General features: G+C 42.6%; 1 protein-coding gene across 1 annotated transcript; it reads left to right on the plus strand.

Moving 5' to 3' along the window:
- Positions 1 to 9,826: 9,826 nt before the first annotated feature.
- On the plus strand, positions 9,827 to 36,384 carry HERPUD2 (HERPUD family member 2). The gene is made up of 8 exons (XM_065398596.1): positions 9,827 to 10,099; positions 17,917 to 17,994; positions 22,695 to 22,808; positions 25,730 to 25,887; positions 32,253 to 32,375; positions 33,648 to 33,971; positions 35,387 to 35,504; positions 35,972 to 36,384. Exons 1-8 carry the CDS (start codon positions 9,953 to 9,955, stop codon positions 36,131 to 36,133), a joined length of 1,224 nt encoding a protein of 407 aa, XP_065254668.1. The 5' UTR covers positions 9,827 to 9,952; the 3' UTR covers positions 36,134 to 36,384.
- The last annotated feature ends 35,705 nt before the right edge of the window (positions 36,385 to 72,089 follow it).

The following is a 72,089-nucleotide window of genomic DNA, read 5'->3' on the forward strand; positions in this document are numbered from 1 at the left end:
TTCACCCCCCCACTCCCAGACAGGCCCATCCAACCCTCCCCCTGCTCCCTGACTGCCCCCCGGGACTCCCCTTACCATGCCCATGCCGGTCAGATGCTGGCTCCACGTGTAGGCAAAACACGCTGCCGGTGGGGCTGTTTGTGTGGTTACACCGGGCTGCAGGCAGCACGGGGGGAGCAGGGGAGGGGCTCTGGCTGCTGGAGGCCAATGGGAGCGGCTCAGTCAGGTCCAGCCGCCCAATCACCACGCCGCACTCTGCATGGAAGGGAGGGAGGAGAGGGGGGAAAATCCCGGACCTTTTAACCTTGTTACCAATTCCTCCCGGATGGCTATTTAAAGATGCAAAAGCCGGACATGTCCGGGGAAATACGGACGGATGGTAACCCTATTTTGTGGTGCCCGAACTCCAGCAATATTTGGAGCTGGGTCTCTCCCCCGGCCCTGCCTGGAGCGGGCCCCGGCCTCCACCTGCCACCCCCCCTCCGTGCGTCCTCCCCCCGCGGGTCATCGTCCTCCCTGTCCCTGGCCGAAAGAAAGCAGCGCGCCCCTCTCCCCTGCCTGCTTGTGCTGCCTGCTCCCGGCAGCAACTGCTGTCTGCTGCCCCAGGGTCCTAGTGCCCCCCATCCACTAATGGCAAGGCAGGCTGCCCTTACCCTGCCCTTCCACCCTAGCCCTGAGCTTCTCCAACGCCCCAAACCCCTCATCCTCAGCCCCAACCCTCATCCCCCCCACCGTAATCCTCTGCCCCAGCCCTGAGCCCCCTCCTGCATCATGAACCCCTCATCCTCAGCCCCAACCCTCATCCCCCCCACCGTAATCCTCTGCCCCAGCCCTGAGCCCCCTCCTGCATCATGAACCCCTCATCCCCAGCCCCAGCCCTCATCCCCCTGCACCCTAATCCTCTGCCCCAGCCCTGAGCCCCCTCCTGCATCATGAACCCCTCATCCTCAGCCCCAGTCAGAGCTGTCATCCCCCCACACCCTAATCCTCGGCCCCAGCCCTGAGCCGCCTCCTGCATCATGAACCCCTCATCCTCAGACCCAACCCTCATCCCCCTGCACCCTAATCTTCTGCTCCATCCCTGAGCCCCCTCCTGCATCATGAACCCCTCATCCTCAGACCCACAGCCCTCACCCCTGCACCCCCTCCTATCCCCAAACTCTGTCCCAAACCCCCTCCCCTTCCCACACACCCCCTCCTGCCCTCAAACTCCCTCCCAAAACCTGCACCCCCTCCCTTTGCACCGCCTCCCACCCCCAAACTCCATCCCAGAGCCTGCACCCCTCACCCCCTCCTGCACACCCACCCCCTGCCCCAGCCCGGAGCCTGCACCCAGCACCCAAACTCTATCCCAGAGCCTGCACCCGGCACCCCTCCTGCACCCTAATCCCCAGCCCAGGACCTGCACCCCAGACCTCCTCCCCCCACCAACTCTCCTCCCAGAGCCTTAGGCAGGTGGGGGGGCAGGTTCTGGGCACCACCAAAATTTCTACAAACCTACCACCCATGGCGGGGCAGTCAGGGGACAGGTACGGTCCTAGGGGGGCAGTTAGGGTGGGGAGTTCTCAGGAGGGGGCAGTCAGGGGACAAGAAGCAGGGGGGGTTGGGGGTTCTGAGGGGGGCAGTCAGGGGGTGGGAAGTGGGAGGGAGTGGATGGGGGCGGGGCTAGAGCGGGGCTCCCCCCCCCCAGTGTCCTCTTTTTTGATTGTGGAAATATGGTAACCCTACTTTAGTGTGAGTTTTCTGTGCCTGCTGTGGATCAGCTCCCTCAAACCACCAGTCTCTGGCAATACAAGCATTGCTTTCCAGGCCTCCGTGGCCTCTCTCTCTCTCTACGGGTTAGTAATAGCCCCACACCAATCCCCAAATCCTCCGACTGTCCCTCTGGACTGCTCAGCCCTATTCCACTGAACACTCACAGAACTTTTAGATTCACTATTCCCAAAGGATTCCCAAAATGGTGTCCTCCACCCAGTGTGACACGTCATAGGTCATGCTATGCAAAGGATGCCACTTTATAGAGCAAAATAGTGTCCTCCATGCGTTGTGACGTCACATGCACTGTACATGCCTGGTCATGCTGTGCAGAGCAAAATGGCTTCCTCTGCACACTAGAGATCGCCGCAACCTCTGGGGCTGCAACCCACACGTTGGGAACCGCTGCCCTATGTCCTTCAAGATAGCTTACCCCAGATCCTTTTTGTAGCATTTTCAAGTAGTTTGGCTGAGATCACTTCTCATAAAATCAAACCTGCGCTTTGTCCTCACAGATTGAAGGAATACCTAGGGGTTCATCTGCATCCCAGATATCATTTCAAAAGTTCATTGTCTTATTCCTAAACAGAATAATCCCTGCTGCTTTTGTGTTTTCATTTAGCCCCTGCAATCTACGGATTAGCATTGGCTCCGACTGAAAATGGGTGTCCATTGTGTACCATACAATATACATCTGGCATGTGATCAGCCAGAGTTGGATAAGCATATGACCTGCCAGGGTATGTGGATCACTTTTCAGTGACTTGCCTTAACTCATAGACCTAGAGAACATAATTTTTAGTATATATACATAACTCTTCACATTTTCTGTACATACATTTCACAATGACTCCTATGACCAATGTGACACAGGCTTTCTTCAAAGATCTTACATGACATTCTTTGGCGGACTAGTAGGTAGATGCCAGACCCAAGGGATTTCTGTAACCTTTATGTATCCCTGTGCCGTTAGCCAGATGGCATGAAGTCCTTGGGCACAAAGATTATGATTTCAATCCTTCTCCATATCATTCTTTTTTTTTCTAGTGAGACTCTTACTTTTTAAATCTTGCAAAAATTTGTTGCAGGGAATCAGCTTAACTACTCATGCTAGTAAGTGCTACACCCAATAGTAGATGTCTTAAGGATTGGACCGTAAAGCAGTAAAAGTGTCTTCATGCCCAGTAAGAGATTATAGTCCTGATCCTGCAATAGTTAGCACTTGGGTGGAATGTTGCAACCACACGAAGCCCCTTGCACCCAACTGGAACTCCACATGTGTGCTGCAGTCTGTCTTCATGCTACCTATTGCAGAATTGGGGCCTTAATTATTTTCTTAAAGGTGATCTGCAAATGAAAAATATGGGGATTTGTCCTTTTTTAGCTTTCTTATTGAAGAAGACTTTTTTTAACATTTATTTAAATAAGGATTCATTTCAGCTTGGTTTTTTTTTTTATCATAGAAAGATCAGGATTGTCAAGTTTTGTTTCCTCTGGGCATGTTGGTGGATTCAGATAAGCAATCAAACTTGTTAGTCAAACCTACTAATGTGGTGATAAAAACACTGGAAGCCACCAGAACTTTTTCTACCCTAGGGCTGACTTAAATGTGACCTGCATGGATGGAAAAATTGCTCTGTGTACTTTTTGTTGCTGCTTTATGTTGGATAAACAATGCCTGAAAGACTTTTGTTTTAAAAAAGAAAATCTGTTCTTGTCTGCTCTGGAAGGGTCTATAGCCTTGCTTACAGTAGGTAATTCTTGTATGCATGTGTGCAAAATTCCTTACTGTAGGCAACGCTATAGACCAGAGGTTCTCAAACTGGGGGGTGGGCGTGCAAAATGTATTCTGAGTGGACATGAGCAGTTTAAGGGGAAAAAAACCTTACTGCACACATTTTACTCACAGCAATTAATAACTAGCAAAGCTGATTCCTCCAGAGATATCAGGTCCTCAGATGGCGCTGTGCATTTTGATGGATTTCTGTTAAGCTTGAATAGCATTATACAAGGTCATTGCCATCTATACATTAATCAGTTTACTACAATGCAGTGTGCACATTTAATTGTAAGCATCGACCACAATCACAGTTTTGCTTTGGCTCTTATTACAATGGATTGTTGGCTCGTTTGTGCAATTCGTGGAATTGTCCTGCTTCACACAACAGTGTGATTCTAGTAAGCAGTATCTCACTTAAAATTTACATAACTATATACTTAAATGGCTCTGCCTTTCTATTTTTAATATTTTGAGTTGCATGGTTTTTTTGTTCGTATATATGCTTGTGTGGCGGGGGGAGGGAAAATACAATAGGCAAAAAGAAGGGGGGGGGTGTGATCAAATAAGTTTGAGAACCACTGCTATCGACCCTTTCTGAGCAGATGAGACCTGAATTTATAAAACCCAGCAGAACACCACCTTCCACTTTTTAATTTTTTTTAAAGCCTAAACTTTTCAGGCTTTCTTTATCCAATATAAAGAAGCAAAAAAGGACACAAAGTCATTTTTCCACCCATGGAAGTCACCTTTAGTCTTTTCAAATTACTAACTCAAAGTGTCCTGGAGAGAATCGAGTGTCTCATGAGATCAAGGCTAGAACACAAATCCCTTGAGTGATTTTTTTGACCCTTATTTTCACAAAGCATTTGCTGTGAGGTAGGTGCAGGATCATCCTTGTTGTTCCCTGTGGTCTGGGTTTTTAAAAAGTCCTCTTGAGAGAAACCTGACTTATTCTTAGGTATAGTAATAAAGCCACAACATGGTCCACAAATTGTGACAATGTGAAATCTATGAGAAGGGTATAAAGAAACATGGAATAGAAAAGAGACTCAATCTGGAATAACTTCTTGACTTTCTCATTTTGTGAAAATGGATATGTCGTAATTTTGTTAATGTAGAAATTATCTTTTTAAAAATAAAAGTGTTTACATTATCCATTTAAGATTTTAAAAGTGATTTAAATGGATGTTTCCCTTTGGACCACAGTAATGTCATAAGACATAACACACATTACATATTTATCCAAAATTCAACATGACTTTAGATTTGCCAAGTACAAATCCACATTAAGAAGAATTATATAAATCCATAGTATATGAAAATATCAAATAGTGTTTTGACATATACCTTCATAATACTACATCATGTATATTGGTATCATGTTGCCTGGCATGTGCATTCATATTTAGACTATTTTATTGACTGATGTCCTATGCCCCAGTCAGGGATGAAAGTAAGTTAAAGGACTTACCAGTACGCTGGAATCCTGAGCAGGGGCTTGGCCTCAACCGGAAGAGGCGGGGCCTTTAAATAAAGATGTAAAGGCCCCAGGACTCCGGCTGTGGCTGGGAGCCCCGGGGCCTTTAAATTACCCCCAGAGCTACCAGCTGCAGAGGCAGCTGGGAGACCCGGGGCTCAGGGGCTATTTAAAGGGCCCCAGGCTCTGGCCACCACTACCACAGCAGAGCTCCGGGCCCTTTAAATCGCCAACGGAGCCCTGCCGCTGCTACCCCAGGGCTCCTGCAACCAGGCTCGGGCGCTTTAAAGGGCCCAGGGCTCCGGCGGCAGGGAGCCCCGGGCCCTTTAAAGTGCCGCCCGAGCCCCGCTGCCAGAGCCATGGGGTAGCAGCAGCAGGGCTTGGGCAGCTCTTTAAAGGGCCCAGGGCTCCCCGCAGTGGGGCTCGGGAGGCGATTTAAAGGGCCCTGGGCTCCGGCCACTGCAGGGAGCCCCGAGCCCTTTAAATTCCCAGCCTGGGGAAGCCGGTCCAACCGGTTTAGTTTTATGCCTGGCCCCAGTCCTGCACTGAGTTCCCCATAAGTGGACCCTGATCCAGTGGGGCTCTGTGCTGTCACAGAGGTCTGCCCACACTCAGCTCACTGCAGGATTGGGCAATCAAAGTGTACAATTTCCAGTGGAGTTATGTGGAGAGTTTCCTGTTCTCTAGTAGTAGCTCAGAAGGCATTTTAAGCACCCTAAATCTCAGGTTCTTCGAGTGTAATATGTATGTGGAGTGGCCAATCTTCAAACAACGTGTCAATATTAAACAAGGTTTAAGCCAAAATTTGCCTTTATTTTTGTGCATGCATCTTTGCACATACATAACTAGCAAGTGGTCTTTGCGTACTATAACTTTTGTGCACAAATGCTTGAATGGTGCTTGTAAATTGCATTCACTGGTGATAGTATATTTAAAATTGAAAGCGCAAATGATTGCAGATGTACAAATAGAGATCATGCTTTGAAAATATTTAAAATTGAAAATGCCATTAAGATATCTTATGGCCCCCATTATGACCCAATGAGCTGCATGATAAATGAAGACAAGGTCAGTGTGTGCTGTAGATGACAAATTTCAAATCCATATGAAACACTATATTAAACATTAAGATTTTACTAATAAATAGTCAAAAGTAAATAAATGTCAAAAATAAGGTTGTATCTGTATTTGCTTTTCTTTGGCAAAACTTCAGATCAGTGGTGGTTTGATCCAGGTTTGACTTCAATGGGAGAATTGAGCCTCTGGTGTTCACATTATTTCATTAGGTCCTTTCTTATCTTTTCCTGTATGCACTGTAGTTTCTGAGGCTCACCTGTAAGCCAGCAAACCTTTCTGTGTTAAAGTCCTTGTTTATACTGTTGAGATTCATCAAAGGTGTTATTCCTTTGCCTTAAAGTGACAGTTGAATTGAAAATATTGGTTGAAAATTTTGGACCTTCTGTAGTTACAGTGAAGGTTACTATAACTGCAAAAAGTTAACAAAACTCTTTTTTTCTTAATTTGTTTACAATATGCATTTGACAGCACTTTTGTGTATAGATGATTTACTGTTTTCCCTGTCTAGTCAGTCAGGTTGTCTCTTACTGTAGAGTCCCTTAACAATTGTAACGGGTGGTCACAAAACCTATTCAATTTTTATTTTTTTTATAATCAGGACATACTATTTAAAGGATGATCTCTCAGAAACTGAAATGGAGAAAATATGATCCAGTTGTTATGACGCTAGGCTGGGGCTAGGGAAACGAGGGTTTCCCAGCTGTGCCACACACTTCCTTTGGCAAGTCACCCTCTGTCTGCCTCAGTTCTCCATCTGTAAAGGGATGATAGTTATCCTCACATCATCAACTGATCACATGTTACAGTGATGGGAGCTGTACAAGTCTGTGTGACATACTAGGATACAATCTAGACTAATGAGCAGCTGTGTCACCTCTTCCCTGTAACCTTGGGTGCCATATGATGCTTTGCTGAAGGAGTTCCCATCTGGGCCATTCACAAACAGCCTTCCAGCATGCAAGCCACACCCTGAGTGTCTGTGTGCAACCACAGCCTGCCAGCCACACTTGGATTACACTCTGGCTCTCACCAGTCTTGGTTATACTGCAGGGTGACCCCAACACCCAAAATGTATGGCAAAATGTACTGCCAAGCCCTCTCCTGGACAAGTTTATATAAAGTCCATTATTTCTTTAATAGAAATAATATGCACAGAACTTGCCACCCCAAATGGAGTTTCCAAAACACTTAAATTTAAACACACTGGATTAGATAAAACAAGTTTATTAACTACAAAGAGAGAGATTTTAAGTGAGTATAAGTAATGAGGCATCAATGTCAGAAATGTTTACAAGAAAACTAAAGATAAAACGCAATTCGTGCCTAACTTAACAAACTATGTTAAAGTCAAAGCAAAGCTTTCTCAACATATGCTTTCAGCAGTCTTACTAACCAGATTTCTTAGATCAGGACCCCTTCTTCCAGGATCCAATGAATGCTTCTTTGTCGCTTCAGGTGTCATGAATGCAATGGGCGGAGGGGGGGGGGCGCATTGGGGTGTTTGTCCTTGCTTTTTGTATTTTCAGTGCCCTTCTTGAAAAACATTTCCAGATAGGTACCAAGAGACAAAGGAAAGGAAGTTCTCTGCTGCTTTTTCCACACCAGGCTGAGCTTCCTTTGTTTCCCTTTCTGCTTGATGACTCTGTTACTGCTTAAATGCAGCTTAAGTAGAGCACACATTCCTTTGCTTGTTTGAGACAGACCTATTTGCCAACCTCAGTTTGGAATGTGTGTTAATAACACCATAGAGTGGAATCTTATAACTTCACATACAACATTGTCACACACATTTTACCAGGACAATAATAACCAGCAAATTATGAGTTTTCAAATAATATCTCATAAGGCATACTTTGTACAAAGATTATTACAATAGTGGGTAGGGTGTGGACATGGGTACATTCTATCACACTATGCCAGGTAGAATTCTTTTAATTTATTTGAAAAAGACACCATTTAATATAGTCCAGGGCTTCTACAACTGTGGGCTGGGACCCCAAAGTGGGTTGCAACCCCATTTTAATGGGGTCGCCAGGACTAGAGTTAGACTTGCTGGGGCCTGGGACCAACGCCCGAGGCCCACTGCCCAGGGCCAAAGCCCAACGGCTTCAGCTCTGGGTGGCGAGGCTCAGGTTATGGGCCCCCCCTCCTGCAGCTGAAGCCCTTGGGCTTTGGCTCTCCCAACCAGCATGGCGGGGATTGGACTTTGCACCCTGCCTCGCCCCCCAGCCCGGGTGGCGGGACTCAGGTGGGCTTAGGCTTTGGTCCCCCCTCCTGGGGTCGTGTAGTAATTTATGTTGTCAAAAGGGGATTGTGGTGCAAGGAAGTTTGAGAACCCCTGATATAGTCTACTCTTGAAGTCATTTTGTTCAGTGGCATACTGACATTGAGGTTTGCTGACAACTCACATCCTGTGTCACAAACCCTGTTTACAGGAGCAAAATGTGCAACAAGTTTTCAACCAGTGTAATAGGGACTCTGGTACACTTTCATTTGTTATATTGGTCATATTAGCACAGCCTGCCCACTGTGCGTTAGAAAAATTTGCATTGGCATAATAATTAGGTGGACACAACTTTGCTGGTGCAAATGTCTCTAGAGCACACAGAGCTGGTTTGCTCCTGATACACACTCCGTTGTATTCGATGCTTTTGTTATTACACCTCTACCCCGATATAACGCGACCCGATATAACACGAATTCGGATATAACGCGGTAAAGCAGTGCTCCGGGGGGGCGGGGCTGTGCGCTCCGGTGGATCAAAGCAAGTTCAATATAAATCGGTTTCACCTATAACACGGTAAGATTTTTTGGCTCCCGAGGACAGCGTTATATTGAGGTAGAGGTGTATTTGTATGATGATAGTACCTAGCAGCCCCCTGTACGGAGCACTAGCCAAAGACCAAACACTTGTTGCAGAGGGCATGGAGCTCTGGGGGCTGGAGCGAGCTGGGGATTTTCTCCCACCCTCGTCCCAGAGCAGATACGACTTCAGAAAGCTCCAGGGAAGGTGCCTTGCTGTAGCTCTTGGTTCTCAGGGGCTTTGGTTGCAGCCTGTGTGAACAGCCCCCTCTGAGGCCCTGCTGCCCCCCAGCAGCAGGGGGCGCCCTTTTCCTTGGCTCCAAGGTGGAGTGACTGGGTTTCCCTGGCCCCAACAGGGCTGGTGCGGCCCTATTGGATATCCTGGGTGGGGCTTGGCCAAGAGCAGGCCCGGAGATGGGGGAATGCAGCGGTCTCTCCTCGCTGGGGGGAGTGCGCATGCTCAGTTCGCCACCCCCCAGCGCCCCCTGGCGCCGCGCACGGGGAGCCGCAGGCGGAGGGAGGCGAACCACTTCCGGTCTCCATTTTACGCCAACGGAACAGCTCCCGGACAGGCTGAGCCGCCGCCGGGTTCTCGGGAGCGCGCGGCCGGGCTCGGTACGGGCGGGTCGGGGCCCGTCGCTGCTGTTTGCGGGGAGGGGGATGCAGGCCGCGCCCGGGGGTCGCTGAGTTTGACCAGGCCTCGCACGAGCGCTGGGCTCGGCTCCCAGTCACTGGGATCTGCCCCCTGCCCTGGTTACCGGCCTCGGGGGGAGCCTGGGAGGGGGGTCGCGGCCCTTGTTGCGTGGGGGGGATTGGTGTGTGACGCCCCTAACTCGCCCCTCTTCCCCCCTCCGCAGGCGGACACCGCCCTGGCGTGGCTCGGCGGGGTCCCGCCTACTTCCCCCCTCCCTGTACTGTAGGGGCGGCTCCCACCGAGACCGCGGGGATGGGCGGCCGAAGCCTCCCTGTCAAACTCGCCCCCGGACACTGATCCTCCCGCCCCGGCCGTCGAGCTTCAGCGGCTTCGCCCCTCGCGGGGAGAGCGAGCCCGTGCGAGCAGCATGGACCAAAGCCTGGTGGGTCACCCGGTGACCCTCATCATCAAAGCGCCCAACCAGAAATACACCGACCAGACCATCAGCTGCTTCCTGGACTGGACCGTGGGCACGCTGAAAACTCACCTCTCGAAAGTCTACCCCAGTAAGCCGGTAAGTCGCTGCTTTGCCTCGTAGCAGCCTGCCCAGGTACTCTGGGTATTGCAGCGATTTCTAGGGGCCGTGAGCAGGGCCCCGTTGTCCTTGATGTGCAAGCCAAGTAAAGTTTGTCTTTGTTTTGGGGAAACAGGAAGCATAATCAGTATCTTTCTCCTTTTGCATAGTCTAAGTGGGGCACAGTACATTTGGCTTGAAGGGTGTAATTGTTTTAATAAATATTGTGTATTAATAGTTTGCTAATGTGCTAAGTAACTAAAATTGGGCATCTCTAGGCTAACTGGAGCGGTAGATGTTTTTGGCTAAACTTCTGTAAATGGAAGGCCCCTGAGGGTTTTTTTTGGGGGGGGAGGGGTCACTGCTAAGTTTCACAAACCATATAATATACTTATGGAAGGGATGGGCTGCAGGAATGCTTAAACAATGTGAAGATAATGCTTAAAAAGAGCATAATGGCCAAACTTCTCTCCCCCCTCTCCTCCAACCTTGGTTTAGAAATTAGCTCTTCCTAACACTGAAGGCCATTGCTGTGTTCTCAATTCTTGCAAATACTTTTGGGACAAAAGTGGATGTTGGTTGTCCTGATATGCTTTCCATTTTTACTAACACTAAAAATTAATTATTGCTGCCTTCTGAAGAAATTTTGTGACTTGCAAATTGAAAGAACTTGAAACTTCGTTTGATTCCAAATTCGCACATTAAAAGAACTGTAGCACCCATGGGGCTAAGGAAAAAAACAAAAATTGATGGTTCAAATATATTAAGTGCATTCTTAATACATCCAGAATAATTCTTGTTTGCTATTCAATTGCCATTTAAAATGTGCAGGAAGTAGTGTATTTGGTTCTTAGGCACATTGAGAGGTGGTGAGTTGATCACACTGTATAAGTATTTTCCTGGGGGAAAAGTACAGGGTACCGAAGGGCTCTTTTATCTAGCAGAGAAAAGCATAAGAAGAACCAGACAAATTCAAGTTAGAAATAAGGCATACATTTTTTAAGTGAGGATGATTAAATGTGTGAACAAACTACAAAGGGAAGTGGTGGATTCTCCATGTCTTGATGATTTCGGATCAAGACTGGATGCTTTAGCAAACACCGGTTAAAGGATTCAGTACTGGGTGAAATTTAAGGGCCTGTTATATATAGGAGGTCAGACTAGATGATCTGATGGTCCCTTCTGGCCTTAAACTCTGAATCTATGAAACGTATATAGATTGTTATCTGAGGCACGAACAGTTTTATTTTATCTTTGTATAGCACCAGCACAGTGGAAGCCTAGGCTTGATTGGAGCATCTGGGTGCTACTGTAATACTTGGAAAAGAATAGAACAAAGGATGAGTTTGTATTGCAAATGGCTAGCATAGAGCTAGTGTAATAAAATGGTCAGCTGCTTTATCGGTCTCCTTCAAAAAGTGCAATTGCAGGATTTTGCTTTAGTGGTAAAATTGTTGTAGTTTCATCTTTGAAAAGAGGGTCTATATTTTTAAAGAAGGAATTAAAGTTGGAAGGAAAATAGAACTGTTGTGTATGCTTTGTCAGGCGTGCAGATCATTTTTTATCTAGCTTACAACATGATTATATTGTAACTGATAAAGCTACACTGACATCTGCTGGAGTAGTAAATACCCTGAGGGCAAAACTTGTGAATTTATCTATTAATTATACTATGTATGAAAGGAGCATGTCCATTTTAAAGGAAATGAACAGACACCTTCAATTGGTTACAACTTTTTCATCAATAGAAAACACTTTCCTAATATTTGTTGAACTGGTGTGTGAATACACATCTTCCCCGGATCTGACATAGGCAGAGACTTGAATCAGCTTTAGGAAACAACTCTAATGCATAAGAGAATTTATATGCATTGCATCATTACTTTTTCAGGGAACTGAGCAGATTAGTGAAAAACACGTACTCCAGTTAAGTAATAAATTCCTTCTCAATGGGTCTCTGGTTACCAGGAGACTTAAGCTTTGTCTCCTCTACAGCTGCAGCTATGCCATTGTAGCGCTCTTATGTGAATAACGCAGTTGGAGTTGACGTACCTTAGGTTGAGTTACTGCGGAGTATACAGCGCGGGAGGTTGACAGGAGAAAATCTCCCGTCAACTTACCTTACTCTTCTCATCGGACGTAGAGTACAGGGATCAACTGGAGAGCGATCTGCAGTCGATTCGGTGGGTCTTTACTAGACCCGCTAAATCAGCCACCAGTGGATCGATCGCTGCTGTAGTGTAGACCTGCCCGAAATGTACACACTTTCTACACCCACAGAAGAGGTTTTTCTGTCAATGTAGATAATCCACTTCTCCGAGAGGTGGTATAGCTAGGTTGACGGAAGAATCCTTCCATCGACCTTACCACATATACACCACCAGGGGTTAGGCTGACCTGACAATGGTGCTCAAGGTGTGAAATTTTTCACAGCCCTGAATGACATAGCTAGGTCAATCTAATTTTTAAGTGTAGACCCGGCCTTAGCACAGGGATGAAAGGGCTTTTTCTGTCTCTGTAGTAAGTCCACCACCTCGAGATGCAGCAGCTAGGTTAATGAAAGAATTCTGTCAACCTAGCAGTGTTTACACTGTGGCTTAGGTTGGCTTAGCTACGTCTCAGTGCTTTGATGATTTTTTTTATACCCTGAGTGACGTATCTAGGTCAACCTAAGTTTTAGGTGTAGACCAGACCTTAATTTTACCTGACCTATTAAATATGTTTCCATGCTGGGTTGAAGAGGATGGGGAGAATGCTAATTTAATCAGTTTTGCTTTTTTGTGTTGAGAATTTCATTGTACCTCATATACAGTTACTGTTAACTAATTCAGCAAGTTCAAGTGTCAGTTGGAGTGGGATTTACTGCATATGTTTTAGGTTGTGATTGATGGTCACAGATTAAAGGAACCTTTTTTAAAAAAAAAAATCTGTGGTGTCCTATAAAACAGTATGGAAAGTATTTAGGTTTTAGAAGTTTTCTCCTCCCCTTCCCTCTAATAAAAGTTGAGTAAAACTGGCAAACTTATCTTAGCTATATGTAGGCTTGGAAAGGTTTAATTTACTAATGAGTTCTTGGAAAAAAAATTAATTTCCAGTTCAATTTAAATTTTTGCACTGCTAAAACTTTTTAAAAGAAAAATGCTTTATACTGTTTTGTCGGACTTTAGTGACTGTAGAAGTTTGAGAAACAAGATTTAGAAATAAAATAATTTAATATTCGTTAAAATGCCAACAAAAGATGCATTAGTTCACAAGTGCTGCATATAGGCATAACATTTTCCTCTCTCAATTTTAATTAGTGATGGAAGGGAGAAATCAATTGCCATCACTTACTGATTATAAACTTTTCAAGCTGTTTTATATGACCCTCGTAGATCATTGTTATACCATTAGTCAATTCATACACTTATTTATGACATATTAAAAATGATAAATGTTTTGTCCCCTCCTTAGATTTACCAGCCATTGAAAGAATTTCTATTTATAAAATTATTACAAAATAAAAGTAGCAAATGTGAGACTAACCAACATTGATTCACAATCAAGAGTGTTGCCTCTTGTCATAAGTTTAATATATCATTTCTAATCCATGTTTTAACTTTTGGGTATTTTTTCGTGTGGTAACATAATGGGAAGCTAAGAGCAAGAGATTGTCAGTAACCCAGTTATGATGCACAGGACCCCAGAATTCTGAAGACTCAGGCATTGTCTGTATTAGAACAGTTGTACTAATTTATATTATTATAAAAAGGCCCCAGTTAAATCAGTGCAAACTCTTAATGTAAATGCTCTTAAACCAGTTAAACCATTGCTAAAATCTGTCTAGACTGCATTGTTAATTCACTGAATTAAGATAAATGGATTTAAGTGAGGATTAAATTGATTTGTGTATGTACATTTTAAACCGATTTAAACTAGTGCAGTTTTTATAGACAAGTCACTTGAATCACAACTTCCCCAAGGGATAAGTTTACTTGTAGGTGTAAATATTTTGGAAAAAAACTGAGTTGTGTTTTCAAAAGGTGATTCTAGAATGGTAGATCCTAGGTTCAAACCATTACAGTGCATGCATCTATTCTTTTGTATTTATGAATATTGATACCTTCTGTATGAAAAAGGTTATTTCGAAGGTTCATGAAAGAATCCAAACTTGGCATTTTCTTTTTAGTGTTTATTTAGGAATGGATGTTAACAACCTTAACTTCACATTAATGTAGTTTTTGAGTGAATTAACCTTTTTTCTGATGGTAAATGAATTATGAACACATGGGCAAAGCTTAAATTAGACTGATGACCATATTTTCTTAATAGTTACATTTGAAGGACTTTATTTAAATTTCTGTGGAAAAATGGGATGGGAGAAACCATACTTACATGTCAAAAACTTGAATTTCTACCACCTACCAAAGAGAGCTGCTCGACGAGAAACAGGAATTTCCTTTAGGAAACTTAATCCATTACCAAATTCTGTAGAGATGCTATCCTCAGAATTGTCATTACTCTTAGCCATAAATAACTCTGACCATATAGTGCAGAAATGGTTTTGCTGTAGGCTACTTCTTATATAAAGTAGACAGTAGTGTTGAGAAATTGAGCTCTGTAATAGTGCTCCAGATATTACTTTTGTTAGTATAAATAAACTCAGCAAAAATATTTGCATGTCTTTTGGAGAAGCAAGACTGGAAAGGCATAAACCACACTAGGAATTACTGAACTAGAGACTTTAGATTAGCAAATATTCATGTCATTCTCAAGATGTAAATGTTCTTTACTGGCATAGGCTAATTTAGAAGTGCAGTTACATGTTTAAGTTTGTGCAAGGGGATTTATTTGATTTTTACTAGACAAGAAATATTCTAGGTGTTTTGTTCTCAAGAATCTACTCAGTTTAAGGATTATGCCAGAGAATTATTGTTTGTTAATTATATAGCTTTTGAGCAGGCAGTTGGTAACTAGATGATGTAAAACAATTTTTCATGTATTAGAACTTCTTATATAAAGTTACCAAAGCAGGGCACCTGTATTTGACCATGCAGGAGACTACCTCATAGAAAAAAAACAGAAAGCAACGTGTACTGGCTTCCTATCCATTTTAAGGGATTTCAGCCCCCCCCCCCTAAGTATACTGTATACTTAGGACAAACTTTTTTTTTAATCTTGCATTATAATCTTATGAGGTAAGCCCTCTGGATTCTTCAGAAGTCCTCTGTGGCATTTTTCTTGTGATATGATTTTTGTCTACGTCTCCAAAGAACTTTTAAATCTTGCTGTATGTACAAAAATATGGTCTTTTGTACTATCTTTGCTGCTATAGTTAACTCTATTCCTGTGATGCTTGTTTTTGTGATGTTGAAAGCCGAGGTTTTATAACAATAGGATGCTATGTTCAATGAAGTTCTTATATAACAAACACCTTTCAGCTCTATTCAAAACAATGTTAAATAAATAAGATGGGTCAAAGCCAAGGGCACTAAGCGTGGAGAGTAAAAACTTACAAATTATGAATGTTTTCTTAACAGAAATTAGTCCTAGCAGTGAAATGTGGAAAGAATGTAGTCAGTGTGCTACAATACAGAAAAAGTTGCTCACACTTGCCAATAACCAATGGGGCAGTATAACTTACTGTCTTCTGCTAGTAATCTAAAGTGGACTCTACAATGTGAAGACGGCACTTAGGACTTGTTTTGTCACTATTTTTCAGTACAGTTTCCACCTTTTGGTTGCTAGGACAAAACTAGTTTTGTGCATTTATGTCTGATGTTCTCCACCCATATCTCCTGCAGTAAACTTTGCCTTCCTTCTCTGTCACTGATGGGTTTCTTTTTTTGAGGCAGCTTCTAGTGTGACTGTATTGAATGTGGTACATCAGAAATTGGAGTTGGAAGGAAACTTTTTTAGGTAATCTAGGGCAGGTCTCTACACTATAGTACATTTTCTAATTCTTTGCCCAGTATTGTTCTAAATGTTTGTAGTGATGTGGCTTTTTCCAGAAGAAAAATCTGTACCAGTGTAGTGTCCGGAGTACAGCTTGCTAAATTACAGGGGAGCCTATAAAGGTGATTGCAAAAAAAAATGTGTGTATTGCCTTCTGCTGCACTGAGACATACAAAGACGGTCTCAAAGGATGTTAAAAAAATATTTTGCATTAGAAATCTGGATCTCAGCAAGATCTTTGGTCCTGAATAGTGACTTATATGAGACTGCATACTTAGCTGCATATTAAGAGAAGGGCAAAAGGAATGCAGAATCTTAAGCAATGTGTACACTGATAACAGGTTCAGTTGAACAAATGTTAGCTCTAGTCTAAATTAGGGGTTTGGGGGGTGGTTTACATCAAGCATCATGTCAGCAACACTTGCTCCATATTGAGTTAGGTGTGCTGAAAAACTTTGCCAGTTATAATCTTTTTTACCCCAGGATTCTTAATGTTGCTTGTGCTTGTTCAAGTGAAGTTAGCAAAGGTGGGGAACTTTTTTTTAAAAAAAAATTCCCACTGTAGATAAGGCTTCAGGGCCCATTTAAACTAGAAAACCTGTTCAGGGATCTAGTGGTATCCTGAAACTGTTAAAACTACTTACGTTTTGCCTTTATAAATGGAACCATACAGTGAACTTCACCAAGGCTGTAGCATGATTTTGTAATTTAGTTAAAACACTTTGATCCTACCAGCAAAGGTAAAACCAAAGGGGTCTCTTTCTGCATAAAGTGCCTGATACCAGTGGTGACATATAAAAATCACATTGGGTGCTGTAGTAGCGTAACTTGGTCTCCCACATATACTTTCTACTCCTGGGGAAATTCTGCACATGCGCAGAATTTGTCCCCTGCAGATTTCTTTGTTTCCCTGCAGAAAAATAACTTTCTGACAGGGAAACAAAGGGAAGCCACAAGAGGGGTCATGCGACCATCCCCAGCAGTATGTTTCGGGTGCCCAGGGCAGCTGGCAGAGAGAGAAATCACTGTGGGGAAGGGCACGGGACTGGGGAAGACCTGGCTGGTGGCTCCTACCCTGCACCAGACTCATCTGCTAGTCCCAGCTGGGCTGGGGAGTTTGGGACTCCCTCTTCACCTACACGGCATCTGGGGCCATGTAAGACCCACCCCCAGATATCTCCCCCAGCTGTAGGAAACTCTGCGAGCTCCCCCCCCCCCCGTGCTTTCTGCACCCATCGCTTCTCAGCTGCAGGGGGGAGGGATCCCTGTAGAGGGAGCTGCTCCCCCATCCACCCAACTCCTGTGCATCCCGACCCCCTCATATCCAGACCCTCCTGCTGAGCCTCACCCCCTTGCACTCAGAACCCCCCGATGAGCCTCACTCCCCCTGCACCTGGACCACCCCGCCGAGCCACCCCAATCCCCAACCAACTGCACCTGGATCCCTCACTGAGCTCCCCACACCCCACTGCCGAGCTCTATCCACCCCACATGCAGACCCCCCTGCTGAGCCCCACCCACTTTCACCTGGACCCTCCTGCAGAGTCCCATTACCATTGCACCTAGAGAACCTCCCCCCAACAAGTCCCTGTGCATCCAGATCTCCCCCACACCCAGATCCCCCACTGAGCCACCCGCACCCAGATTGACCAACACAGAACCCTCTCATCCCACACCTGGATCCCCCCACCTTTTGTTATGCACTATCAGCAGTTTTCCATAACAGTTGAAATTACAAAACCACTGAAATGTGTTTTGCAGACTAACAGTAGGTGGTGGGAATTTGCAAGGGATTTTTTTTTTCCATCTACAAATGTTGTTTCCAGCTGTAAATCTGTACAGCTGGAAAAAAGCTAAATTCCTCTCTTTGTCCCATCTCATAGTCTACAAAGGATCAGAGACTGGTGTATTCTGGCAGACTGCTTCCTGATCATCTGCAGCTGAAAGATATTCTCAGAAAAGTAAGCTTTACATCAACAACATACGATATTTTAAGCAAAACCATTGTGTGGGGGAAATAGGACTCTAAATTTGCATTGTTGTTTAACTTCAAACTTTTCATTCTTATATTGAGATTGAGCATCTTATTAGACATGTAGTCTAAATGTGTTTAGGAAAACTAATTTGAAAGTTCATGTCCCTCTGCAGGGGAGTAGAGTTTTTTGAAGGACCGAGAGAGGTTTGGTGGGAGAGGGTAGAATATTTTGCATTAATTCTTAGCTAGTAGCATGAGGAATAGAATGACTGGTTTTTGACAGCTGTCCCAAGTGCTAACTTCACTGTTGGGTGATGACATAAGTTTAATTGTGGCAGCTTTGAAGCATGGATCCTGCATATGTTCACTAGAATGCTGAGTTTTGTATTGATCTGAAAACAGTTATATTTATAGGGTCATATGCTTCCCTCAATCCACAGCAGAACTCTTGGACAAAAATGGGAGTTCTTTGTTTAAATTGATGGTAGTGCATGGCTGTTCATACGTAGAAATGTGTTCTGCATAGTATCCTGACTCCTATCCTGGTATTAATCTTTAAACATTTTTAACTGCTGCTGGCTATGTTTTGCTTGTGACGGCTTGATAGTACTACGCCTCTACCTTGATATAACACTGTCCTCAGGAGCCAAAAAATCTTACTGCGTTATTTATAATGAACTTGCTTTGATCCACCGGAGTGCGCAGCCCCCCCCCCACCCCCGGAGCACTGCTTTACCGCTTTATATCCAAATTCATTTTATATCGGGTCGCGTTATATCGAGGTAGCAGTGTAATTTGGTTGGTGCACCTTTTTTTTTTTTTCCCTCTGCTGGTTCACCTTACAGATTGATTTAGTTTTACTAGTTTAATTTTAGGCTCCTCTGGCTAAACTGAATTTGAACTCAGGCCTCAAAGAGAGAAAACATAGTGCGTCTTAGTACTTAATAGCTAAACATAGAAAATGTGTAGTTCTTGGTCTGGAGAGAATAGCCTGGGTCAGTACCACCAGGCAGGAGGAACTTGATCAAATGAGAATAGTGTAAGATTAGTGCATTTAGAAAAATGATGTGCTGGAGAGATTATTTTGTACCAGGAACTCTAAATAAAATCTCTGAATTTTGCCTGTGGTAGAAACCATAATGCATTTAGTTTAGTCTCATTGCTGAGGTTAGGATGCATAGAAAGCAGTAAAGATTTCACCTGAAGCTATTTTGTCGGGATAAAGAAATACACTGCTGTGTAATAAAAACATGCACACCATTTAATATGCAATACCTGAACATCAGTGAGAATGAACTAACTTCTGTTCCTGGAATTCTTTAAAGTATTGAAATCAATGTATTTATCAACCCTTGCAGTTTAAAAGCGCATGCCTGGTATGCAGAAAAACAGTTTCTGTGTCTGACAGATAGGGATAATAATGCTTACCTCATTTGTCAAATTCCTTGATGAGAAGCGCTGTGAAAATGCTACCGAAGAGCCACTCAGTCGGTTTGAGGCTGGTTTAAAAAAAAAAAAAAAAAATAGTCAATGACTAGTCAAATAATGTGTGTTCAGTTGTTAAACCTTTAAATCAGTGTGATGTCATATTACTTGAAGATGAGATGGAAAACCATGAGAAAGCTTGGGTAACATGGTATCAGAATCCTGAAATACTGGAGATATGATCATTAGCATGGCTTTAAGGTGAAATATCTATTGACAAATAGAAATTTTTTCCAAAAGGATATTTATTAATATAATTTAAACAAATCTCAACAGCTTCATAGTGTTGTTCCTCTCCTGATTAAGGAAATTTTGAAATGTACACATCACTTGTATCTGATCAAATACCACCAAACTTAAGTAGATTATGACTAGAGTTAGTGGAAAACTGTTTGTGGAATTATTTTTACTGGCAATAAATCTTCTATTCCAGTTTTTTTTTCTTGTTTCATAAAATTTTTAGCATCTACTTTTTGTGCAAAAACCTTATTTTCTGTGATTGCTGACTAGTAACAACTAAAGGTCTGAATCAGTTTAGAAAAATACAGTTCTTTCCAATCCCTGAAAAGCTACAGTAGCTCCATGGCTTATGGATTTTTGTGGTAAGCATAGATGAGTTGGCCTGTTTATATATCCTGTTTTCTCTGATACACAAATTCAAGCCATGCTTATCTGCTGGAGGAAGAGCCCATATAAATAAAGCCCGCTCACCCCGTTTACCTGTCTGATTCTACAAACGTTTTCATAACGGTCTTCAGCTACTGTACATCAAATTGTTTTACTTAAAGAATTTTTCATCCCTGTATGACCCCAGAACTGAGTTGGGGGCATCTTTATCAGTCTAATTAAGAAAAGATTGTAATGCGAGGGGAAGGAAGGGAAATAAAAACTGTGATAGAAGGGAAGTTCACCATATCCTCCTTCCCAAATGTGCCATCAATTGCTTTAGATTTTGAAGAAAAGAATCTTTAGCTCATGGTTTCTAGTACTTTGTCCGACTAGCCATTTGTTCTGATATCAGCTAAGGATTTGATGAATATCTACTGAAATTTTTGTCTCTGACATTTTGCTCTCTTGACATGGAGTGTTGTCCAAAATAGTACTTACACACATGTTGAGATGTCTAGGAACTCCTTGAGCATGTGCACTGAAAACCTGTGTACATGTGTGTGTATAGCCATAACACGTGATGGCAGTACTATTGGTCAGTGCCACTCAGATACTAAGCTTGAAAGAACATTCTATAATGTCAAGCATTCTGTTAGTTGCAGCTGTATGGGAGGAACCTTATTAGTTAATGTGGCGATTATTTTTTAAATTGGTCAAATTCCACTGCTCTTTGAATGAGACAAATCTGAATAGTGGAGGAAGGAAGGTACCAACTAGGGAGTGGAAGCAAGAGAGGAGCCTGGGACTAGAAATGGAGTTAACTAGAGTGGGAGTATGCAGTGGTGTTGTAGCTGTATCAGTCCCAGCATATTAGACAAGGTGAGTGAGGTAATAACTTTTATTGGACCAACTTCTGTGGGTGAGGGACACAAGCTTTCAAGCTTACACAGAGCTCTCCTTCAGGTCAAAAATAACTCTGTGTAAGGTCGAAAGCTTGTCTCCCTCACCCACAGCAGTTGGTCCAGTAAAAGATATTATCTCACCAACCTTGTCTCTCTAGAGCAAGAGTGGCGTTTGTTGGGGTTTAGCATCAGGGTGGCTATGTTTGCTTGATTTTAAAAAAAGAAAAAGTGGGAATGGAGAATGTGGTGTAAAAGCAACCTTTCTGTTGTCTGTTTTGAAGAATTAAATCTGGCTATTTAGGGTTAGTGTTCTAAGCTTTAGCCTTGTCTAAAAAATAAAATACTTCTAAACTTATCCTGATAACTATTGTAATAACTGCACATTTTATTTGTGCCCTGGAGTGCGCTGCAGCATGACTTCAGAATCGAGGCAGGCTCTTGTATGTGAATACTGAGAGAGCCCCACAGTGCAATTTGAATATAGTCACAGCACACCTGAAATAGCTATGGCCATATCCATTTAAGCTATTTATTTCTAGTTGGTTTTTTCCTATGGAATAAAATAGATACCTGCAAATTGAGCAGTCTTTATCACATCCCTGTTTGAGAAACAGCATATTCTTGGAGAATCCAACTCTATGTACAAATCAAAAACTGTTGATTTCCAAGTCTGACTCTGCCAGTGACTCATGGTTTTGGGCAAGTCACTATAGCTCTTTTCCTCAGTTTCCCCAAATAAAAATGGAGATACTTTCTGTATCTCATGTGGGTCAGAACTAAGGTTTGTACATCACTTTGAACAATTCTACGTACCATATATACTCGTTCATAAGCCGAATATTTTTGGTAAAAAAGTGACGCATCAAAGAGCGGGAGTCAGCTTATAAATGGGTCTACACCAAAATTTGATGATTTTAAACTCTATTGAGTTGAATACATTGGGATTTTGTTTACCTGGAGTTCGCCACTTCCCACAGCTCCCATTGGCTGGGAACGGCGAACCGCGGCCACTGGGAGCTGAGGGGCTCCGTGCCTGTGAACGCTCCAGGTAAACAAAACGTCCAGGCCCGCTAGAGGCTTAGCCTAACGGGCCAGGAGCCAAAGTTTGCCAACCCTTGAAATATAGGGTCGGCTTATGAAAGGGTCATACAGTTTTTGGTTTTTTTACCTAACCATCTTGGGGGGGTCGGCTTATAAATGAATGGGCTAATGAATGAGTATATACGGTAAGTACTGAGTATTTATTGTTTGACTGCAATAATTATACTTAGCACTCATTACACATCTCAAAGCCACTCAAGAGCATATTTTCTATTTCACAGATGGGAAAACTAAGGCACAGAACAGTAAATGACTTGTCACCATGAGTTAGTGGCAAAGCTAGCAACAAAATGTTGTCTCCTGTTTCCTAGTGTGGTATCATACCCATTGTACCATGCTGCAGTTCTAGAGGCAGGGACAAGAGAAATTTATATGCCAGAACATACGCTATTGTGCATAGTGATATAGTGAATTGGTAAGAAACTCTGTCATAGTGGGCTTAAGTTTTAGACGTGTATGTCTACTAAATTTTGCATCATGCTGCCTTATTAATTGTGAGTTTACTTTGAAAGTAGGTTTTTAATCCCATTTAACCTAGAAACTTCCCAAATACTGTTGTTTAAACTCTTTTTAATTTCTTTAATTTTAGCAAGATGAATATCATATGGTTCATCTAGTATGTACTTCACGGACCCCCCCAAGTTCTCCAAAACCAAGCACCAGTTCTGTGTGTCATGGAGCATCGACATCTGGCAACAGCTCAGTGAGTTTGTTTTTTTTGAGATATGGAGTGGAGATTTTTCTCATTTGATCATGGTCCTTTTTCGTCAGCACTTACCATTAGTTTTTAAAACCTGATTGTAAAACAATACAATGAAAGTGCAAAATGTGGTGTAAAAACAACCTTATGTAAACTGTCTATTTTGTACAATTAAACTTGGGTATTCAAGGGCAGTGCTTCAAATATTAAAATTGTAATAGAAAAAACATATGAACCCTGTTCTGGTAACTGTAACAATTCTAAAATCTCTGTAGTCTTCATTAGAAGATGAAATTTGTGACTTCAAAACTGCTATGTATTTTATATTTAAACAATCCTTCTTCCCTGGAGCCTGAAAGTGGGAGGGAGTTTTCTTTACTGTATTTGGCTGTGATAGAATAGCAGGTAAAAATGGTTCTAAGAGTCTTCTTTTCCTTCATTATGGTGAGCCTCCTCTCCTTAGGTGGGAATGTGAGTCTTTTCCAGGAGGCTGTTGAGGGTTAGCTGGGACATATGCACATGTTACCTGTGTTCTGTTGGTTGACTGTCAGTAAGCAAAAACAGCACTTTGGCAGTGACCAGCTGTCTCAGTTATTCTCACCTCACTGGAAGGCCAAGTTTGTCCCCTCTTTGAAACACCTGCACTAGACAGCATACAGATTGGGACTTGCCCATGTAGCTGAAGAGCTTAAGCCAATCTCTGGGCAATACTTGAGTACAATGAATTATTCAGAGGGATTTTATAAATATTTCTTTTCAAAAAGTCTACATTTATATTATAGTTTTTTAAATAATTGGCTTCCACTCTTATTGCTTTGCATTATAAACTACCGGTATGCTTGTCTGCAGAGTAATTATTTTAAATCATGTTAGTACAGAGTGCCAGATTCCTAATCTAGTAGAAAAAGCATCCATCTGAAAGCAGATCGACTTTATCCATCATTCATTCTTTCTTTCTTCCGTTCTTCAGTTGTCACTCTAGTAGGTAAAACTATGTCTTGCATGCTTTTTGTTGCGGGCAGATGGGCTTGTATAGATGTTTGTTCCCATGCTGACATCTGTGGCATGTTGACCTTGTTCTAATTTCTGTTCTTCAGAGCTAGTTCAGTTTGAATGGATTTTTCTAATATTTAAACACTGTACTTTAAAAGCTAATATTAGGAGTTGGGGTTTATGAAAGCTAATATAATAACGTATTTATTAGACAAATTCTAGTCCAGGTGGCTGGTTATACTAGAAACTTTGCCACCCTGCATTCTGATCTTCATTTCTGGGTGTGTCAGGGTGACTGGCTGTCCTGACCCTTTGGAGGGAGACTTGGGTCAACTGCATCTGTGGCATAATTAATTAGCTGCTTCCCAGCCTAAGAGGGCAGGAATAAGGGGTCAGGTGATAGCTTAATGGACAGCTGGGCCTCATAAGAGGACACAGAGAGATCACTCTGGTGTAGAATCACAGGGAGCAGGCAGGCAGGCTCCTGTGGAAGGCTCTGAGCCAGCATCTGTGGAAGATTGCGTACTACAGGGAACTTGGGGGCCAAGTGCTCTATCCTAGAGCCAGAAGGTCTTTCAGAAGTAGCCCAGGAAGGGGCTGGGAACTAGAGCCCAGGGGGCAGGCTGAAGAGAAGCCTCCAAAGGGTAGAAGAATCTTATTTGTTGGGACTCTTCAGTTGGACTTTTGATACCCCAGAAGGGTTTACATTTGTTTGTGACTTGGCCAGAGGGCTAAGCCACATCTCTAGAACTCATGGGCGGCAGGTGGAGCCCCCCTTGGGGGAAGGCTCCACCCCTTCCACCCATGCCCCCCAGGGTGGAGCCCTGATATCTCCTCCTCCTCCCCCCCCCCCCCGCCTGCAACAGGAACATTGAGCCTCCCTCCCTCCACCCAGAGGAGCCCCGAGTATCCCCCCTCAGCTGGAGAAGCTATGGGCTGAGCGCACCCCCTCTCGGCTGGAGGAGCCCCCCACTTGCCTGGAGGAGCCTCTGGCCAGCTGGGCCACACCTCCCCTTCCCTTCCCCAGACCCCAAGCTGCCCGGGAAAAGCCGCAGCATCTCCTCCCAAAGAAGAACCTGAGCCTTTGATATGCCCCATTCAGATTTCGGGGTGGCTGAGGAGGCAGTATGTGCTACTCAGCTTCCTGGGTTCATCAACGATCTCTCTGGAGTCCAGGGAGCTTACCGATGAACCCAGGAAGCTGAATAGTATATACTGCTTTCTCAGCTACCCTGGAACCTGCATGGGGCATAATAAAGCAAAAACTTCCCCCGCCAAATCTGCAACTGGGTGTCTGGTGTCAGCATCAGTGCTCCACTGGCCTATTATACCCGCCGCCCATGGCAGAACTGACTGATGTCTTTGTGTGGAGTTACTGAGGTGTCTGAAGGAAGGAAATTGAGGCAGGGAACGCCTACAGTGCCATGCTCAGCCAGCAGGGGGCACTTAAAGGACAGGCATGACCTGCGAAACTGGGTTGTGAAATTGTTTAAGAACAATGAGAGACACCGACAACAACTTCTGTTAGTGATGTCCATTAGTATCTCAGTTCACTGTTAAACATTTGATTAGAATCGTTAAGTGCTGGCTTATTATGAGCCAGACAAAAAAAAGAGCTCGTTACCCAACATCTCCCATTTAGATTTTTTTTGTGGGAGCTGCTGGGTGCTGAGCATTTTTGTAAACCTGGCTTCCTACTTCTATGCCTGGATGGGCAGTTGCATGCTTTTTTGGAAAATCTGGCGCACTGATAGCGCCTTTTTTAAAACGAAAGTTTCTTGTTGCATATGGTCTACACCACACTAAAGTCTCATATAATTAATGAGACTTTAGACAGCACACTTAAGAACATGCCTTTAATGCATATATAGAAATATTGAGTCCCCCTATAAGTGTGGTGAAAATATTAAAGGAAACTATTTTATTTTAAGAATTCAGAACATTCTGGATCAACAACTCCATCACCCACAAGCCAAGAATCTTTATCTACATCTATAAACTGTAGCTCAGATGGAGTGAGGCATCGTAACCTTCCACAAGCACAAAGCAATCCTGTGCAAAGCCACCAGTTCCCATATTTAATGCAAGGGTAAGTGAATTTGAAGTAATTCTCAACATCGTGGCATAGCGCTGTTTAAAATATGTATTTTTGCTGTAGATACCTCCTTTTCATTTTTTAGGTTTTTAGTTGAAATTATGGTTACTCCATAGTCTATGATGGAATGACTTGTAATTGATATCATGATTTTCAAAATTCCTGTAATCAATCTTTATATATCTTTGATTATCTAAGAGTAAGTCCCTGAGTAAGCATTATCAATGCTGCCTTCCATACTATTTTCTGTCCTACCCTCGTACACTTTGCCTCTTCTGCTGATGCTCTCTTACTCTTGGGTGGTGTGACTGATATCCCCATTTGTGGTTGAAACACAAGCAAATAAATCCACTAAGCATCAGCTGATGTTTTTTTCCTTATCGCTTGTATTTTAATCAACAAGATTAGCTAACATTAAATTCATACAAGAACAATGTTGACTCTTAATTTTTTATGGCATACACACGTACAGAGAAGCAGTTTGACACTTGGCTCCTAGTCCACATTGGATTGAACTGTAGAAGTAATTCATGGATATCCTGGATAACAGATATAAGAGGCTGTCTTGTATTGGTGTGCAACATAACCTGACAGACTACCTTCAGGTTCTGCTAGGAAGAAAAAAATCTGCTTTGTAATATGGTAGGAGAATTTATGTAATATGTTGCACTGTGAATATTTATTCCTTGGGTAAATAGTGACACACTTGTCTTTTGAGGAAACTGGGTGAGGCTAGCTTGACTGTCAGGGAAACTGCTCAATGTAGAGTAATAAGCTCATTCTCAAGGTAACCTGTGGTATGTTCATCATATATAGGGGCTTTTCTTGTAAATCTTTTTTTTTGGGGGGTGGGGAGAGGTGTCTGGGGGAAGGTTGGATAAATTCAGCTTTTCAAATGAACTTGCCATACAGGCCATAAACATTTCACCAGAGTGCAATCTAAATAAATGAACTAGACCATTTGTCCCTCTCACCTGCAGACTGACACTAAAGTCCTTATACCAAAGTCCAGGTGACTTGAAATGCACTATTATAGAAAAGTAGGCTTGGTATGTTAACACCTAGAGGCATGGCTAAGGGTCAGTTAAAGTGAACTGTAAAAAGTTATTTGATGTTTTATCTAGAGAATAATTTAATGGAACATTGTCAGGTTGATCCATATTTTTTAAAAAAAATCTTTAGCTGTGGGTTACTAGACACCAGACTCACTAATCCGCTGAGTGATTATTTCATGCCAGTACCAATCCTATCTGCTGTCTTTGTGTAGACAGCAGCCCTCTTAATGACTTGGGTTAATTTGAAGCCATTAGTCCCTTTGTTTTTTTCCTAGAGAGAGCAGAGTCTAAGACTGTACATTGATTACAGTTCTGAATGACAGGGAGGATGATGATGTCCACAGTGACTGAGGGAGGAGGGACTGAGGAAGATGAGAGGTTAAAAGCTCTGTTCCATCCCTTTTGTGGATGCCAAGCATCAGCTTATATTTGTGTCAGGAAGACAGGAAGAGATGTTAGTTTGGACAGAAGGAGAGTGAAGAGGGAGATCTGAGTCATCAGCATAGATAACTATGTACATATAGCAGTAGCATGTTATCAAGGACCGGTTACTATTAGGTTAGGCCCTCTCACCTATAATCCCTTATTTCTATGGCTATGTAGTCACAAAATAAATTGTCAATAAAATAGTTGTATTGCTCTTTAATAATTCAAAACAACTGGTTTCGGTAAATGGAACAACATATCTTTAAAAATAAGAGTACCCAGTACACTTTTATTACAAAAGGATTATGTTGGAAATCTTAGGATTTCTTAACTGTTGCTTACCTAAAATGAGACTGGTATCTTGAATGGAGGAGGATTTTGCAGTGGAGCAAAATATTGTCTAAACTATGCAGACACAAACTACCTGGACAACACAATGATCATTTTTCAGATACACAGACAGGTCAAGGAAATCCAACTTAGAAATAAAATGCGTTTTGATGCTTATCATAGTAGGACACGTGCAACCTCTTACAAAACTTACTAAGAAGTCTAAATTCTTCCCACAGAAAATAATCTTTCTAGTTTCATTCATCTGAGGCACACCCTCTGTTTGAAGCCATTCTCAATCTGAACTCCAACACTTAGGCTATGTCCGCACTGTGCTGCAGTTTGGACTACAGGGATGTGAGTTGCAGCGTTTCCCCCCACACACCCAAGTGCTGTGCTGTAACTGCCCCATGTGAATGGTGCTGACGTAAACATGGGGCAGTTACAGTGGGTGTGTGCTGCAGTTAGCACTCCTGTAGTCTGAAGTGTAGGGCTATGTAGACAAACCCCCAGATAATGTGGGTAAGTTTAGGTTGGGGTGTGGCTTTTTCAAAGTGTTTTTGAGGTTAGGTCAGGAATGTGTAAACAAAGTCACACATCTTGCACCCTCTCCCTTTGCAACTTGCTTTCGTGGTTTCTAGGGATTTTATGTGATGGGAGAAAACTCCCATCTTGTACAGAATATCCCCCCCCCCCAAAAAAAAAGCAAAATATAGAATATATACGAAAGGACCAGAGGAATTCATTTTAAGTTTCTGTCATTTTGATATCTAAGCACGTTAGAAGATTAGAGGTGACAGTGACAACACTGGGGAGGTGGTTTTGCTTCCTGTTAGTTTGGGTAGGAGACAGCTTGGCTGAATAATGTAGGAGATGAAATGGTGTGTGGGGGAGGCAGTGGAACCCCATAAACCTGAGCCAAAGGATATTGTATAGATGTGCACCCCCACTGAAGAACAGGATTGTCAAACTCCTTGCTAGTATGATGTATTTAACTGGCCTTCATGATGCTCAGACTCTGCAAAGTGTAAAAATGACCTGGTGCATTGCTGTTTTAGTTTGAAACAGCTCTGCAAGTTGTGAACTGAACCAGTTTACTCCAGTGAGGTTTGAGCTCTGAAGACGAGTGACAGCAGCAGGAATCACATTGCCAAATAACTTTAGGCACAGATTTGCATGTGCATATGGTTAAATAAACAGAAGGCAGGTAAATGCTCTCTACCATTTTACTTCAATTAATAATACTAAATATAGCAGTTAGTTAACTAAAAATTGAGTAGCTGTATAAGGATCACATACTGTTTGTGCTAACCTTCCATTGCCACTTTGAAATTAACCTGTTGAGGCTGGTATATGGCCCTAACCTATGGACAATAAATAATTCAGAAGTCTCCACAAAACAAGTTTAGCAGCTCTGCTGTAGAACCCCCTTATATCCAGGACAACCATTGCTGCTCACCAATTACTTCAAACAAAATGAAATATGGGAAGATAGTATAGTGGGTATTTGCAAAACATAATTAACTTTCCAAAACCATTCTTAACCAGATACCATGTTCTGAATAAGAGAGTTACACAGGGATTGAAAAATATTTGATGTTATCATATCCTAAGACTCAGCCTACTTGCCAGAGTAAAAACTACCTGTGCCATTTCCCCACCAAAGGCATGCCTATTGCCACATATTCATTCCCGCACCAGTAAATCAACAATGCTACTCCACTATGCACTAATCTTATTCTCCCCTGCAAAAAATACACCTTTTCCAAAACCTTATTCCCATACATAGCTCATTTAGTACATTTTGGGTTTCTCCTTTACACTCAAAATTTAAACCTGGGTCCCTCCAAATTAATGAATTCTGGGCTCTCTTCCCACCCTCAACCACTTAAGAAATATTGGGCTTCTTGTCTCTTTGGACGAATGTTCTGAGGCTGCGGTCACTCTTGGACATGCTGGTGCTCCTTGGCCTCTCACAGCTCCATTCTTCTTTGGCTGCCTCTGTTCTGCTTGCTTTTCCTCTGCTGTGGGAATAGCAGCAGAGGTAGTTCTACCTTGTTCTGCTCTGCTTTCCTGCTCTTCCGTGGCTTCCAAACTGCTGGACTACTCTGCTTCCTGCCTCTTTTCCCTTCCATTCTGAGGAAAAAGTGGAAGCTGCTCATGCTCCCTCTTTCCCTCTCCTTTCCAGAGAGAGTGCACCAATTCTTTACTTGAGAGGGACTGTCAGTTTTTTGGTTAAATATTGTTTTTCCACTCTGCCATGCAATATATTTAATTGAGTTCTAAGCATTGCCCCTGTATTTCCCCAAATGTCCCTGTTGATAGCTTTCAAATGTGTTGGCTGTGTACTTATTTTTGTACTAGCATCTGTTGAGTTTTCCAAGTAAATCAAATATAGCTTGACAAGTTAGCATCACAGAGTGCTTCTCTGAAGCCAAGATTTCTGAGTGATAGAAAATGAGAAACTCAATGGGCCTCAGAGTTTGACATTATTAGGTATGAAAGTGCATCTTGCCTCCCAGGAAACTTAGTCTCCAGTAATCAATAATAAAGCATGCAAATTGTTTTGGTGTAAGAGAAGCAGAAATAGCTTAGGACAGTGTATTATTAAAGTCTCCCGTAGTTTTGGCTTAACTATGACTAGCTTCTTTTTCTGTTCCTTCCTCTCCCTTCAGAGTGTGCTTTTTGTTTTGTTTTTTTGTTTTGTTTTTTAAGACCGTGTCACAAATTTTCAAGTGTGGTATGAAGTCGAGTCACAAATTCCAAACACCACTTCCAAGCATTCCAAGCAGCATCACTGTGGGGGAGGAAAAAATAGAATTTTTTTTTTTAACAACTGTAAACAAGCTTGGTTTTTTGGAATGTGCTGCAGATCACAAAAATGAAGAACTTGCTAGAGTAAATTCAGAGCTTGTTACTGGAGAGTGGAGCACAACTAAAAGAAAACTAAGCTATACCAAATATTTTTAAAAAGGGACTTGCTACGCTCCTACAAATTATCTCAGCATAATACCAAGGTAGCACTGATATCCAGGGGTTCAACTCAGGAGCAAGAAGGGTGAAGTAATGATACTGTCCCAAGTTCATTCGCTATGCCAAACTCATCCCACTTGGCGTCTCCTTTTGAAATCCCACTCTGTACATTTTCATAATATGCTCATCTTCTTTCTTGAGTGCTTTGGGCAGTGAACAAAGATGAAAAATTCCTTCAAAAATATTGATAGCTTCTACTTCTCCTTCCTCTCATTTGGCTTTCCTTGCCTATCTGAATATTTGGTGGACTAGTGGGATCTCTTGGTAACACTTTTCCAGCCAGTGATCTACCCAGGACAGAATTGTAGCCTGCTGTATATTTGCAGCATTTGCTACTGTTGCTAACTGCAGTATGAATAAACTTTTAAAAACTATTGCTTTATGCTGAGAAATCCATTGAAAGATGCCATAAGAAACCCCAGAGTTGTTTGGGAAGAATTGGGAATCGTCCCAAAACATACTGTGTGACCTGAGCTATAAAATACTTTTCACTTCCTTCAGCTTCCATGTAGGAGTTTCTTTATTTTTTGCATGTGAATTTAATGCATGGGGAAGGTTCCCTATGGCACAAAGTTCTTTTATCCACAAACCAGACTGCATGAGCTGTGTTACAGTAAGGTTACCCACAATGTTCTTCCAGCGTCTTGCAACCAGGATGCAAAGACGCTGGAAGAACGTCTAGGGGTGAGAGGGTAGCTTGTTTTCTATGCCCAGTCAATCTTGCAGATTCTGTGGTTGTGAATCATGATATTTCTATCATTGCTTCCAAAGCGAAAGCTATAATAGAGTTAAAGTACATTTTAATCAATTCCCTGCCATTGCCGGGGCCTTGGATATTCACGCACCTCAGTCCCTCTTGTTTTCTGCCTGTGGCACGTAACAGTCTTCTGTAGGCTGTAATACTTTGGTCTAATTTCAGTTGTTGGGTTTAGTGTGCACACGGTGTTGGTGGCCTGTGATGTGATGGAGCTCAGGATATATGATCTGGTAGTCCTTTCTGGCCTTAAACACTGATAGTTCCTTGAAATGCCTGTAGTAGTGGGTTCTGAACGTGTGAAGTCTTCTAGTGCAGATAATCCCTCCCTATAATATATACACACTGTTTGATCAGAGCTCTGATTTTAAGAAGTTTGTCTTCTAATAATGAAATAATTAGTAATGATTATTTGGCCACAAACCCATTAGTCAGATGTAGTTAATGATAGAGCTTCTAGATGCAACAAATGTTTTTTAGAATGGAAATAATGTTGGTACATTCAAATGAGGATTGATCACATAATTGTGGTGACCTTTTATCTCTGACAAAGAGCTCTTCATTTTGCACAGTAATACCGTTTGTGTGATGGATCAGGTATTTAACCAAAGGATGTCTTTACAATTTTATTGATATTGAATTCTCATGGAGCACATGAAGAAAAAAGTGCTCAGTGTAATCTATATTTTACAATAATAAATGTATTTGTAATTATTAATAGCCATAGTCTGAGTGGGTTTTTTGCTTTTAATTCCCTGTAGCAACATAGGCAACCAGTTTCCAGGTCAAGGTGTTTCTACTGGATTTTCAATGTACCCTGCATTCAGCCCATTACAGATGATATGGTGGCAACAAATGTATGCACGTCAGTACTACATGCAATAGTAAGTTACTTCATGTATCGTCCTAGTGCAACTGCTGTGATAACAACCTGCCATAAAAAAACTAGATAGCTGCTGTTTGTGTGACTGACATTTCTGTGCCTTGCCTCTTTTCTTTTTTTGTCTGGTTTTACTATTTTATACTTAACTTAATTTGGCTATTAAATTAAAAATTACTTAGCCTGCTTCTAAAAATGTATTCCTTTTAAAATTTTATGATTGAGAGTGGAATTCTTCTGTTTGTTTGAAAGTATCTTTATTAACGTTCACCACTGGAATTGTTGTGATACAAACATTAGACTCATTGGGCTCTTGTACTGCCCAGGCAACACTTCTGCAAGATGGGGTTAGCTAGTAATAGGCTCAAATCACAATTATCATTAAAAAATTGTATTTTCAAGTTGAGGTTAGCAAGACCAGAAAAAATCTCCCATGCCAAGTAAAATGGATTCCATTGGTTTTAAGCCAAAAAGCAAGGGAAGTAGCCCTGTTGAATGTCAGTGCATCATGCTGAATGAGAATTTTGGTCCCAGAGGTAGATCTTCTCCTCTCTTCCACCTTACTCAGTTGGCGGTGGGGCTGGGAACATTATGGGGACAGCACACAACTGCTGACTGAGAGGTAATGCCGCGTGTCACTCTAATAATCTTTGCTACTGGATGCATGGAGTGGGCATAGTCTTTGTCCAGAAAAAGCCGTGTCCTCAGCTGGGAAGAGGGTTATAATAGAGGCCAAAACTTCCCTACTTTCACCTTGTGGTGTCCAGGTACTGCAACTTTGATTCTGTGCTAGATCTCACAATCATCTGAGACCCCGGAGAAGACATACTTATTACCTGATGATAAAATGGTTCTTAAAGATGAAATTTCATGTTATTTTCCAAACTTTGATGTTTTACTCCAAAAGTAAAGAGCTTTTACTTAAACTAATCCTGTGCATCTCTTCTGGTGGAAGAGGGAAAATTTAGTTGAATTAATTTTGGGATTTTTTGCTTGTATGTATCTAAATGGTATAAAATGGAGGAGGGAAAAGATGAGTGAGAGCTGCCACATCTCTGTCCAGAGGTACTATAGAAAGAAGAGGAATTTCTTCTTTATCACACAATATCTATGAAGTTGGTGTATATTTTATATACTTGTATTTAAGATCTCAAGTTTTCTTGGTTCTTCAACTGGCATTTTTCTCTGTACAAAAGAGCTGTAAGGAAGCTTGGGTTTAATATTATTACTTCTGATACAAAGCTGGCTTTTCAGAAAACATATTTTTAAATTTCAGTCAAGCTGCAGTTTCAGCCCAGGCAACATCCAGCCCTGAGCCAGTCAGATCAGCCGTCGCGCAGCCTGTAAATTCAGAGCATGTTCCTGCAAATGAGCCCCCAGCAGTGCCAAACGTAGCAGCACAGGAGAACAGGCCTGTAAACCAGAATATTCAAATGAATGCACAAGGAGGTCCAGTAGTGAATGAGGAGGACTTCAATCGAGACTGGTTAGACTGGATGTACACATTCTCTAGAGCAGCTATTCTCCTCAGCATTGTATACTTTTATTCTTCCTTCAGTCGGTTTGTCATGGTAATGGGAGCCATGCTACTGGTTTATTTGTGAGTAAAAAATATTCATTTATGAATAGCTGTAGTTTAGATACATGGAGTATGATTATCAGTGTATGACTATAATTATAAGCTAACTTTTAAAGGTGTGAAATTGGATCACTTTACAGAATTCCAACGTAAAAGTGAACTCCAAAGAATTTGTAAAAGGGAAGAATTAACAATAATCATTAACAGGGCACATACAGAAAGTTGGCTTTCAAACAGATGTTCAGATGTAGTCTCAAAATATAGAATTCTTGAGTTCTGGATTCCCTTTTCCCCTGTAAAAACTGATGGGCATCACACCTAAAACATGCTGCTTTTTAGATATTGGTGATGTCAACTTATTAACTGTTGCAGGGAAAACATAGAATTATGGAAACAGAACTTAAGAGGTGAGTGAAAGAAGAATTGAATTTCATTCGATTGATTTCAGAAGCATTTGTTTACATTGACTTAAATTACATATTGTTACTGATTGGGGATCTTAAAGGTGAACTGTAAAGCTGAACTCAATTTTGAATTAAGCACAGATGTACTTACTGAATGTTCCCAGTAACTTGTATGGGCTCCGTGGAGAAACTCCAGAATTCAACATTCAGGGGCATTATAGATATCAGAAAAGGAAGGCTTTACCATCCCCCCTCCCCACCTTTAAAACAACAACAACAAAAAACGGAAGCTACTGCCTTTTGCTACCAAAATTCATTAACAACGACACTGAGGTTTAATGAATTTAAAAATACCATCTCAGCCAGGGTGAAGGCACCTAGTGTGATCTGGATGGAAGTGGAAAGTGCCAGAAATACTTAATGATTACATAGCACTTTCATCTTGGGCTACTTTCAAGAGGTAATTTTTAAGGAATTAAATTTGAAAAGATCTGCATTTAAGATTTTTGCATTCTCATGTTCAACTTAAAATATGGTTGATTGTGCTACCGACTTAAAACTGCCTGTCAGAAACATCATTAAAACTGAGTAGCTCAGGAACAAAATATTCACTTGCACATTACCATGATCGCTGACATCAATAAAATATCAAGGTGTGTGGGTGGTTTTTTTTTTTTTTTTTTTTTTTTTTTTTGGACAGGCAAGTAGGGGAAAAAACTTACAGTGAGCAGAATTTTTCAGTGCTGACTTAAAATAATATAGGTATTAGCTGTTCTAAGAAGCATTTTATTCTATATTTGGGTTAACAGGGATCTCTTCAGTTAGTTTTGTTACTTAGAAATAATTCTCAAACTCCAGTATTCCCCCAACAGTCCAATCAAGATGAAGAATGGATTATCTGTTCTTCATCTGCAAGTAAGTTTAATGAGACTTGGACATGTAGATAGCAGTTATTTTCCCATTGTAGAAATTTCATAAGCAGCTTTACAATTTAGAGAGACAAGGCTTTTAATTGTTCATTTTATTACATAGACACCAAGCTGGATGGTTCCCCTTTAGGCAAGAGGGAGGCCAGCAACAGGCAGCCAATAACAATGCAGAAGTGAACCGTGATGGACAAAATGTAAATAACCCTGACCTTGAGGAGATGGTAGGTGAATGTCAACTTGGATGTTTCATGTTTTCCTGTATTCTCTCTCCTTCAAATAATCTGTATTTGTAACTGAATCGTAGTACAAAATTCAGCTTGAATCGGAAGGGAATGACGATGGAAATGCACTTACTTTTTTTTTTTTTTTTTTTTTGTAAAAAAGAGAACCTTAATAGGTGGGATGGACAGAAGGGAAATTAATCATTAAACATTTAAAAACAAAAAGCTAAAGCCTTATTATGAAAAACCAGATCAATACTGCCTTCATCTTTGTCTGTAATATTTAATAGAGAACTGCTACTTAGACTTACTCCACTGTTGAATTGGTTTTATGTTTATGCGACTAGATCCTTCACAGGGAGTTGCCCTGTTAATAGGGTTACTTTATGTAGGAAAATATTTCTATTAATATATTTTGCCTCTTTATTAAAGCAATTAAACCATTTAGACAATTTCTGTTTTAAAAGGAGCGTCTTATGGATGATGGGATTGATGAAGAGAGTGGAGAAGATGCAGGTGAAGATGGCAGTACAGAGCAGCATCCTGGATTCATGGCTTCAGCTTGGTCCTTCATCACCACCTTCTTCACATCGCTCATCCCTGAAGGACCTCCACAGGTTGGCAATTAGGCTCAAGAGGAGCTGTGCCAGGCAGCATAAGAAGCTGTACATAGAAGAGGGAGTTGAATCTAGGGGGCATTTTAAATACAGTGCAATTTCAAAAGATTTATAATAACTTTTTGATCATGGTGTACAAAAATGTGTATTTTTCCCTTTTGGCTTTCTCATGCATATGAATATTTTAAGCACAAGTGGACTACTACATTTTTTTTCAAGTTCTTCTTTTTTCTAAAGAAGAATTAAATGTAAAGATACCTGTCTTCCATGTTTTATTTTAATTTTAGTTGTACATTACACTGAGACAAGAAGTTTGTAGGTTGTGTGCACGATTATTCCTTTGAAGAGCTGTTAAAAGTATAAATGTCAACAACAAAAACCTTTTAAAAATGAGATTTCTCCTGGTAAATTTAACTTAACTGTGAGTCTTCCTAATAGTCTTAAACACTATATAAATCCTCGTCTGAGTTTTGTGTTTATGCCATCCCCAAAAGAATTCTATTCAGACAAAATATTACCTGCTAATGGTATGTTTTTTCTTGTGCTATAAAGTACTAAGCCTTTCATGTAAGAAGCTAGAAAGTTTAAATATCTTGAGGCTATATAGCCAGTTTCAATAAATTTTGGGGTGATTTTCTCTTTTAGACAGCTCTTCAAAGAAAATTAACAGTGATCAAGTACATCATCAATGTTTGATACATACAGTACTTTTAAAAAAAAGATGTACTGGAAAATAGACATATGTAATTAGTTTTTTTTAATAAAAACAAGTTACAATCCTTATGGATGCTTGTTCCTATAAATACAACCTTTTATCTTAAGTGCAAAAACCCTACATGTACACATCAAGGATGAGAACACATGAATCACAAAATTGAAATTATATGATGACAACAGCCATATTGCACATATTTATAATGGCAGAGGTAATGTGGTAGATAGTTTATCAATTTCATGATTTCTGTACTTTTAAACTATTAATTTCAATATAGCAGAAACAATGTTTTGCGTTCTTTTGGGGGTAAAACTAAAGATGGTAGTTAGCCTTTAAATGAGAGAAATAATACATTGCACATCCGTGGCACAATCCCTTACTGTATGCAGTAAAGTCAGAAAGTAACTCTTTCCTTACCCATTTAATAGTTGAACTACACAGTTCAATTTAACGTGGATGCCCACAACTCTTGTATGTTTTGTGCTTGATTACTTCAGAAATGGCTGAACAGATGATGCTCACTTAATAAAATAAAATAAGGAATTCATATCTTGGCTCTGCCCAAACATGAAGTTTCAACCCAAAGGACAAAGTTAAGAGAATTTATGAACAAGTGAAAAACAAGACTTTAAAATGGCCTGCCCGTTTCAGTATTAACTATTGAAAGCGCTATAGTAAGGAAGTATTTAAGCCTTAAAATAACTGTTCTATTTATTTGGATTCATACCATACATAAAGTGCCTGTCTAAGATTCAAGACCCTTCTGACATGTTAAAACCAGCTTAATTGATATAGACGAGTAAAGAGGAGCTTCCCTTAAACTAGAAAATAGCCAGCCATGAATATTAGCCTTCAGTACATGAATACCCATATGTTCTTAATGCTCTAGCATTTGTAATGCCCTCTTAAAGGCTTCAAAATATTTTTTACGGCCTGTTCTAGAAATAATAGGTTGATTTTTAAGTAGGCTATTTTGTTCCCTTGTTTTCACTGGGACAGAAGTCATAACTCCCTTTGGTTTACATCCTTGTTATGCAATAGCACAGAGGTGTCCAAACTCTCTACCCAAGTGATGGCTGCCTTGGCAAGTTGACAGGTACCTGAATCTCACCTAATGGATGTAAAATTAATGTTTGCGCAAACAGTGATCTTGAATACAATGATAGGACTCTCAGTGGCAACCCTAGACATTGTAGGACTAATTTGTGATAGCCAACAGCACCACATTACAGAGGCACCCAGATCTCTAGCTTGTACCCACTTTACTTGTTCCCCCTGCAGTTAGTCTTTCCTGCTGTCTTACAAGCTCTGTGTCTAACATCTGCAGTGCTACAACATGGTGGCAGCCCAACAGTAGTAGCTGCTCCCTGCTGGGAGACATCCTTTTTCGTGCTGCTGCAAGCAAGTGCTGGCAGCTCCCTGCTGCTGACAGATGGGATTGAGAGTACCACTCCCACAGTGATTCTGGCCCTATGCCAGTAATAGTGGCGACCAGTACATTAGAGTCCCTGCTTCATTGTAGCCAGACAAGCAAAGAAGAGATTTGAATGTGGGGAAGGTAAGAAGACTGGAGAATGGCAAACGAAGCAGGAGAACCTGATGATGAGTTAAGTGGATCATGGAAAGGAGCAACTTTTTAGGGTTACATCCAGATCCATAGCTTTGGAGGAGTGGGATGGCCAGTCCTGAAGAAACGATGCTCCTAGGAGCACATTGATCAGCACACTGATCCTTGAAACTCCTGCCCTTACTGGGTTTTGCGGGGAAAAGGAGGGGAGGAAGAAAAACTAACTTGGAGGGTGACAGGCGATGAGGGAGGGAAATAGATATGAGGGGGCGCATGAAAGCCAGAAGGGTACTTGCAAGAGGAGGAGGAGAGTTGGGAAAGAAGTGTGGAGAGCTAGAGGGGAGTGGACAAAGAAGGTAAAAGATGGGGGGCTGAGGGTGAGGTAAAGGGGAGGAAAATAAAGGGGAAAGAGACAGGAAAGAGAATGGGCAAGTGATTGGGGATATATGCACAAAGGAAAATTTTCAAGACCAGTTGAGAGGAGAGAGCCATGGGTGATGACTATAGTCAGTGAAGGATCAATTTCCTGCTGTTGGTGGGTTGCAGGACACATGATAAAGGAGGAAGAGGAGGTGAAATAATAAGAGAATGGAATATAAATAAAAAGTGGGGGATGGCAGAATGGAATAGAGAAATGGAAATAATAGAAAAATAAGCTGAAGATTAATAAACTACTTAATTATTCACATTTCTTACATTCTATTCTGTTTTAGGAGCTGGTCTCAAAAACTCAAAATACACAACATCACCAAATTTTGCACTACTTTACATCCCAAACAACCCCATTGAAGTCAAAGGATGTTTTGTAAGGCAGCACAGAATTTGTCCCAATAGCAATGTGAACGTACTGTTTAACACTTACATGAATTACACACCAATGTTTTATATAATAGACAAAATGTCAGTACCCCCCCTCCCAATTTTACAGGTCGGCTGACGGGAGACACAGAATATTACACTTAAGTGTATGTCTACACAGCAAAGAAAAACCTGTGACTGGCCCATGCCAGCCAGCTCAGGCTGCAGGGCTGTTTCATTGCTTGGTAAACTTCTAGGCTTGGGCTGGAGCCTGAGCTCTAGGGCCCTCCCACTCCACAGCCCTAGGAGCCCGAGTTGGCTGCCATGGGCCAGCCACAGGTTTTTCTTTGCTGTGTAGACATACCCTTAGAGGATACCGTTACACCTCTTAAGGCCAACCCTACCTCACAGCATTATATACCACCGCTAGAGAAAATAATTCTGGCTAAAATGTTTGAGGAACTAACACAAGACTATGCCATCTGAAATATCTTTGGACTCTGTGAGGACATTAGCAAGAACAATCACCCCTAGTAATCTGGCAGATGCAAGCCACCAGCATCATTGAACATCATTGCCCCTCCCCTTGAAGACCAATGTGTGCAGTCTAAATAAATACTTTGTGTTCACTTTCCCTGTGTATAATCTGTAGAAACAATTCAGTCGGGCATTCTAGTTCATTCAGCAATAACTACATTGTTATCAGTTGACTTAAAAGAAGGTCAGTGCACAGAAACATGGAGATCTCACTCTTCCTCCTCCCTTTTAAATATCTGCGTGAACAAAATATAGTGTATCCCTTTTCATGTTCACCTGGATAGCACGGTCGGTAATAGTCTGTGAGCTCCCAGTTGGCTGGGAAAATGGGCCGTGTCCAGCCTCAGCACCCCAGTGCTCTCTCCTCGGATAACCCATTCTGACACACAACAAGCAGCAATGGCTGTAGAGTGTACTTCATGTATATATTACTTTCAATAGAGATCTCCTTCAGTCTCACAAAAGCACACTCCAACACCATTCTAGACACATAGATTCCAATGCTAAGGCAGGGGCCATTGTGATTATCTTGTTTCTAGTCTGTCCTCCTGTATAACACAGGCCATAGAACTTCCTCAAAATAATTTCAGAAAAGAACATCCAAGTTCTTTGCCAGTGATGGAGAATCCACCAAGACCATAACTTGTTCCAATAGTTAATTTTTTAACAGTGAAGGTAATTATGCCTTATTTCCGATCTGAATTTGTCTGGCTTCAACTTCTAGCCATTGGCTCTTGTTATACCTTTGTCTGCTAGATTGTAGCTGCATATAGACTGTAATCAAGTCACCCCTTAACCTTCTTTCTGTTAAGATAAATAGACTGAGTTCTTTTGAGTCTATTCCTCTAAGGCATATTTTCTAATCCTTATCAGTCTTGTGTTGCTTCTCTGAATCCTCTCCAGTTTATCAACATCCTTCTTGAATTGTGGAAACCAGAACTGGACTAGGTATTCCAGCAGTGATCACACCAGTGCCAAATGCAGAGGTAAAATAACCTCTCTGCTCCTACTTGAGATTATCTTGTTTATGCATCCAGGGATGGTGTTAGTCCTTTTGGCCCAGCATTGCCATGGGAGCTCATGTTCAACTGATTATCCACCTTCATCCTCAAATCCTTTTCAGTCACGGCTTCCCAGGATTGAGTCCCCCATCCTGTAAGGATGGCCTGTAATTCCACATTTACATTAAACTATTAAAACACACATTGTCTGCTTGCATCTTGTGACCTGTCCCCTTCATTGTCTGTCATTCCCCTAATTATTGTGTTACCTGCAAACTTTTCAGTTATGTGTTTGTTTTTTCTTCTAGGTGACTGATTAAAAATGTTAGTGTAGGGCCAAGAACTGATTTGTGGGAACCCACTAGAAATGCATGTGCTTGATGCTGATTCCCCATTTACAGTTACATTTTGAGAAATTTTTTTTTGAGACCTCATTTGGCCAGTTTTAAATCCATTTAATGTGGGCCATGTTTATTTTATATTGTTTTTTTTATTCAAGAAGTTGTGCGGTACCAAGTCAAAAACCTTACAGAAGTCTGAGTATATTACATCCACAATATTAGCTTTCTCAAACACACTTGTAATCTTATCAAAAAAAGTGTTAGGTTAATTTGACAGTATCTATTTTCCATATACCATGTTGATTGTCATTAATTATATTGTCCTCCTTTAATTCTTTATTAATTGAGTCCCATATCAGCGGATCCATTATCTTGCCTGGGATTAACATCAGGCTGACAGGCCTATAATTACCTGGGTCTTCCCTTATACCCTTTTTAAATATTGGCACAACATGAGCTTTTTTCCACTCTTTTGGAACTTTTCCAGTGTTTCAAGACTTATTGAAAATAACAGTAGAGGTCTAGTGAGCTCCTCAGCCATCACTGCTTCAGTAGGGAAACTGCTGTTTGTATGCAAAGTTCCTAAGAATTACAGTTGGCACAGAAATAACTCTATTTTCCTGCCATGTTGAAGAAATGGAATCTGCCACGGCTTTCCTGTGCAAGCTAGAATTGTAGAGTGTTCTGGCATGAACCATGCCTGATCAACCATCAGTTTTTACAGCAAGGAAGAAGCTGCTGCAGTCCACCACAGCGGAGTGAGAAATCAGTTCTAAAACTCATTGACCTGATTTCTGTCTGCGGGGGTGGGTGGAGTATGCGGGAAGCGAGTTCTGTCACTTACCCTAGCATCATTCAAAACCCTTAGCTATTTCAGGGACACTACTAGCCTTGATCACGTGTCATTAGTACACGCTTTTTCCAGTACAATGAAATAAGTACACCTCCAATACAATGTGCAATAAAATGTCTCCAATTGTGATCTTCTCTATGCCAAAAAATTCTGTTGCACAGCAGTATTCTGTATTAGCAGCCAGCCTCTGGATGCTGTGTTATTTCTCTAGTCCAACCATTGTCATCGGAGTGGTTTTCAGTTTTAAGGCGGTTTACTGCTCATCATTGGATTTGTTCATTTGCAGAATCTCAGCCAGTCCCTGCTCCTGAAAGATGCGGGTTTGACCATTCTGGAGGCTGACATACTTTATTTATCCACAAAACTAGTATGTAATAGCAAGGGCTCTGGTAGTGTGAGCTTCCCCATACTGATGTCTCATCTTATTGGCTGAGATGGATTAAACTTTAAACCTTTTTTTGGAAACTAGTATGAAGATATGGAGGTCAAACTCAGTAGTGTCCAGGAAGAAGATGGCCTAGAAATAAAAAATATAGACAACCTTGTGTGATTTTTGGACTTGTAAAGGAGAAAACACCTAACAGTTGTTCTTCCTTCCTAAAGCATCAACTTATGCTTATTTCAAAGCTTTGCACTTTGTTGAAATGTCATTAGTCAACACAGTCCTACCTCTCTATTATGTGTAAATGTGCACATTTTAAAAAAAGATGTAGTTAGGTGGGGATCAATCAAAATCTGATCCTGGGCTGCTAGTGTACTTTTGCTATTACAAATTATTGTCAGTGTGTGGAATCGTGAAGCTGAGACTCTGGGCTTGGCTACACTTGCAAGTTACAGCGCAATAAAGGAGCCCCGGGCGCACTAGCTCACTACCCGTCCACACTGGCAAGGCACGTAGAGCGCTCTGACTCCGCGGCTACAGCGCTGCTGGTACTCCACCTCGGTGAGTGGAGTAACGTTTGTTGTGCCGCGCTGCTGGACGAGGTGTTGCATTACTGCGCTCTGATCAGCCTCTGGAAACGTCCCATAATCCCCTTAAGTCAAGTGGCCACTCTTGTCATTGTTTTGAACTCACTGTAGGAATGCGGATATGCCGTTTGAAAGCTCCATTTCTGACAGCCAGCTGCTTATCTGCTCCGAGACAGATAAGTGTGGAATGCTGTGTGTGTGAGAGAGAGAGAGGCGGGGGAGGGGGGAGGAGGGGTCTGCTGCTGTCTGAACTTACAAGACAGCATGCTGACATGCTCTCAGCCCCCGAAAAACCCACTCTCTCCCCCCACATACACACAACACACTCCCTGTCACACTCCAGCCCACCCCCCGCATTTGAAAAGCACATTGCAGCCACTTGCATGCTGGGATAGCTACCCATAATGCACCGCTCCCAATGCCACTGCAAGTGCTGCAAATGTGGCCATGCCAGTGTGCAAGCAGTTGTCAGTGTGGACAGACTGCAGCTCTTTCCCTACTGCGCTCTCCGAAGGCGGGTTTAACTCGCAGCGCTTTACATCTGCAACTGTAGCCATGTCCTTATGGAGGTTATTTATGCCAAACTTTTCTTGGGTTTTCGTCCTACACTGTGGTCACCGCTGGGTGAGAAGTATAGGCACAGTTGATAGCTGTTGTCTTTTTCCCAGATAAGCCAGGTTTGTCCCAAAACTGTTAAAAAGGGTAAGGGTGCTGGAGGAGTAAAAGGGAGGAAGGATGGTAGACCTAGAATTCCCCTTAGACTAGCTGAAATATAAACTCATAGACTCTGTCTACAGTGGGTTTTTTCCAGTGGTGTAAACTCCTAGAAAAGACTTAGTTTATAGGAGTGCAGCATGATTTGTACTGGAGCAGCTTAAGCTGGCAATAGGCATAAGCTGCACTGGTACAAGTCGTGTTTACGTTGGGGTTTTTTACCAGGCTGTCTCCACCAGAGGGCTAAAATATAGTGGAGACAAGTGCATGTATGAAATTCAGCAAACCTCATTCACAGAAAGGATGTAAATATGAATTCCATCTGGTGGAACTGAATGAGAGTTGTAGCATTTCTCATATCTCCCACTAGATGGTACTATAACTGCACCCAAGTCCCACACAAATTCCATTTTAAACTCTCATATGAGAATGTTTGCTCTTGAGAGAGAGAGAGAATGTGTGTCTAAATTACTGCTGGGGATAATAGTGCTTGTTGAAATACCAACAGAATGTGATGAAGGTAGGTGTGAGGGGGTGGTGGTGGTTAATTTTTGTTTTTTTGCCAGGCATGCTAAAAATCTAGTTTGGGCTCTGTGTGCTTTCAGTAAGATGTCATTTTAAATGTTAGCTCTATTACATAGAGAGTCTTGTCCAGGACAGTTCAGTTTTGTGTTACCAAGTTAGTTCCATTCTCGGACTGCCTGTAAACTGAAGGCTTGGAACAAATTGATAAATTAAACAGTTAAGTCACCAGGTCCAGATGGTATTCACCCAAGAGTTCTGAAGGAACTCCAGTGTGAAATTGCAGAACTTCTGACCTCTGGTATGTAACCTATTGTTTAAATCAGCCTCCGTACCAGATGTCTGGAGGATAGCTAATGTAATGCTGACTTAAAATAAATAAATAAATTAAATAAAAAAAAAAGGATCCAGAAGTGATCCTGGCAATTACAGACCAGTAAACTTAACTTCCATACCAGGCAAATTGGTTGAAACTACAGTAAAGAACAAAATTATCAGACACATAGATGAACATGATATGCGGGAGAAGAGTCAACATGGCTTTTGTAACGAGAAATCATGGCTTACCAATCTCTTAGAATCCTTTGAGTGTGTCAATAAGCATGTGGACCAGAGTGATCTGGTCACCATAGTGTACTTGGACTTTCAGAAAGCCTTTGACAAAGGTCCCTCGCCAAAAAATCTAAAGCAAACCAAGCTGTCATGATCAACGACAAGGTCCTTTCATAGATCAGTAACTGATTAAGATAGGAATAAGTGGTCAGTTTTCACAATAGAGAGAGGTAAATAGCAGGGGGGTCCCCAAAGTATCTGTGCTAGGACCTGTGTTTTCAACATATTCATAAATGATCTGGAAAGGGGGTGAACAGTGAGTTGGCAAAATTTGCAAATGATAAAAAACTACTCAAGATGGTTAAATCCAAAGCTGACTGAAGAGTTACAAAAGCATCTCACAAAACTGGGTGACAAAATGGCAGATAAAATTCTGACTTGATAAGTACAAAGTGTAATGCACTTTGGAAAAAATAATCCCAACTAATGATGGGGTCTAAATTAACTATTACCATACAAGAAAGATCTCTGAGTCATTATGGATAGCTCTCTGAAAACATCTGCTCAATGTGCAGTGGCTGTTAAAAAAGCTAACACTATTAGGAACCATTAGGAAAGGGATGGATGATGAAACAGAAAATATCATAATGTCCCTATATAAATCCATGCAACGCCCACACCTTGAATACTGTGTTCAGTTCTGGTCGCCCCCCCATCAAAAAAGTTGCATTAGAATTGGAAAAGGTGCCGAGAAGGGCAATGAAAATGATTAGGGGTATAGAACAGCTTCCATATGAGGAGAGATTTTAAAAGACTGGGACTGTTCAGCTTAGAAGAGAGATGACTAAGGAAGATTATGATACTCTAAACAATCATGAAGGGTGTGGAGAAAGTGACTAGGGAAATTGTTTATCCCTTAATACCACAAGAATAGAGGTCACCCAATTAAATTAATAGACAGCAGGTTTAAAACAAAGAAGTATTTCACACTGTTCACAGTCAACCTGTGGAACTCATTGACATGGGATGTTGTGAAGGCCAAAAGTATAACGGTTTAAAAAAGAATTAGATAAGTTCATGGAGGCTAGGTTCATCAGTGGCTGTTAGTCAAGATGGTCAGGGTCTCAATCTCATGCTCCTGTTGTCCTTAAAGCTCCAACTGCCAGAAGCTAGGACTTAGATGACTGGGATTGGATCACTTACAGTTGTCCTGTTCACTCCCTCTCTGGCACTGGCCACTGTCAGAAGACAGGTTACTGGGCTAGATGGACCACTGGTCTGACCCAGTGTGGCCATTCCAATGTTCTTATTCAAGTCTAGGATCATGTCTTGGGCCACTGCCTTCATCATAAATGTTTTTGGTAATAGAGAGGTGGGGATTGAAATGTAGAAGTTTGTCCCTAACTTTCATCTATTAGTGGGTGGCTTATGCCTGCTAGCACAATGGTTTATATCCCTTTCATAAATATGTATGAATTTTATACAATGTCATTATGGATGGTCTCATCCATATAAATGTATGTATAAACCGTTGGCAGCTCTCTCTTGTGGCAATGAGTTCCTCGGGTTAATTATGTCTGAGTAAAACATTTTCAGTTTAAAATGTGTTGCCTTTCACTTGTAGTGACCTATGTGAGATGTGTTTGGTACTGTCAGTCCAGTTCCCAGTGGGCAGGTTTCCATATCAAGAGAAAAAAAAATCATAATTCAAGCCCTTGCTAGTAGTCTTAGCAGAGATACTAGTGATTTAATTGGGGTCAAAACTGGACCTCCCTCTCACTTCTAGAAGTGGCCCCTTGAGCTCAAACTCAGGGCATATTGCTAAAGGGCCGTGGGGAAGCTTTCATTGCTGCTGCCATTGCTATGCCTATTCTGTGGACTAAGATCTTCACCTTTCAAGGCTGTAAGTCCAGCAACTTTCACAAACTAGATTCTCTCTCACACAGAAATATTTGGTAATATTTCAGCTTGCTCAAGCACTGAGGCTGGGATTTTCCAAGCAGCCTAAGGGGGTATGTGCCCCTGGCACATAACCTCAACTTTATGTAACATAGTATTGGTGCTGTGAATCAGGGATTCATCATTTTATTACTTTCTATTCAATTTCTCTGACTCTTTCTTTTTCCTGCAGCCACATGGAATTGTAGCTACTGTGCAAACATCTTTCAGTAGTTAGATGTTCATGCCAGACTTGGACCCTGGTATGTTTTGTATTATTCTGAACTGCATCTTAAGTATAATACAAAGAGCAGCATGGGTGAAACTAGGAAAGAAGAAGGCTGTGTATGGTTCTTGAGAGCAAATATATTTTCCTTTTTATTTGATAACTGTTAATATAAATGTTTACTTTATCATCCAAGTAACTTCTCCCCCTACACAAACTGTTGTGTGGTGTTGCTTAGGTAGAATGACTGGTGGATTTCACACACACACACCCCATATTGGTGGCTACATTTCACTGGTGAAGGGGGGAATTCATATATTCTATTGTATTCAGGTTCTTATACTGCTCTCATCTTCATAGTGTCTGAGCACCTTCCGGAAATGCAGTAAGGGACATGACTAAACACCTAGCCACACAGTATTCCAATACAAATCATGGGATGGATTCCTTAGAGGCTGTTTCTTCTCTTATTGTTCCAAAGTTCAGTTCAGGAACTTGGAGGGTGTATTTTCAGGACTTTAAACTGTTCTGTATAATATCCTATGTTTCTGTCCATTTCAAAGGAAATTTGTGTGGATAAAGGGCAAGGGTAGGCAGAACTATAAAAAAAAAACAATAAAAACCAAACCAAACAAAGTGAGGGTCTGATCCTGAGCTGGTGCCAATGGGCATAGCTTTGTTGATTACACCAGCCAAGGATCTGGCCCAAAATCATCTATCCACAAGCAAGGCCTGTTGAAGGTATATCCTGTTATCTCTCAGCTGTCTCTGACTACATGGGACCGTTTCTGTGGCTAGACTGTGTTTCCACTGTATCCTGTTACATCTGATTTATGAGAGGTCAGACACACATTATGAGAAATAGATCCAAATTTCCTTCCATCTTTCAGTGTCCTGATAACCTCCTCCCTTCTTGTTACTGTAATTTAATAACCTCTTATGTGTTAAATTTGAGAACCTGAATTATTGCTGCATTGATTAATGCTCATGACGCTACTAATGCTTGTGCTTCTAATTTCCTCCCTCCTCCACTGTACTAAGCATCCCTGTTTGGTTTCTGTAGGCTGACTGGTTACAGTATGAAGGTAGGCAGATATAGAAACAGGTTTAGATTCTTTTGATGATGATACTTTAGGGGAACTTTTTGGGGATGGAGGCATTTTCTTTAGGCTTTTTTTGCCCCACTTTATTGCCTGTATACAAGCATTCTAACATGTCTGACATCTGCACAGGAGCAAACACAATTTAGTGTTTCTGGAAAAAAGGGAAGTGTCTTGTTTTCTTTTGCTTTTTTCTTTTCAGTCAAGTTGAAGAAATGTATCTAGGTCACTATGCAATAGTCTAGCTGTTTTCCCCTTGAATAATTTTTACAGGGTAAGAATTACTTCCAGTCTTTCATTCCAGCTGCCTCGTTGTGGCATTTCTTTCTTTGCCTAGAACAAGACTATGGCACACCTAGCTCCTATTGGTGCATTTATATTCAATTAACGTGGATAATGATACTGACTTCCTTTGTAAAGTGCATTGAGAGACACTGCTGAAAAGCACTATATCAGAACTAGGTATCATGATGTATATCCAAGTTCCATGAATGCAATGGATTGTAACCTGGGGAAATCTCTGCCCCTGTTTCCCCCCATTTAGTAGCACAGCAATTTGAGTGCTAGGCCTCTCCTGAGCTGGGCTTGCCAATGTTTCCACATTGTCCTGAATTTTATTGCTAGGGATTTGGTAAGGTGGAATACTACTGCCTGAGCTGGGGCTAATAAAACCACATCACATTGACATCCGATTAAACTCCATCTATGATCCCAGATGAATGGATCGGGGTTGACTTTTATCCACTTGTCCTGATTCAACAAGGTACTTAAGCACACGAATAGTCCCATTGACTTAAAATATATCTCAAAGAGATTTGCTTGAATCCACAAACCCCAGGAAATAGTGCACCAACCTTGTGTGAGGCTGTACTCACCACTTAAACAGCACATAAATCCTTGCACAATGCCCGTTCACTCTGGTGAATTTAACCCTTTGTCCTGAAGCTTACACCGTGGTGCCTTGGTACTAAAGTACACATATGTGCATTTAGTCACTCACTGTTTTCTGGACCCTGCTATACTTAAACACAAAGGTGTGAGGCTAGCTTGAGGAATCATTATAGTGAATTTCTTGGGTTTAATTCAAATCCGTGAGTTTATTTTAATTAGTTTTTGTGTTCAATTTCCAGTTCTAAAACATTAACTGGTCATTAGAATCATGGATGATGAGGTCTCAAACCAACATAATTTTGATTTTAATGGGTTCTTTAAAGTTTTTCCATTGATTTATGTCTTCATTTATATAGTGCTATTAACTACAGAGGATTATGAAGTGTTTTATATGTAAACTATATATATGAGAAATCCTTGACTCATTGACGTCATGCAGCCTTCACTTTAAAAAAAAAATAAAAATCAAACAGCAGCTGTTTGAGCCAATGGATCTACTCATCTGCTTAAAGCTAAGTATGTGTTTCAGTGCTTTGCAAGGCCTAAAAGTGGCTTAAAAGTGCACAGCAACACTACAAAGAATTTGTAACTGAAACTGCAGGGGAAATTTAAAAAGGCAAAACAATTTCCAAAGATGGAATTCGTTCAGGATACAGAAAATAACGCCCTACTCTTGTGAAAAGTCCCATTGGATTTTTAATGGGTGTCGGTGATCAGGACTTAAATTTTATGTCTCTTCTGAAAGGCTGAGGTAGTAACAGTTGCTTGGGGGGGGTCTAATCATTTCATTGGTCCTCCATTCCTTAACTCATTGTCACAGTAAAAAACAGCAACTCTATTGGACTGTCTGGCATGGTTGAAGGCTATAACCTGGTGATGAGAACACTGTTAGGTCTCATCTACCCTACCGTTCTTTACCGTGTTTAAATCAAGTTGTGACCTTTTGGGGATCACCCAGACCAGGAAGGGGTTCTGTCAGCACCTGCCATGTCTCCTTGAGTGCCTTTGTGCTATGCAGCTTTGGTTCAGAGCCATGACACCAGTAGACTGCCCACAAGCACTAGGTCTCCCCCTGGCTTCTTCCAGCCCGGTTACTCTTTGGAGGGTGCCCCCAAAAGCCCTTCCAGTCACAGAGTATCCCCAAATCTGTCCTTCCCAGTGGCAGCTTCATTTTTGGGGGCCCCCCCTCGGGACTCAGCCAAGAAAAAGAACATTCTCTCTTATCTCCCACCCCTGTTTTTCATTCTTTTTCTCTTCATCGTCCCCCTATATTATAAGTAATAGGAAGTAAATGAAAATAAAGTGAGGTACCTTGATTGGGGGAGGGGGTTGGAGTGTGGGAGAGGGTGCGGGGGTCGGGCTCTGGGAGGGAGTTTGGCTCTGGGCAGGGGGCGACGCTTACCTTGGGAGGCACAGCTCCCAAAGCAACTGGCACACCCCTCTGGCAGCAGCTCCTAGGTGGCAGGGGGCCACAGGGCCTCTGTGCGCCGCTGCCCACAGGCGCCGCCCCCACAGCTCCCATTGGCTGCAGTTCCCGGCCAATGGGAACTGCGGAGTCGGCGCTTGGGGTGGGGGCAACGTGCAGAGACACCCCGCCCCCCCAGGGGCCACAGGGACATGCCAGCCGCTTCCAGGAGTGACGCGGAGGGAGGGGCGGGTAGCAGGTCTCCGTGGGGTGGGGGCAGCATGCAGAGCTAGCTTCCCCCCCCCCCCAGGGGCACACAGAGACGTGCCAGCAGCTGGCCACTTCGGGAAGTGCCGTGGGGCCACCGGCCGCGGAATGCAGGCAGCCTGCCTGCCTGAGCCCTGCTACGCTGCCAGCCAGGACTCAAAGGCAGGTTGTCAGATGAGATTTGTCCTGCATTTTGGGGGCCCCAATGCCACGGCACTGTTTGTTTCACGGTAAATCCGCCTCTGGTCCTTTCTGAGTTCTTAACTACTCAGACTTTTACATTCTGGTTCATCACCCCCGAAGGAGTGAAACCGGCCCCTCAACTATCCGTTCACTTTGGCACACACACTCCACACAGTTAGCACAACAGAGACCTGCTTGGGGTAAAAATAAAAGGGTTATGTAATAGGAAAATCACAGATAAACTAGTAAGGAATAGCAAACCTGTACACATGACACAGAAAACAAACAAAGACAACTTCAGGTTTACACTTTCAAATTAGACAAAATCCCTTTTCTAATACAAGTGACCTATTGCCTCTGAACAGTTTCCTAGAATACCCCCTACCATAGAGGGGATCCATCATTTCACAGACATCACCTGCCAAGTGACTGTCCCTCCGTTGCTGGATGCCTTTCACTTCAAACCCCTTCAGTTTTAAAAAGGGGTTTGAGTTTTTTTTCCTTCAGTCACTATAGCTATTGAAAGGGGGGAAATCCCCAGTTCCCTCAACAGAGAGGACCGGTACCTGCTGATAGTGGCGGGGCACAAGTTAAAGACTTGGCTGCCCTGGAACAGCTTGAGTAATACCCCCTCGCCCCTGGGAAAGCAGTGGTCCCTCCCTACAGCTCCCAGCTGTTGCTCCCGCCTCTCCCAATGCAGGCTCTGGCAGCTGCTGTGCAGGGAGGGGGCCCAGCGGCACCATGTGACTGAGCCAGGCCAGCAAACCCAGGCAGAAATCTGTTGAGGGGGAGGACACGTTACCCTGCATCTCCCCTGCCCCAAGTTGCCTCTTGTTCCTCAGTGTTTAACCATTAACTTTAATTGTCCATTGTTGCCTTTTCCTGGATTGTAAAATGGATCGTTTCTTGCCTCTGGTTTTGTGTAAACACCTGGCTTGGGAGGCTCTCCTCCCTGCTGTGAGGCATATGTGAAAGTGTAGTACAGGTTATGAGCACAGTTTTCTCTATACACAAATACATAAATTCATAACCACAGTCTATACCAGGGGTAGGCAACCTATGGCACACGTGCCGAAGGCAGCACACGAGCTGATTTTCAGTGGCACTCACACTGTCCGGGTCTTGGCCACCGGTCCGGGGGGCTCTGCATTTTAATTTAATTTTAAATGAAGCTTCTTAAACATTTAAAAAAAACTTATTTATTTTACATACAACAATAGTTTAGTTATATATTATAGACTTATAGAAAGAGACCTCCTAAAAACATTACTATGTATGACTGGCACGCGAAACCTTAAATTAGAGTGAATAAATGAAGACTTGGCACACCAATTCTGAAAGGTTGCCGACCCCTGGTCTATACATATCTCATCATGACCAAGTTCAGAACATTACAAACTTTCATAAAGACTTTACTCAATGTATTTTTATAAACAATAACATATACAATCAGTTGATTGAATTGCTTATTCTTTAGTGTTTAGACCCCTGTTCTCCTCTCATAGTGTCTGGACCCTGATTGTGACACAGGTCCTTTGCTTAGACAGAGACTAATGATCTATTATGTCAAGTATGAGGGATGCTCTATCTATGGGCTAATGCCACCGTAGACCAAAACAGGTTCCTCAGCCTGTGAGCAAAATTCAGCTCTGGTATAAGCAGAGGCAGATCCCACGGCCTTTGGAGTTGTGCCCACTTATTTGGGGGTAAATTTGATCATCCTTAACTTCACTACTACAAATGGCATCAATATTATCAGTGAGAATCTATATGAAAAATATGGAAATATGCACAAAAAATTGAATATAAAACTTTACTTTTTTGCACTCCTGTAACTTAAAAATACTAATTTCAACAAAATTTGGGATAAAACTACATACATAACTCCCCAAGCTGATATGTGGCTTATGAGCTTTTAGCACAAGGCAAACTTATAAGAATTTCCAGAGGTTTGAAAAGAATTGATAGCGAAATACCTACAAAGACAGACAGAAAGAAGTACCAATGGCCTCTTACATCTATACCATCTGGTATTTAGAGTCCTTGCCCTGAAAATATAGCCAGTTCCACAGAGGGAAAAACCAACAGCTGAAGTGCAGTTTCTCAACGATCTCCAGACTGGGCATATCCACATCTTCTTGGAGGGTTGTAGGAGTGATGGAATCCTTGATCTCAGACATAGATAAGAAAAGACAAAGAAACATAGGAGACAAGAAGGATGTATAAATGCCATAATGAACTCGTGTGTCTTGAGAAAACCTCTAATCTAATGAGAATGGATTTTGTTTGGGAGATTGTACAAGTACAATTAATTATTCATGGCAGCGACATCATTAGGATTTCATTTTGTTTAAAGGCCTCTAAGTGACTTAGAAAATTGGGTTAAGCTGAAGAGGAGTTTCAGGAGAGAGACAGGGGAAAGCTTTTCATTATATTGACTTTGTTTAATATTTTCTAGATAGATATAAAATACACACATTACACTCAAGCTCTAAAATTCCTACATTAAACTTGGACACAATTTTTATAGTGCATGGATCAAGAGGTTCAGGCAAAATTGGATTTGTGATGGATATGGAAATCACTTAACCTGCGGTCATTAGTTTTGGGGTTTCCCCTATTTTGTAGCGGCTGTAGGCTTTGCATTTCTTCATCAGTGTTAATTAATATCAGGGCACTTTCATCAGAAGTTCATCATCAAAAGTTTTCAAATTTGGGCACATAAAATTAGGTAGCTAGGAGGAGATTTCCAAAGACACAAAGGGCAGTGAAAGCCCAACATACTGGAGTTCAGGGCTGTTACAGTGGGCCCTCAAGGCCTTTTGCCCGTCCCTGCAACAGTATGTAGTGTAGGGGCTTACAGACAACACTACAGCGATGTACTACATCAACAAGCTCCCAGTCCTTATCTGTTGAGTTAAGAAAATTTTGGCTATGATGCATCCAGACCCAAATCCACCCAGTAGCTCTTCACCTTGCTGGGGAAGAGAACGTTAAGGCAAACTCGCTCAGCAGGAGGTCTCAGGGTCAACAGCAACAGTGACCAATGCACTATTTCCCAAGTGGGGCCACCCACTAATAGACCTATTTGTGGCTGAATAAAACACCAAATGGCAAGCTGGTCAAGAGCATGCAAAGAAAAACCATCTCTCAGATGTTTTTCTGCTGGACTGGAGGCAATGTCCTCTATACACCTTCCCTCCCATTCACCTGATATCTAGGGTCATAAGGAAGATCAGATTAGAAAGAGGCAGGATTGTATTAACAGCCCCAATGTGGCCTCATCAGCACTGATAACTAGATTTCCTGCAGCTGGCCAAGGAGCCACCATATCTGCTGTCTTTCCCCCCAGACCTCCTGTCTCAAGAGCAAGGGAGGAGAGCTAGTCTGCTGACTAATGGAGACTGTTTCTGCTCTCAGAGGGTTCAGGCCATTCTAGTGCAATGCAGGAAAGGCTGCACTCTGAAATATTATAGACAAAAATGGATACTGTTTAGTATCCAGGCCCCTGGTAAAGGATTGGTAATGAAGGAGCCGATTTGTTATGACACTCTGCAGCACTGCTGTTTGCTGCATGCTACTTTTTTGCCCCAGTGTGTTTCTGGCACGCTCTGCTAACTAGCTTTTCAGAGTAATTCTTCAGTGTTATCTCTTTTTTCACTTTCCTGACATTCTGTGCAGTCCTAGAGCACCTTCTGTCTCAGGGCTTAGCCTTACCCTCCCTAAAGGTCTATATGACAGCAGTATCTGCTCATCACAGTTATGTTGAGGACAAACTCACCTGCAGCCTCCAGGTTCAGTAAGGACAGTATAAATCCATTTCCACCCCGTGGAGAGCCCCATCTCCATGGGAAGTAAATCTTGTCCTAATAAAGCTGATGGGCCCTGCTGATGAGCCTCTTGCTCAAGCCTCTCTCAAGCATTTATCAATCAAAACAGCCTTCCTCTCAGCAATTACATCTGCTAGGAGAGCGAGTGGGCTTAGTGCTTTGATGACCATTCCATCTTATATTGTGATGCACAAGAACAAAGTCACTATGAAGCTTCATCCCAGTTTCATGTCTAAGCTGATCTGAGATTTCCACCTCTCTCAGTGTATTTCCCTCCCTATGTTCTTCCTCAGATCCTATTCCTGTTCAAGTGATCACAGCCACGAAAGGAGAGGGTGATCATAAAAACCCTGAACATTCCCATCCATTGGGAAACTTGTCTCCATACCTTAGATGTAAAGAGGTCACACTGTTCTTCCTATTAAAGACCAAGCCCTTTAGAAGATCTAATTGGTTATTTGTAGCATGTGGGGAGAGATGCCTGGTAGAACCTACTACCAAACAGAGACTCTCTTACTGCATTAGGAGATGTATAGAACATTGTTACATCTAAGCTGGAAAGCCAATACCCTGTGGTTTAAAGACCCATCCACAAAAGATATTACAACTTCTATGACATGCATCAGGAGGGTTCCCCTGGTGAAGATATGCAAAGCGGTGACTTGGAGGTCTGTGCACACTTCCATCAAGCACTGCTCCTTGACCTTAGCATCATGCTCTGAAGCTCAGTTTAGCAGAGCGGTGCTACAGTCCATATTTAGCTAAGAACTCCTCACCCGTCAGCCTTCTGGTGGAGCACTGTCTGCTATTCTCTACAAGTGGGCATACACAGAGGCCCTCAAAGAGGAAGGAGAGGTTACTTACTAGTAACTATTCTTCAAGAGTCCTCACTGTGTATTCACACTACCTGCCCACTTTCTCCTGTAACTCAGCGTTTTAGATCAGGACCCTTCAATTTAGGGAGAAGAAACTGAGGTGATTTGGATTGAACTCCCTTAAGCAATGATGTCATTGTCACATGAGATCTCTCATGTAGACAGAGCATTTCAAGGCAGTTGTGCAGCTTTCCATCAACAATATCCTATCCCACAGGAGTGAATGCCTAGAAGTGACTCACTAAGGACAAAAGCTACTGGTAAGTAACCTCTCTACATCTGTTTAGATGCCATACATATATGAAGAGAGAATTTCAAAGACTACACTATGCAGTTTCCAACCAGCTCTACTGTTTTGCCATCTGGGCCTGGCAAGTGAAATAAGACTTATTGCTAATGGTAGCTAAAGCTCAAGTGTTAGAGTTCTGGGGTATTTGGTTTTTGTTTATTGGAAGAAAAGACTTCAGTTTTGGTTCCAATATTGCATGTCTGCAACTAGCTGATGCTGTAGTATTTGTGTCTTCATTCATGGATATGTTATGCTTCTTGAATTGCTAACTGTGGTATGCTCATGAAGAGAATTTTTTAATGTATGTATGCTAGCCTGGGAACCATCTAGGAGTCTGATTGTTTAAAATGTCTGGTTTTCTTTTTATTTTTACTTCTCTTCTTGTTTATTTGTTCCTTTCCTTGTAATTCTCCCTGCTAACTCATGGACATCATTCAGGGACAGATTTAAATGGAAGCAGACAGTCTCCAGTTCTGCTCTGTCCCTTGAATAGTTAGATTTGTTTAAATGTGCTGTTGGGAGAATGCTTGGTATGAATGGAATGCTTGTGTCTTTATTATTCATTTCGTATCACATGTGAGGTGCCCCGGCTAAAATCTGAGATGTTCACACGCCCATGGTGGTAAAATCTCTATTATGATGGGATCAGGCTGTGTAAATTATTTACATTAGCTTACTTGTGGCAGCCAGGAACAGTGGACTGGCAACCCAGATGGGAGTGAGGCTGCCTTGTCTCATATGGACCTATACAACCCAAGATCCTTTGGGGAATGATGCCTCAGTGTTGGGTTGTATCTATTGAAAATGGAAGTGCATGTCTTAAAGCAGAGATTTAGCAAAACATCAAGGGTGATACAGTGTTTTATATCAAGTATCGGGGGTAGCTGTGTTAGTCTGTATCCACAAAAACAACAAGGAGTCCAGTGGCACCTTAAAGACTAATGGATTTATTTGGGCATAAGCTTTTGTGGGTAAAAAAGCTCACTTCTTCAGATGCATGGAGTGAAAGTTACAGATGCAGGCATTATATAATGGCACATGAAGAGAAGGGAGTTACTTCGCAAGTGGAGAACTAGTGTTGACAGGGCCAATTCGATCAGGGTGGATGTAGTCCACTCCCATAGATGAGGAGGTGTCAATTCCAGGAGAGGCAAAGCTGCTTTTGTAATGAGCCAGCCACTCCCAGTCCCTATTCAAACCCAAATTAATGGTGTTAAATTTGCAAATGAATTTTACTTCTGCTGTTTCTTTTTGAAGTCTGTTTCTGAAGTTTTTTTGTTCAAGAATAGTTACTTTTAAATCTGTTATAGAATGTCCAGGAAGATTGAAGTGTTCACCTACTGGCTTTTGTATGTTAGCATTCCTGATGTCCAATTTGTGTCCATTTATTCTTTTGCGGAGGGACTGTCCGGTTTGGCCAATGTACATGGCAGAGGGGCATTGCTGGCACATGATGGCATATATAACATTAGTAGACATGCAGGTGAATGAGCCCTTGATGGTGTGGCTGATGTGGTTGGGTCCTCTGATGGTGTCGCTAGAGTAGATATAGGGACAGAGTAGGCAACGAGGTTTGCTACAGGGATTGGTTCCTGGGTTGGTGTTTCTGTGGTGTGGTGTGTAGTTGCTGGTGAGTATTTGCTTCAGGTTGGGGGGTGGTCTGTAAGCGAGGACTGGCCTGCCTCCCAAGGTCTGTGAGAGTAAGGGATCGTTTTCCAGGATAGGTTGTAGATTGTTGATAATGCGCTGGAGAGATTTTAGCTGGGGGCTGTACGTGATGGCCAGTGGTGTTCTGTTATTTTCCTTGTTGGGCCTGTCCTGTAGTAGGTGATTTCTCGCTCCGTCAATCTGTTTCCTCACTTCCCCAGGTGGGTATTGTAGTTTTAAGAATGCTTGATAGAGATCTTTTAGGTGTTTGTCTCTGTCTCAGGGATTGGAGCAAATTTGGTTGTATCTTAGGGCTTGGCTGTGGACAATGGATCACGTGATGTGTCCTGGATGGAAGCTGGAGGCATGTAGGTATGTATAGTGGTCAGTAGGTTTCCGGTATAGGGTGGTGTTTATGTGACCATCACTTATTTGCACTGTAGTGTCCAGGAAGTGGATCTCTTGTGTGGACTGGTCCAGACTGAGGTTGATGGTGGGGTTGAAATTGTTGAAATCCAGGTGGAATTCTTCAAGGGCCTCCTTTCCGTGGGTCCATATGATGAAGATGTCATCAATGCAGCCCAAGTAGAGGAGGGGTGCTAGGGGACAAGAGCTGAGGAAGCATTGTTCTAAGTCAGCCATAAAAATGTTGGCATACTGTGGGGCCAGGCGGGTACCCATAGCAGTGCCATTAACTTGAAGATATAAGTTGTCCCCAAATCTGAAATGGTTGTGGGTGAGGACAAAGTCACAAAGCTCAGTCACCAGGCATGCTGTGACCTCATCAGCGATACTGTTCCTGACAGCTTGTAGTCCATCCTCTTGTGGAATATTGGTGTAAAGTGCTTCTACATCCATGGTGGCCAGGATCGTGTTTTTAGGAAGATCACCAATGCATTGTAGTTTCCTCAGGAAGTTGGTGGTGTCTCGAAGATAGTGCTGGTAGCGTAGGGTCTGAGGAGAGAGTCCAAATAGCCAGATAATCCTGCTGTAAGAGTGCCAATGCCTGAGATGATGGGGCGTCCAGGGTTTCCAGGTTTATGGATCTTGGGTAGCAGATAGAATACCCTAGGTTGAGGCTCTGGGGGTGTGTCTGTGTAGATTTGTTCCCGTGCTGTAGCCGGGAGTTTCTTGAGCAGATGGTGTAGTTTCTTTTGGTATTCCTCAGTGGGATCAGAGGATAGTGGCCTGTAGAATGTGGTGTGGGAGAGTTGCCTGGCAGCCTCCTGTTCGTAATCTGACTTGCTCATTATGACTACAGCATCTTCTTTGTCAGCCCCTTTGATTATAATGTCAGAGTTGTTTCTGACGCTGTGGATGGCATTGCGTTCTGTATGGCTGAGGTTATGGGGCAAGTGATGCTGTTTGTTCACAATTTCAGCCTGTGTACGTCTGTGGAAGCACTCTATGTAGAGGTTTATGCAAGTTAAACTGGGCTTAAAATTGAGCAACAGCCACTGTAGACTAGTTCCTGTTCTGAGAGAGAGTGCCTGTTTCGCACTCAGTACCTAACCAATATTGGAAGTGAAAAAGCCAGTTGAATTTATCTAAGTAAAACTGCAGGGGGAATTTAGATCAGTGTAACTTAATTACCATTTGTCCAAGATCATAAAGTTAACATCCTTCCTCTTATAAGAGCTGTCTTGTAAAAGGATCTACAATGACTACACGTAAACATGGCCTTAGTTCTACTTTTCATCTGAAAGATGGCACCTGCAGCAACACAGTTCCTTTAGCACTGTGCTAGATTAATGGATCAGTCCTGAATCAGATGCAAGAGAGCCAGCTACAGCGGAATCACTAATCCTGTTACTTTCAGCACAGGAGTTTCCCATGGTGATCTCCTATGACTGTATTTTATTTTTTTCTCAGTTTATAATTTTTAAAGGGTATCAGCCTGCTTCTTTGGTTGCCTTTGACATTATTTAAAATAACAATGTAACGTAACCACAACAAATCCCCAGGAAAGCTCCACCCATGCCACAACACACTTGGAGATGGACTTTCTCCACCAAAATTCTATCCTCCATCGGCAGTCTGGCCAGGCACCATTGTCTTCAGATGACTGCATAAAGAGATGTGCTTTTCAGTGTGCAATGAAAGTCAGTCATCCCTGACTTTTTGGACCAGCAGTGGAGGCTTATTCCCCACCTGAGGGCCTCTCATGTAGAATGCTCTACCACCCTCCCCCTGCCTGTTAAATGGAGGGGACTCTACCTTCAGCATCTCAGCTGACCACAACTGTGGTGGGATAGCACAGAGAGAGGAGGTCTTTCAAGCAAGCAGGTCCCAAGCCATCTAGGACTTTAGGACTTGATCCTATGAAATGCTAAGCAACTCTAGCTCCCACTAGAGTCAAAAGAAATTGAGGGTGCTCAGCACCTGTCAGGATCAAGGCCCTGTAGAATAAAACCATCACCTTGTACGGATACGTACCATGACAAAACAACTGCCTTGGCCAGTAAATTATTGAGGTGTGTGTAGCTTTACATGCCCTGATTACAGGATTCCTATCTGGTGGTGATCATCTGACCAGTATTATCACACATTTTGTTACATATGTAACGAGGAAGTTACATATTGCTGATGGAACACTCAGAAGTGCTCATTTCCCTTCTGCTGCAGCTGAGGAGCACTGGAAAAGTCTTCCTATCCTACAATGCCATATCTTAATCAAGGCACGTGGGGATTGTTTAGTTCTGTGAGTCTCTCCCTGATGGCCTGTGCATGCTGTTTACCAAGGGTAGAGTTTTCACACTTTAAACCAGAAGGCTCACAACCTCCCCCAAACTCCCAGTAGATGGAATGTGGCTGCTGCTTTAATGTTTATTTAGTTTTTAAGAAGCAGAAACCACAGAAGGAAAAAATGTTTTTAAATAATAAAATTTTTCTTCTGATGACTTTTTGATGACATTACTTTGGTGGCTAGACACTTGACTTTACAATATGTAAATAGTCATTTGTTTCCCATATGAAGAGAAAGTTCAAGTCAAATAAATTGGTCAATTTATCACTTTCATTTCTTTCTCTCTCTGTTTTTTTAAATTCAGTTTTATATTTGCAACAAGTAAGTAATGTACTTTTGGCTAATGTCTTTTTTCCATGAAAGATCCTGAGTAACTACCATACATTTTAAAATATAGGTGAAATGTAACTTCTTACTGTGTATTGTGCTGTCCTGGCACAATACACCATTTTAGTCATGTCTGTTCTCTCCTGGGTGGGCAAAGTTTAGTCCTGTGCATAAGTGTCTGTAGGATCAGACTGAACTAATTTAAATAATTTCCTTTAAAAATTTTCCCACACAGTTAATGTGGTGGCATTTGGCTGCTGGAGAGTGCCAATATTTTTCTAATTTGTTATTATTAAATATCATAACCTAGGCCTTGATTCAGCAAGGCATTTGGGCCTAGATTTTTAAAGGTATTTAGGCATTGCTGTGCTCAGCATTACAATGCCTAGCTGATTTAGGAGCCTAAATCTCATTTTAAAAAGGGATTAGGCACTTAGGAGTCTAAATTCCATTGATGCTTAAATTTCTTTTGAAATGAGATTTAGGCTCCTAAATCAGTTATTTATTGTAATAAAGAGCATAGCAGCGTATAAATACCTTTAAAAATCTGGGCCTTGAGTACTAACTTTGGCCCTGCTCTTGGTCCCATTGAAGTGAATTGCAAAATTTCCATTTATTTCAGTAGTGCAGGATCAGATGCTGTTAAGCATGTGTGTAGCAGTCCTGTTGAATTCAATGGGCATTTTCTTAAGTATCTAACTGAATCAGGGCCATAGTGATAAATTCTCTGTACATTTACACATGGCTTTACAAACAGAGATCCTGATTCCATGTATGCTTACGTCTATACACAAGTTCTTCCGCTGGCCCCAGGGCAGCAGCACAGTTAAGCTTAAATTCCATTGACTACCATGAGGTGTAAGCACACACTTAAAGTTAATTGAATGTTTAAGTATTGTGATGATAGGGATGGACTTAAGTACATGTTTAACTTTAAGCATGTGCTTAAGCATTTCACTGAAGGGGGGCCATTGAGAGCACAGAAGAAGGGAAAGAAAGATGGGGAGAAGGTACTGCCTTTTGATAGATCCTCTTAGGGTTAGGGTTGGGGTTTGATTTTGAGAAGTTTGCTGTGATCCCTGGCAAGGTGGAGTGCTGGGCGAAGTGAAGGTAGAGAAGAGTTGATGGCGATTGGCATAAACAGTCTGAGGAGGAGGGAAGTAAAGCTGTTTTGAAAGAAAGAAGGCAGAATTAATGCAGTCAAACCAATAGGAGAACTGGCAGGAAAACATGATAAAAAAATAGGGTTATCGATTGAGATTTTCAAAGCTAACTGGGGGATTTGGCTGTCCAATTCCCATTCACACCCCCCCCCCCCACACACACACACCTTAGGCAGCTTTGAGAATTTAAGCCACAAAGCTAAGACAAGGTGCTTAATTCATAACAAGGTTGACACATGCAGAACCTTGTGGAAATCATCAGTTGTACAGTATGTTTTGCTTCTTGAAGCAAAGGTTGTTCAAATACTTCAGTAAAACACAGAGTACTGGGGAATGATGATAATGAACTGTTGAAAATGTAGGCCTCTATTGGCTGCTGAGAAAATAAAAGCTGTGAAGGCTTTCTCCTAGAATCACATCCCCAGAGGGTTGGAGCTCATTACTTTCACCCTATAAAGAATATACACACGAGATTACACAGTCATTGGGTATTATGCTTAGGAATTCACAAACATGAAGTTAACTACAGGAGCGCTCCCCTATTTTCCCCAGAATGCAACAGTAATCGGTTGGAAGGTTGGATATTTCAAGTAAAAAATGAATACATTAATGTAAAGTCCCATTGAAATTAATGGCTGTTAAGCTTCTAATTCACGTAGACACATTTGACAATCCCACTCAGTGTCCATCTGCATCTTTAGGCTCCTAAATACTTTTAAACATCTGGCCCCAAGTGCCACCTTTGAAAACGGGACTTAGGCTATTAAGTCACTGACATGCTTTTGAAAATTTTACCTGTGATGCTTTACAAAATGTAGAATAAAACGAGGTCTTGCCCTGAAAATCTTGCAAGACAATATAACAAATACACGTAAGATGTAATGCAGATCAAACCTAATTTCCTGAGTGTGGCTTCTGAAATTTAAAAAAAAGAAGAAGATTTTTTACATTTGAACTATCCATATATAGGGCATTAATATATTAAAATATTTTGTATGTAAAAACAGGGGGACTGATTCCACTTTGCACTAAAGCTCTGTTACTCTGCTCTGGCACTGTGAAAGGGCCTTAACGGGAATGTAATTGTAACTGACTCCCCCTTTAAGGCTCATGTAGGCGGTCAGAGAGGGGTAAAGGGGCCTTAATGGAAATGAGAATCAGGTCCAGAGTGCTCACGTTTGTATGAAAGCAAAGAAGAAGAAGGTTTCAGTGCTCAGTAGTGTTAGGGAAGTACCTCAGATTCCAAATGGAGACTTTTGCCTGAGCAAGAAATATGCCTGCAGGCCTGAGCCCCATATTACTAGAGGGTCACATACTGCATTGCTTCTGTAGGCCGAGCACACTGCATGCACCAGAGGCTCCTTGCATCCCTCCAGTCCTCCCCACAAACTCCCTGTGTGCCACCTTCCTCCTCATTCCTCCTCCTCCTCTCCCTATTTCCCCCTTCTCCCATGCTAAGGGTTCTGTGTGCCCCTCCCCCCATTTCTCCCTCTCCAGATGCTCCCCATTCCCACCATGGCAGGGTCTCTGTGTCCCACTTTCCCCCATACCATTGTCCCCCATTTCCCTCCCATCCTAGGGACTCTGCATGCCCCTTACTCCCCCATTCTCCCCTCTTCCATCCCAGGGGCCCTGTGTGTCTCCCCCCATATCCCCTTCCCCCATACCATCGTCTCCTACTCTCCCTCCCCTCTCCCCCCATGCTGGAGACAAACAGAAAAATGCTGTCATGTTGAGTGTACGGCCTTGCAAGCTCGGCCAATTAAGGGTAATGACGTTTTGTAAAATGGCTTGCCTCACCCCTGAGATTCTCAGTATTCCGATAATCTGAAATGATTTTGTACCTGAAGGCAATCAAAGAGGATATGAAAAATAGAATATTCTCTGCTTCATTGTGCCATGGGATGTGCCCAGTGCATGCAACGTGCAGTGATGCAAATGGCTATGACAGATGTGGCCAAGATTATCCAAAGTCATGAGTGATTTTGGATGCATAACTTGAGACATTTTAGGCTGTGTCTACACTACATACCAGTGGCGGTGGGGCATAGGGTATGTGTAGCTACACGCTAGAGTGAAAAGCAAGCTACATCCACACTGTGGGGTGTAGCTGCGTGTGTCATTGAAAGGCTTTGGCAGGGGAGAGCTGCTGGAGCCTTTCCCCATGGCCTCCCCCAGCCAGATCCTTTCCCAGCTGCTGCTGCCAGAATCTTTGCCTCTTGGAGGAGGCAGTGGGACACTACACTGCAAAAAATAGCTGTTTAGACAGGGAGCCACTGCTTGGGCAAGTAGAGAGCCAGGTGGGCATATACTCGGGTACATACCCACAGGCTTCAGGTGTGTCTTTACTTGCCTAAGCTGTGCCTCACTGTCTACACTGCTATTTATACCCATGCTGGGGGGCTACCCACGTGTGTACTCCACACGCCACTGTACGAAGTGTTCTGAGTAGACGTCCCTTTAAAAGGGTTTGATTTTCAGAGGGTGGATGCTCAACACTTTCTGAAGGCCAGCCTCCTTTAAGGTTTCTCAGGTTAGGCACCCAAAAATCACAGGTCACTTTTGTAAATCTTGGCCATACACTTTCATATCTTAGACCAGCATTAATGAGGTTGGAGGGTGGATATTTGACATGGAATGTATGTGGGTATTTTATAAATGAAATGTAAGTTAAACAGGGTACTTCAGAAGTACAGAATGTGTAAATGCTTCACAGCTGTAGATGTTCAGTGCCAGAACATCTCTTTAATGTGTTTGTTTGGTTACGAGTTCTTTTCTTTTCAACTGGATATGTGCAACATTTCAGCAAACACAACATTTTTCTTGCTATAGAGCCATATTAAAAGATGGGCCTCTCTTTTTCAGTGCTAGACACTCCCTATTGATTGTTCCCATTCCTTCTCTTCATTAACTAAAGAAATGATATATATCTGTATGCACACACTGAGAAATGTTGTATGTTATTCTCTTACTTTAACACATACCACTGAATGAAGTCCTTTACACAGTTTATACATTTTACAGCTAAATGTTTAGTCCTCAAAAATAACCCTTCCTCTTGGAGCCAAATGCTTAGCTTTCAACACTGCTTCCTTCATACCAAGGCAAGGGTGGGATTCCCAGCCCCAGGCTGATTCACAGCTCGAGACTGAAACTAAATACAATGCCTTGGGACAAAGCCCACCATTTGCAGAAGTTGGGCAATAGGAAATGTTTCGTGTGTTAGCTCAGCTTGTGGCCACACTAGGAGAATTTGTTTGCACACCAAACAGATGACTGATTTCTCTGTTTTGGGAAGGAAAAGCTATGGCTGATCTTTGAGAGAAAGGATTGTACCTTGGCAGTGGCTCTCTTTAAAGGGAAGAGGCCAATAAGGAACAGTACAGTATAGTGTTATATGTACAGTACTCACCTAGCTCTCATTCACCCTCCTGTCCCTTCTCATGAAGTAGCTTAAGGATTCTTCTAATAATTAGGACTAACAATGCACCTTGTATTACTCTCTTCACATGCAAAAAGAATGACTGTGTAAAGGCTCAAAGGAATTACATTTACAATTTGGTATCTTTGCTTTCCAAATTGAAGCAAGATGTCTCAAGCTGCAAATTTCAGAGCTATATCCTCAACACCCCAAAGTCTGAGGGTGATTGAAGACAGGATTTTGGTCTGGCCTACTATAAAAGTAGGTGGTAGTTGCAAAATATTGATGTGGATGTGAGTTTGCATGTAGTTCACCTCTGAGGTTCAGGGGAGCACACATCTAGTGTTTTGGTTTGGCGACACTAAGCGTATTAAGTTGATCTTAGTCAGCAGTGTTGGAATTTTGGTTCCAGTAACCTACATCTCCAGAACAACCCAGCTTTATGTTGTGAACTACAGCCCCAGCTTCATTTGGTTTTGACCTCCCATTGTGCAAGGAACTGAGAAGCCTTCTTCAGGTATTGGCGCTCAGCCGTGGCACAAATCTAAACCCTGGGTTGATTGCTGTGTGTGGCAATGAGAATGTCGCCCCAGGCTTGTAAATCACCACTGGTAAAGAATTTTTGTTGTCGTTGTTGCAGATATTGTCAGCAATGTTTTCACTTCTCGCTCGTGGATGATGAGAGATCTCATCACATGAAGCCTGGTTTAGTTTAAATGAGTTTTGGTGAGATTCGTATACCTGCGGAGTAGCCAGAGTTTTGTGGGGCCCTGGGCCAGAACAAGTGGGGACCCCTCCCCACCTCTTCCACCTGCAGTTCCCCCCGCCCCGGGGCTCCTGCCAGGGAGCAGGTCAGGGCGTGGGCGCTTGTCCCACTCTGCCCATCCTGTGCTCCTGCCACTCCCTAGGGTAAGTCCCACGCCCCGACCCCACTGCCTGGTTGGAGCGCCAGGCGGAACGGGTTGCGGTACAGGAGTGCCCATTTTTCTGGGGCCCCCCAATTGGCCAGGGCCCCTGGGCATGGGCCCCGTTGGCCCAGTGGCTAATCCGCCACTGGGAGTAGCACTTGCTGGGACTATTGTTTATCTTTTTTCCTACTAAAACAACTCTTAGGCCAGTGGTGGGCAACCTGCGGCCCGTCAGGGTAATCTGCTGGCAGGCCACGAGACAATTTGTTCACATTGACCGTCTGCAGGCACGGCCACCCGCCGCTCCCAGTGGCCACGGTTCACTGTTCCCAGCCAATGGGAGCTGCGGGAAGTGGCGGCCAGCACGTCCTTGCGGCCCACGCCGCTTCCCGCAGCTCCCATTGGCCGGGAACGGCAAACTGTGGACACTGGGAGCTACGGGGTGGCCGTGCCTGCGGACGGTCAATGTGAACAAACTGTCTCGTGGCCTGCCAGCAGATTAGCCTGATGGGCCACAGATTGCCGACCACTGACTTAGGCCATGTTAGTTAAATGGCAATAATGTCATTTCTTTTTTTACCCGTACCTTAAGCGTAGCAGAATCTCCTAATTGTCCTCTCCAAGGTAAGCTCTTGTCCTTGGTTGCTGTGGAAATGTATCATTGCAATGGGAAAGTATTATCTGGTGATACCTGGATCAAGCTGAATCAAAGTAAACTAGGCTACTTTGGAGAGATGGCAATATATGTTAATGACAGTGCATAACATCTCAATCCTCACCTTCATAAAGTTCAGGGCTGGCTCCGGGCACCAGCTTGGCAAGCAGGTGCTTGGGGCGGCCACTCCGGAGAGGGGCGGCAGGTCCAGCTATTCGGCGGCAAAAGGACCTTCAGCCAAATTGCCGCCACAGATCGCGATCACGGCTTTTTTTTTTTTTTGGCTGCTTGGGGCGGCCAAAACCCTGGAGCCGGCCCTGATAAAGTTACTGTTGGACAGTGATTGTATCAGACCGTTAGCACCTGGTGATCAATTATGGTACTGCTTAGCACTGTACTCATTACCCAGTTTGGAAAGCTTCCTCACTGCCATGGTGTAGAGCTGTTAGGTGGTAGCTGTAAAGGTGTGAGCCCCATCTGGACCACACTATCACTCCAGATCTCATGCAGGCCATCACACTGACTGCAGGCCAGCTACAACTTGGTCAGAGGCTTTCATTTGGAGCAGACATTGTAAGAAACAATAGACACCGGAGTTCTGCTGTCTCACAAGTCAATGCTGATGGTCAAATGTGTAATCTGATTATTTGTAACAAATACTGGACATTACATACCAGTAGGAAATCTCTTGTTAACTGTGACAAGGTGCTGGCTAAGAGACTCTGAGCCAGGCCTCTGTCATGCCATCTCCAATCAAGAAAGGGGAATTGGAGCTGGCTGAGTAATGTTACCAGATGTGCCCATTTCTTTGGGGTATGCTCATTTATTCGGGTTACTCCTCTGGGGAAGGGGGTTCTGTAATCCTGTCAATGTACTGCTTGTGTCACTTGTGTTTTCATATGGAGCTCTACTTCTCCCTTCTGCAAGTCCCCTCCCAATGGAGCTATCCTGCAGGACCTAGGGTCCCTAGGGCTGGGTTACTCCCACCCCAGAACCGGATGAACACCCACACCCCCACACATACATTAACAGAGCAAGTCTGAGCAGACCGGGTCAATCAGCACTTTCAAGCTGACTCTCCTTATATGCCCCTGGGCTCCATGGACTGGGTCAAGCAGCACTTTCAAGCTGTTACCCTTATGCGTCCCAGTTTCAGCACGTCCCTATCCCCACTCCCCCAACACAATTGTACTGGCAGTAACCTACTCGATGAGCAAACCCCACAGTATTTTGGGCGCTGCAGGGATCTTTAGCTTAGGTAAAAGAAGCGTTGCTGTAGAGTGAATGGGGGAAGCTAAAAACACAAACGAGTAAAGTTCAGCAAGAGAGAGAGAAGCAACCAACTTAACCATAGAAGTTATTTATTGAATAATAGCGATAACTACACAAGGAGGACTAAACCAACCTAACATACATGATTAAAGGTTAATACCTAAGGTAGAAAGGAAAACAGAGAGAGAGAAAGAGGGGGGGATCTCACCCCCTCCATGAGGCTTGAACTGGTCGGGGTTCCCAGGTGATGGTGGTAGCTGAGGGTCCTGAATGCTGGAGACAGGCAGAGCCCCCAGCACGATCAGTCAGAAGATGGAGTTCCAGTGGAACTGATGCATAGTTTGGATCTAAGCATCAGAACCCTGACTAGAGGGTGAGTAGGGATTTTTGTAGAGAAATTACAATGGTTCAAGGGAGAACACTAGATTTGTTTATAGGTAAGCCTGATGACTGAAGGTTTTTCTTTAGACTAGACAATAGGAGCTGATCACTCTTGGCTATGGGTGGTTTTCTTCCAGGGAGCTCACAATGCAACTAGGCTGCTTCAGTATTTGGATATCAATTAAGGATTCATTACTAGAATTGGTCTGATAACTGCTGAGCTGGGTGTGTGTGCAGGCGTAGGTTCATTAGCATCTGGAGCAGAGATTCCCAGGATGCAGTGCTTCCCTGCTTTTTCTGGTCCCAGAATTCAGTGTGGTTCTCTGTTCTCCATTCTGTATGTAAATTGAGGTGTCTCCCTGTCCCATCTTTCATGCAGATGAGGCTAGGGGAGTTGTCTTTGCTCTCCATTCTGTATGCTAATGGAGATGTCTTAATCTTGTCACCCTTGTCAGGAGGGGTCTAGGTGTGTCTCCCAACGCCCTTCACTGCTCTCTGCAAGTTTTCTTTTTCTGATGGGTTTTGGTTTAAGCAGAGGATGGGGGGTGGGGGGTGTCTTTCATGAGTCCGGCTGGATACTGCACCCTGGTTCCCCAGGAACACAGAGGTGTCTGGTATCAGTAAGCCCAGTCTGGTTGGCAAACAGGGAACAACTGCCGGCCTCATTAGCCAGGGGCTACATAAAGGCTGGCAGGAAGGCAGCCAGAGGAAGAGAAAGGGAGAGGCCAGAGGCTGAGAGGGACTGGTGGCGCTGGTCTGCTGCTTGCGAAGCCTGGCTGTAAAATCCTGTCTATGGATAGTAAGGTGGTGGGAAATAGATATAAATAAAGTACACTGGCGATTATATCAACTTGAGGTGTCCCTGACTGGTTTGTGAGGGCAGCAGGGGCCGAAGCAAGAGGCGCCCGGCTGTGCCTCTCTACATTAACATAGGCAGAACTGTCCACTGAGATACCTGGAGCAGAAGGCACAGAATGCTGAGGGATGTCTGGTACAGAGCATTCACAGTGAAACAATGCCGTGTCTCATATAGCGTGGAATTAGGATGAACCAGCCCAGGCACAAGCCTTCTCTTCCTGCTCACACTGAGGAGCAACTGTTGCAGAGCGCAGTGGTTCAGCTAAACGAGGGCTTGTCCCAGGGAATTCCAACTGAACAACAAAGACCTAATGCATGTAAAACACCCAGGAAGGAGTTGTGAATGCAAGGCTCTGTACAGACATTGCAAACTTGAGCCATTCCAACGAATGGTTTGTGGCACTACCTTTTCATCTAATGTAGATAGGGTCCTAGTAAAGAAAAATCTATGCACTGCAGTGTAAGATAAAGATGCAGAGGCCACTAAAAAAGTAAATAAGCCTGGTGTCTGTGAATTGATGCTGGTTCCTTTATTGGCTTGAAATTCATGCAAGAACTGTATGAAACTCTATTGGTTTGATATGCATGGCTTTGTACTCACTGAACTTGTCTTTGGTTTCAAACAAATCCCATACTCAAAACCAAACTCAGATGAAACAACCAAGTTTCACCTGGTTATTCCTGGAGAGCATGCAAAACCATGAGTAACAGATGGTTTTGACATGAAACCATAAATCATTGCAGATTTGCTCAATACTTGGCTGAGATTCACTCAAAAGTGGATCCAGGTTCATTTGAAACAGGTCTGAAAATATTAAATGAACCTGGGCTGATATTCAAGTTTGCAATGGAGCTTAAAATCAGACACGTTTTATCTGCTTTTGGATTTAATCAAGAATATTTTGCACCGGGAACCAAGGACAAGATCCTTAAGTGAAATGCGGATAAATGGAATGAAAAATACCTGAGCATCAAATGAAAGCTAGTAAAGTCAAAAGAGGGTATATTGGATGTTAAGCCAAACTCCTAATAACTTACTCAGTTGATTCATTTGAAAATTGACATTTTTTTCCTAAAGAGCAGTTATATTGTGGTAGCAGTTTGGGTGCTATTTCAGCTCTCATGTATTACTTCTAGTTTCCCTCGAAATGTCTTAGCCAAGTACAGCTGTACATGCAAGATTTTAAATTACAAAGTGACTTGAACTCTGACCTAGGTAACAGAAGCCAAAGATAGTACTGAAATGTTCATTGTCTATGTATTCCTAAACTTAACTGAATCAACTTTAACCTAGATAGATAGTCAGTTCAGTGGCTCACAACAAAATGTAATAAACTGAATAACTGTAGGCTTTAATATAATCTCACACAATTGTATTACCTCCCAATTACTTTTTTGACCTTTTTAGAACCGCACTTCCCTTAAAACACACACAATCTGCAGTTTTGAATGTCCTTCACTGCATATAGGACCGAAGAAATCAATAGATCGAGCAGAATGAATATCTCACTTGTGACTTCTGTTTGTAATAATATAGTACCATGAAAGGCATAATGCGTGCCTCAGAAATATAATAACCCTTCATATACTCGAGGGCTGGAGGTGCTTGCTAGCTATTGTTCCTGTTTAGGTTCCAGATTCTAGAACATTCAAGTCAGCTATTTATTTTTAAGGAGATTATTTTATTTTACTAACAATGGGTAAGATTTTTAAAATCAGTAGCATTATCCCCAGGTTTCACCTTGCTGAACTGGGGCTTATGGATCTAACTTCACTACCAAATATAGTGGTTAGTACTGTGAGTACTCCCATTGACTTCAGACTGCTCATGGTAGTAAGCACTAGCACTCTGATTCAGGAAAGCACTTAAGCTTGTCCTCAAGTGCTCTGTTGAATAGGGATGGTTTCCTGAACTGAAGCTTGGTAGTGATGGTATGCAGGATGGGGCCCTGTGTCCAGGCAGGAATAATTTTGTCCACCACTAAAATGCAGCCACCTCCCCTTGGGTGAAGAGTGGCACCCAAGCTAATGCACTGCATGGTACTCGTGAGTTTGGTGAGAGGAAACATTGGCCAAAGAGAGTGGGGCAATCCCCTGCTTTTATGAAAAGTATCATGAGATCTTTGTTGTGTGGAGTTGTACGTTTAAGATGCTCTGACAACAGCCAGTTGGCATGGGTTTTGTTACCATATGTAGAGGCTCATGCTAGGCAGTCCTAATCACATAGGGCAGGTCTACACTACGGCAGGGATTGATGCTCTAAGATCGATCCACCAGCGGTCAATTTAGTGGGTCTAGAAAAGCCTTGCCAAATCTACTGCAGATCGCTCTCCAGTCAACCCCTGTACTCTACCCCCAACAAGAAGAGTAAGGTAAGTCGACGGGAGATTTTCTCCCATCGACCCCTCGCGGTGTAGACCCCGCGGTAACTTGAGCTAAGGTACATCGTTATTCACGTAGCTGGAGTTGTGTAGCATAGGTTGACTTACCGTGGTACTGTAGACATAGCCTTAGACACTGAAAGAAGCAGACCTCTGTCAGACTCTTTGGCTCTGAGACCTGAAGCTACAAAGGGACTTAGGAATTGCCTAGAAAATCACTGGAACAACAATAGGATCCACAAAGCCTGGGGTAGGGCATGTAGACTTTTTATACAATGTATGGGGAGAGAGAGGTGCCAAAAATGGGATTCAAAAAAGCAAGGATGCTAAGTGGGGAGGCATCTAAACTAGTGAATGGAAGATGCTGATGAGAGGGGTGTGTGCTAAGCCCTGCCCCTCCACAGAGATAGGTGCCTAAGGGCAAGTCTACACTACAAAATGAAGTAGACCTAACTTATGTCAGCATATAGCAGCCTCAGTAATTACATCACTTGTACTTGTCTACTTGTGCCTTGTGTTGGTGCTGCATGTCCTCACCAGGAGCGCTTGCAGTGGTTTAACCAGGGCCGGCTCTGGCTTTTTTGCCGCCCTAGGCAAAAAAGCCACCGGCCGCCCCCCCCCCCCCCATTGCGGCAG

Source organism: Emys orbicularis, chromosome 2 (assembly GCF_028017835.1).
Source record: "Emys orbicularis isolate rEmyOrb1 chromosome 2, rEmyOrb1.hap1, whole genome shotgun sequence".
Taxonomy (NCBI): domain Eukaryota; kingdom Metazoa; phylum Chordata; order Testudines; family Emydidae; genus Emys; species Emys orbicularis.

Excerpts from the sequence above, each read along its gene's own strand:
- HERPUD2 (XM_065398596.1), top strand. The coding sequence starts at position 9,953 with ATGGACCAAAGCCTGGTGGGTCACCCGGTGACCCTCATCATCAAAGCG. Across the intron at positions 22,809-25,729 it reads CGACATCTGGCAACAGCTCA|AATTCAGAACATTCTGGATC; the intron begins GTGAGTTTGTTT and ends TTTTATTTTAAG. Across the intron at positions 35,505-35,971 it reads ACCCTGACCTTGAGGAGATG|GAGCGTCTTATGGATGATGG; the intron begins GTAGGTGAATGT and ends CTGTTTTAAAAG.